The sequence below is a fragment of the Panicum virgatum genome, chromosome 3K, assembly GCF_016808335.1.
Source record: "Panicum virgatum strain AP13 chromosome 3K, P.virgatum_v5, whole genome shotgun sequence".
NCBI lineage: Eukaryota > Viridiplantae > Streptophyta > Magnoliopsida > Poales > Poaceae > Panicum > Panicum virgatum.
In genome coordinates this window covers 15,677,493-15,745,593 of record NC_053138.1, presented here as the reverse complement: position 1 = coordinate 15,745,593, position 68,101 = coordinate 15,677,493, and the positions used below count along the sequence as shown (strand labels likewise).

Here is a 68,101-nt window from a genome sequence, read left to right as displayed (position 1 = left end):
GTATAGATCTCCGAAAAATGTGAAACTAATTTTTTTTCCTTTTGCTTAGATCTACTCTGGGAAAATATTGTTTTGCATGTTATCTTTATGTAGATTTATTTACTATTTAATATTGCAAAAGTGAGCTAAATGCTTGGTTAATTGTGTACTGCTCTAAAAATATCAAACTAAATTTTGTCAGATTCCTTGTGAAATGCTCTTTCCATTAGTACAACTTGTTTTAATGTTTTCCTGCTGTTTGTTAATGTTTTAGTGTGATTTCATATGCTCTGTCTGAAAATGGTTTAATGTAGAACTTTTTACTGGAAAGTGATAAAATAGTGAAACCTATTTTGTTAGCTTTGTTCTCTTGTCTAGTTTCTGTGGTATTTTTCTTAGATTTGTTCAGTTAAGTTTGCATGTCTTTTCTGAATTTACTTGGATAGAATAGCTAAAAATTGTAATATTAATAGTTAATTCTAAAAAAATGTTTTTGATACAAATCCAAGTTTTATGAGTTCTTTGCAATGTCCTGTACATTCTCAATTTATTTCATAATTTGTTCTTACTGTGTAAGCCATGTTTCTTAATTTTTATCTTGACTTTGGGATCATGATGCATTAGTGTTGTTTGGTATAATCATATGTGTTAGGTTTATGTGCCTTTGCATAATATTTTATCCATGTTTCATTCATAGTATGTCATTTTTATGTCACCAAATCATATTAATGCATACGCATCACTTCATACATTTTAGTGACCGAACCGTCGGAGAGCGAACCCGTTGAGCCCACCAAAGTTGCCGAACCCAAGCCCGGTGTCGAGTACGTGGTTGAACCTGACGATGGCAACGGGGCCATCCCCGCCGGGGATCTGGAGAACGTTCTGCTCCCCGCTCGAGCAAATTCTCCCCGTTCCAATCCCCGTCCCCGCTCGCGGGGAAGGATTTTCTCCCGTCCCCGTCCCCGAACGGGGATTGCGTACCCGACGGGGCCTACGACCTCGACAAATCCCCGAAGAACTTGAGCATGGCGGGGGCACAGAGGAGAAAGAAGGGGCTGACTCGACAAATCCCGCTCCTGCAGCCGTCGTCTGACCGGAGGCGGCAACGGGCGTGTGGGGCGCGGTCGTGCGGAGCATGGCATCGACACGCGGCGCGGGACATTGACGTTCGGTGGTCCGGCCTCCGGCGACTGGAAGAGAGAGGATGAGACGCACGGCGTCGGCGCCCGACGTTGAGGCTGGGGGAGAGGAAGAGTGAAGAGGCGTCGGCGTGTGGGGAGCGCGTGGCGGCGGCGCGGGCGCACTTGCTGTGCAGCCTTGACTCGGCGACCGGCATCGAGAGAGAGGATGAGCTGCGGCGCTGAGTGCCTGGGTCTAGGTGAGAGAGACGAGGCGGTGGGGGGAGGATGAGGCGACGGGATCACGACCGTTGTGAGCTGTCGATGGATGAAGGGATGTGGGTGGCCATGCGTAGGTGGTCTGCTCTATGGGCTAAATTGGGTCATGCGTAGATGGTTTGCTTCATGGGCTGAATTGGGCCAAATTGGTATTTACGGCATTCACTCAACATTGTAAACGGGGCTGACGGGGAACGGGGAGCCGCGGAACGTTACCGCCCCCGCTTCCCCCGATGGGGACCATTTTTAGACCGTTAAGACCCCGCGGGGAGTAAAACGTCCCCAATTTGATCCCCTAATGTATGAAATCCCCATCAGGGATCGGGGATCGGGGGCCCGTTGCCATCCCTAGTTGAACCCGAGGAAAAAACCAAAGCAATCAGCTAAACATGATCTCTTGCACCCATTTAAATTGATGCAATTTAGTTATTTCATTTGGATACTATTGGGTTATATATATAGTATGTTATCTATTGTATTCTTATACCTACTTTTATGCATTGCCCTTCCTTGATTTGTTTATCTTTATTCTTGTCACTTGTTAGTTAATGAATTACTTAACTTGAATAGATGCTTAGCCATGCTTAGAGTACTTTACCACTTGATATGAAAGGTTGGTCAAGAGTCATCACACTTATCCGGTTATCCTTGATCACATTTGTTCGACTTGAGTCATGTTGGTTTGGAAGAGTAGTTTCGTGGTCCGAGCGGAATGGTAGGGCCTAGAGAATGAAGTCACGGGCATAGTCCGCTTGGATCGATTAAGGACCGTCCGTGGATGATGTCGGTTTTGAGCAACTTATCGTGTTACCACATATCCGAAATAATGGAAAGTATGAGCCAAATACCTTATAGACTTGGTCTTTGATGCACGGTTCTAGATACGTGGCCAATGGTGCTATGTAGAGAGGCCTAGGGGTGTCCCCGGTGGACCTAGATGACTCTCCGCGTAAGCTAGGCGTGATGTTCAAGGGTTGAGCCTTGTTGGGAACGGTTGACGCGAGTACCCCCTTATCCAACTTGACCCGTTGGGTGAGCTGCATGGTCCTTACGTCGTGTGGGTAAAGTAGTACACCCTTGTAAGGTTTAAATCAATTCGAATTGCCGCGCTCTCGGTCATGAGCAAGCTCTTTATCCGTTGAACTCTTCGTAGAAGGTTTCGATTGATGGTGGTATATGGTTCATGGCACTTCTATGGTCAATTACTTGGTTTACTCATAATCAACTCAAACTTGAGTTGTGGGTTGGGCAAGATAATTAATTTTGCTAGAGAGCTAGATGTTGGTTTAGAAAGCTAACGCTTATGCAATAATTACTTAACTTTAAAGCCTCATTGTTTGAGCCCTTGCGTACTCCTTGTTTATTTAAATTGCGTAAGACTTGCGAGTACCTTTTGTACTCACCTTACTTTTTAAACTAAGTTGCAGGTGAGCCGGAAATTGTGTTCGGTTGGTATGGCCGCAATGGTGCCCTTGAGCAAGACGCCATTGCTTGTTACGCTTTTGTCGATTTATTCGCTACGTATGTGAGAGCATGTTGAAACACTAAACTCTAGTTTCATATATCCTTTATGTCTTTCGTTAGCCCAAGACTTGTAATTTGAACCCTCCTATGATGAACTTGTAATAATTAATTGTTGTACTCTTTTATGTTTAAAAATTACTCTTTATCGTTCTTTGGTGATGTATCTTTTGTAAACGGTATTGTGCTTGATCTTGGGCATATTGTGGGGGCACATACCGGGACTACCGGATTTGATATCATTTTAAATGAATGGCGTGTCGGTGGTCGAAGTCTCTCGATGTGGGTTAGCACGTGGCACGCTCTTAGGCGAATATGTGCTAGCTCTCATCTTAAGAATGATGACCGGCGATTTGCTTAAAACGGTGTCAAATTGGACGGGTCTTACAGTTTCCCCAAAAGAAAAAAAAGTATGCTAATCTAAAGAAGCGGCTAAGTATGCTGATGCTGGTAATAATCCTGCTGTTCCCCTCAGTTGAGATCTTCACGTTATATAGACCTACCGTAAAGTAGAGGCGACGAACTCAAATTAGCACGTTGAAACTTATGCACTGCTAGCGTGTGGCGTAGGGGAAACGCGTACTACGAAAGTTGACGCGCAATTCCATCAACGATCAACGATAAGAGAGCCCTGTCATCCAAGTAATGCTTGGTCCCGCTTAGACGTCGTACCTTAAACACGGAGTTGACCCCCCGTTGGCCGTTGCCACCTGCGCGAGGGCACGGCGCGTTCAGTTCGATCGTGTGAACATAGTAACTCGGCAGCCGCATCAGTATTGGACCATGCAGTCCATGCCTTGCGAGCTCAAGCCCGTTCTTCATAGATGGCCGCGTAAATGTGACTCACGTGTGCAACGGAAACCCTATTCTTTTTCTGTTTTTTTTTCCGGAACCCGTAGTACTTCTTCTAGATCTAGGCCCTGTTCGGCTGCACTGATTCACTGTTCGGCTTATTCACTGTAGCTACAGTGTTGCTGTAGCTACAGTACTATTACAGCACGCACTGGTACCGAGCCTATACCACGTGTAGTTGCTACAGTAACCAGCCGCTACAGTAATCAACCGCTACATTATACATTCTCTCACAAAAATCAGCTGCTGCAGTAAACAGCCCCGTCAAAACACCCAGCCGAACAGGCTGCTAGCTTCAAGTCTCCAAATATCTTCTTCCCTCTGAATGTTCTGGATCCAACTATCCAAGGCCAGGCATCACCTTCACCGTCGCCCAACTTGCTCGGGCCACTCGGAAAACACAAATCGCGAGGCCACGGCCACATGCGTCTTCTTGTCCTGGACTGGCTGGACGCGAGGTGAGATCCGAGGCCCTGTTTGTTTTCCAGTAGCATAGCATACCACACATTTCCCGAGAAAAGAATCTTCAATGTATGGAGTACTAAATGAAGTTTATTTGCAAAACCTTTTCACGGATGGGTGTAACTTTTCACGACGAATCTAATGATAGTAATTAATCGATGATTGGCTACAGTGATGCTACAGTAACTATCCTCTAATCGTGCGGTCAAAGACCTCATTAGGTTCGTCTCGCTAAGTAGTACAGCGCTGTGGAGTTAGTTTTGTAAATTACCTTTATTTAATACCCTTAATTATTGGTCAAAGTTTTTGTGCTACTTGTGCTAGGACAAACCAAATAGGGCCCGAGTGCCGCCGGTTCCCTGTTGCGCACATGTCCCCCGGTGGGCGGTGGCGGCATGCGCCACCGTGCCCCGGCCCCCGCGAAAGGGATCCGGCCGCCGCCGCCAGCCACTCAATTTCCCGTTCCCGTGCCCGCCCACGCCTCGCAGAAGAGGCCACCGGGATTTCGTGTGGCGGTGGGGGCGCCTCGCGGGTTGCGTCCCCGTCACCGGACCGCCACCAACCCCGTTTCTTATTCTCCGAATCCGAGTCAGCGTGGCATCTCGCTTCCAGATGCGCACCGCCGCTCCCGGTCCCGTCCCCGTGCCTATCCGCGGCCACCGTGGCGTCGTCGTCCTCCCCTGCGACGCCGGCCACATGTGCGGTGGCGCTACGTGCCCCGGCAGCATCCTCCAGAACCAGAAGGCAGCGCCAGCCGTTTTCCGGTTTCTTGTGGTGGTAAGCTGTGCGTGTGCTTTACTTTCGGGCGGGGGATCAACGTCTGGGATTTGGAAGAAAAGCGAAAGGCTGGAAAAATCCTTAGATGGAGTGCGGTGGTGGCGTATGTTTTTTAGTCCATGATTGAGCACAAGTTGGGTTTTGATAAGCAACGGGGTGAGTTTGACCTGACGATTGGCGATCGGGCTTTTTATTTTGGACAGCCTGTCAGTAGATCTTGCCTGGTCATTTTGAACTCGTCCAGTGGCATATGGCATTGGCATGGAATACTAATGGATACTACGAATTGATAACACGGGTCTAACCGCAGATCAAGATTTGCCAATTAGTACTGGCCGGTCCAAGTGTCATATGATCTGCCAAAGATTAGCACACGGTCATGGTGTGAGGGCGTTCCAATCCACATCAACTTTTCATACTACTAGAAGACGATCCGCGGGAACCTGCGGGCGCGGGGCCTTCCGTCTCCGTGTCGCTAACCGCAATGCCACCCGCCAGACACGCCAGCGACCACCAGCGGCGACGGCGATGGGCGGCACGGCACGGTATCTCGCCCCGTTCCAGACCAACAACCAAACGGCGACCGCGAGCGGTTCCCGACTCGACGCCGCGCGCCCGTGCCGCGGACCGCGAGGGCGTAGGCACGCGTACGGATGAAAACGTCGGAAACGTCGGCGAAAAACGGGGCTGGCTAGTTAGCGCTCGCGCGCGGGGAGGAAAAGTAACAAACGATTTTCGGACACGGCAAAAGCTTTCCATTTTGGGAATCCGTGACATTCCCTATCGATAGTAGATTTTTTTTTCGGGAAGACTTTTTCTTTGTAATTTTTTTAAAAGATATAACTTGTAAATACAATTTTTTTGTATAACTTTTTACACACGTAAATTTGCATCATAACTTTTGATACATACAATTTTTGCATATAACTCTTTCTTAACAACTTTTTGAAAAATATTTTAGCACAACTTTCACGATATATATAATTTTAATGCATAGATTTTTCAGATAATTAGGGGAGGATAATTTTTTAGCACAACTTGTATGATATTATCGTTATCGGAAAGATTTCTTGTACAATTTTTTACACATAAGTTCATCTCACAACTTATGAGTATAATTCTCGATATACTTTTTAGTACGATTTTTACAAAATATTTGTGAAGAGAACTTTAGCACATAAAATAGAACGTAAAAAAAGAGAAAATCTGAAAAGGAAAAGAAATTATAACACTTGCACCACATAACGGGGGAAAATAGAAATAAAAAAAGAAACAACGGAATATGTGGGTAGGGCTGAAGACAGCTTTATCGCAGCTGTCGGATCGCGCGCGAGGAGGCGCCGTACCGCGCGATTGTTAGTTCAGCTTTTCGGCGAAAAACTCCACCACTTTTATTTTCACATTTTTTTTATCGAAAACGAAAACAGTATGATATTTTCGGAAACAAAAACGGCGCATGTGTTCCGGTAATTTTGAAAACAAAAATATACGGTCGAGAACACATCGATAACGGTCGAAACCCATCAAAACAGTATTTAAAAAACGATAAACATATCAAACAATAGATCATAACATTAACAATATGACTTGACAGCAGTGAAGATTCGATTAAGATATTAATCTAAATATCGAACCAATCCGTGATAACTGACACATAGTAGCATGCACGATAGTATAGCACAAAATTGCACACAGCATACGTGACATAGTCATACATGATCGTTAACCAAATTCAAATAGAGACATAAACATATACTAGCATGCCATTAAGAATAGTACTAGTGCAGGACCGCAGGCTGCCTATACCTACAGCTGAACCTCAGGCATGTCATCGTCATCACCTGCCACATAATCATCATTGACTAATTCTGAAAATTCATCCTATAAATATAAAAATATATTAGTACTCATATTATCATAACAAAGTACAAAACCAATAGCCAATAATGGAATGAGAAGAACCAACCTCATGGGGGTCGCTAGCTCACTGGATTAGAGAGTGGGGAGTGGGGGATTTTGAAGCTAGAGTTAACCTGAAAGGCTGGGCCAGCGGGGAAGCCTGCGAGTTATTGAGCTGAGAAAATATGTGTTGGGTTGAGCTTTAAATACGGTAGGATCCCTAAAATACGGTAATACCGGCGGTAAATTACCGCATAAATACGGTAATTTTCAAAAACGGTCGGTAGAGGTTGAAATCATTTTCGCTTTCATGTTCGGATAAAAATATCATTTTTGTTTCTGTATTTTTATTTTCATTTACACCAGAATCTCGATAAAATCTCGAAAACGGTTTCCGTTAATAGAAAATTTTCGTTTTTGGGTGTGTTTAGTTCGCAAAAAAGTTGATGTAGCATGTTTCGGTTTTATTTGGCAACTATTGTCCAACTATGGAGTAATTAGTTTCAAAAGATTCGTCTCGTCATTTACAATCAAACTGTGCAATTAGTTATATTTTTTAACTACATTTAATACTCTATACATGTATCGTAAAATTCGATGTGATGTACGTTAGTGAAAAATTTTGGGAACTTTTCGCGCGTAACTAAACACAGCCTTTATTTTCAACCCTAGGCACGCGGCCGCCCTCGGGTCTCGTGGTGCGCTCGTGCCGCTCGCGCCCTCCTTTTTTCCCCCCTCCCCCCCACCACCACGGCACGACCCCGCCGTATTTATTCGGCGCTCCCCTGCGACACGCGGGCCGGACCTCGCCAGTCGCCTCGCCGACCCTGCCTCGCTTTGCTCCGCTTTTTAAACCCTCCACCTTTAGCTTTTACTCCTCTTATCTCTTGGCTTCCACTCCTCCCCACCCACGCCCCCTCCATTTCGTCGTCGCTTCCCTTGCCGTGCGAATCCTCTGATCCCATCGCTGAGCCGCAGCCGCAGCCCACCGGAGGAAACCCTAGCCAGCGCGCCCGCCGACCGCAGCAGCAGCAGCAGCCGCCCCGCATGGCGTCCCCGGCCCGGCCCGCCGCCGCCTCCGTCTCCGGCGCCTTCGGCCTCTCGCCCGACCCCAAGCGCTGCTCCTTCGACCAGGCGCTCCGGCAGAAGGTAACAACAACCCGCCGTCGATCTGCGCGAGATCTCCGTGTCCCCCCGTGTTGTCTAGGCTTGGTCGCTGGGGAGTTAGGTGTTTTGACCGAGGGGTTTCGTGTGCGCGTGGTCACTGGTCTGTTGGTGGGGAAGGTGGGTCGTTGCCCGTTGCCCGTTGGGGGGCGCGGGTGCAGCATGGCGCCTCGTTCTGATTTGTGTGAACGGTTGGGGGATTATCGCCTGCAGCTCGTGTGTGACTGCTGATTTGGAAGTTCGTTGGCCGCTGATGCAGCTTAGGCTTTGGGTCTTCTCGCCCTCGGTTGTTTTGTGTTACCTTTCTGATTATTCTGAACCGTTTGAGTGAAGGGATGGATGAGTTGACGCGCTTCAGGTTTTGGGTCGAGATTTCGCGTTAGTTTTGGTTGCCTTGTCGGATAGAACTGGGAATTTAGCTGGAGGTGCAAGTAGCTAGCCTAGCCTTGAGAGATTTGTTCTTACGTCCATGATGCAGTGATGCTTGCTATGGTTATGTTCTCTATAACTCGGCTACATGAGGAATAAATATGATGTTGTCTTCACGTGTTTCAGAATTTATTTTCCTTGCTATTTTAGATTCAAATACATGGCTGAGCAGATGGCTTCACAGGGTTCTTACCTGTTACATCGAAGTCCTTCATCTATGGTCCTTCTTAAGCTGTTACTCTGTAGTAGTCTATGCATAACATATATTGCGTTTGCTTTTGTGACATGTAGTATGTTGGCATCAATTCATTTAGAAATCTCACTTATGAGCTATGCAAATGTTGCTTGATTGGTTAAATGGAGTGGATCTAAATTTCTCAGATCTGTTGTGCGTTCATCTTATGCGGAACCAATATGTTCATTGTTTGTGGCCTTACTATATTTTCCATTCCTCAATGAAACAGGATTTTCAGGAGAACAGAATGTTGATGTCATTTGTTAATTTCCATGAGCAAGAAAAAATTTCTAAAGAAATTGTAACAGAAGCAATAGAGAACTGCATGAAGAAACAAGCAGATAACTTGTTGAATTCGCTGGAAGTCATCAGCGGTAGGCTGTCACAATTGGAGTTATATTGCTATAAGCTGGAACGGTCTATTGGAGAACTACGAAGTGATGTGATGGATTATCATGGTGAAGCAAATCTTAACTACCGTTGCCTTGAAAAGCATGTGAAAGAGGTATGTCTTGTTTCAAATTGTAATATTACTTTGCGGTTTTTAATTGAGCTCTCTCATATGATGCACTACCGTGAAGTATTATCATCATGAACTGTGGACATCTAGTGTTTGGATTTTGATTTTTTTTGTAAATTGGTTCTTTCTCCTGTTTCTTGTAGGCTAAGGTTTGAGCACTAATTTTCCTTAGTGTTGGTTTAGGTTAAACAGTACAAAATGCATGCAATGGCATGCTTTCCAACCAAATCATGAATTCTGAAATATGGTGTGATGATTTTCGGTTGAAGCATTAGACACTCACATAGTGCAAACTAGATTAGTTTCTGCATTCATTGATTTTCTGGGATATCTCAGGCATGCACAAGCTCATTGAGTCTTAGCGCTGCTCCTCCATAGTGGTGCATCAAAATACATTTGAATTGAATACTTGTGCATTAATGAAAAGTCAAAAACACGTTATCAGCATAGTCATACATAGATTAGCTAAACTATTTACATCCTTATAAAAAACTAATATATTACATATTGTATTTGTATGACTGTTGGTTGTGGGACCATTGATTGTCCTGTATATTATGAGTAGGTATATATGCCTTATGGCTGGAAATTTTCAAACATTGCTTGTTTTTGTAGATTTTGAAATTGTGGCAGACCGCCAAAGTTAACTACATAGCTGAAATGTAGTGCACTTCTTTTTACATTTTTCTTTAGAACATATAACATCCAACTTATGGCCTCATTGACAGTATCTATGATTTTTTAAGAGTTTCACTCACCCATTAACTGGACCTACTTTCATGGCAGGTTCAGCAATCCGTGGAGGTCCTTCAGGAAAAGCAGGAGCTTGCAGAGACCCAGAAAGAAATGAGCAAACTTCAGATAGTACACGAGGACTCTGCACAAAAGAGTGAAGGTACTGCTCCATCTGTTTTCATGGCTAGAGAAAATGAGCTCGCCCTCGTGCCGTTGCCCCAAGTAAATGCTGTCCAGTCTCCTGGTATGCAATTCCAAAGTTGCAATCGACTTATTTTACAGCAACTGGTGCCAGTCTCTTTGAGCACCCAGCAAGACCCGCAGCATTTGAACCAAACAACCATGTACTGTATGCAAGGCCAAAGTCATATAGAGCACAGACAGGCCCAGCCCTTCCAAGCTGCCGCTCAATCTGCGCAGCCACTTCACCAGAAGCCTCAGCCACAGACAGTAGTTGAGGTACCTCAGGTAACTAGTCAAGCACCAGAGTTCTACATTCAACCTCAGCAGCAATGGCCACATCAATCAGGTCAGCAGGTTCAATCCCAGGCAAGGCAACCACAACCACAGGTGGTACAACAGCAGCAGTACAGCAATATTCAGCAAGTTCCAGCACAGATGGTTCAGCTACAAACGTCTTCTCCACAGGCTCATAGCGCACCTCAGGTTGCTCTGGTATATCCTCCATATGGGCCTCATCAGTCTCCGTGTGCTAACGCTGAGGCACACACTAGAGGCATGGTCGTGCAGCCTTCGTACTCCACAATTTCCTCATCTCAGCGAAAGCATCATGAAGTTGCTCCTACTTATGTACAAAGCAACACAGTTTCTGTTCCATTAGCAGAACAGCGTCAGCCTCAGCAGCTTCATTTGCTTGGCCATTGCTCATTTGTACCTCAACCAAGCAAGGTTGGTCCAAGTGGCATTGCACCATATACAGTACAAGGGAGTGCACAGACCTACAACACTGCCTATGGGAGCCCTTCCAGCAATCCTGCTACTATTGTTGCTGTCCTTAATCAACAAGTACATGGCAGTGCTCCGATGGTGCTTCATCATTTGGGTCCTCAATCAGTGCAGAACCATCCAGACGTTGCTGAAAAGGTTGCTCGAATGGGTTACTCAAAGGATCAAGTCGAGGGCATTGCACTCCGCATGGTGGCTGCAGGCCAGCCTGCAGAATATAACCCCCTGCATGACAGGCTGAGCTCTGTTAGCCATGGGGTGGCTCCACAGACATGGTCTGGGTAGTCGAGAACGACGAAATCGGCATTCATACGCTCTCATGAGTTGTTTGTGTGATATATCACGGTATGCGTAACTTACTATCATCGGAAATCTTCAGGTATTTCCTCTGGCATCTTTTTTATCAGCCAGGATTACGTATCCGCCAGCTTTTTTTTTTCCAGCTGGAGGGTCATGATGAAATAAGACTGTTCAGGTTAGTTAAAGTGATGATTGTTGGCATGTGTCCTACCTTTTAATGGACATGTATGCTTGTAACTTGACTTGCACACGCATGTTTGCAACATAAAGATGTGATAAATTTGTTGGTTTCGGCTTTCTTGTGAGCTGTACGATTCGTCCGTCTGCTTGGTCAAATATACGGTAATCTGTGTTGAGAAAAAATGGATACGAAATTCCATTGACTTGTCTTTGAATTAAATTCAATTGACTTGGCTTTGAATTAAATTCAATGTCTTGGGAGAGCTTGTGGGGATGTTACTATCAGTTGGGACAAATCCCTTCTCACAAACAGATTAAGAAATATATTGCATTATTTGTTAAAGTTTGGCACTGGAACCCTTGGTTATGGACCCGAATCCTTTAGTATGGAACATTGTCTTTTCCAAGTAAAAACCCAATATGAAAGAATGAAAAGGCACGCACCAGTCAATCTAGTCAGGTGCTACTCAATCTCCTACTAGGCTTCCGACGCAGTACAGACAGTAGGTCGGCTGTTTGGTTCATCTGATGATCTCTTGCCCAGATGGCTTTTCCTAAGAAAGTCAGAATATTCCTATTCCTAAATCAATAATTCGTAGTGCTTTTGCCTTTCTTGCGATTGGTTACAAATGGACGTTTCGTTTTTGTAGGATGGTCCGGCCTATTGCTCTTTCCTTGTGCTCTAATAACCAAGGAATGGCAAGTGCTCTTCCTTGTTTAGATCAGTTCAGTAAGATCTCTCTGGTCACGGCAGTTTCTACGAACTGGAATCTTTCTTTACAATAGAGTCGTGATAATCGATCGAGACTGGCATCCGAGCAAATTTAACTACATAATAATTTAGGGACCAGTTCAGTTAAATTGTTCAGATGTATTTGGATGTACAGACAGCCATGCCATTCCCTTCAGAGTTCAAACCCATTGACGCTTGACCCAACCAGCCAACCGCGTCTTTAGTCGAGAAAACACATACACGCTGCTGCGCATCTGAGCGCGGTTGGATCGAGTACCAGCATTTCTTCCACAAGAAATGCTGCTAACCATTCTTTGAAGGGAGACATCGGCTCGTGCCACCAACCAAGCCAAACTGATCGAATCCACTTTCTGCTTACGCTAACGCCAGATCTCACAGAAGGAAGAGGAGCCCTGGTCCAAGCACAGCACGGCACAATGTATAGATTTCCATCTCAGGCTTCACCTCTAAATCTAGACAGTTTTGCATCGCGTTTATTGCTCCTCCAGACTGCATTGCAGTGCAATCCGCTGTTGCATAGCATAATTATTATGATGGTACAACCAACCAATGCTTCATAGTTCAGACACAGACGCGGTACAAGTACAGCCGCAACTTACATGCATACCACATGCCGATCACGGAATGTGATGGAACCGGAGATAGAGACAGCTACATAACTTAGAAGATACATCATGCCCACATCGACTCTGCACCTTACTGGAAGAGATGAAGGATAGCACCCGGGAAGCGCTCCTGTTGTGTTGATATTACGTTCAGCAACTTGGGTGGAGCACGCTAGTATATGCAGCTCTGCGCCAGGAAAGCACCCTTCCAGCCATAACTTTAGCTCGTCCTGATATTAGTCCCCAAATAGACTAGAGAGCAGCAGATCCTGCACAAAAGTTGCTCTGACGCTGGCTTGCTTCCGTTTCTGCTCCCTTTCTTCACTTGTGAGGGATGAATCGATACTGTACCACCAAAAAGGAAAAGTGGATGATTGAATGTATAAAGTTTCATCAAGTTATCGCAAGATGATTAGAAGAATTGCATGATCGCACAAAGACCTGCTTCAGCTATGCATTTCTAAAGTAGTAGGTTGGAATAAATGACGTTTAAGTATCAATGAGACAAACTTGCTCTAGACTTTGTTCATTCAATGTAAGGCTTTCATCATAAGAAAAGTTGAGCAATCTAGAACTATTTGGCTTAGATGTCCATGGTCAGACCAGATTTCCTGCCATACAACACCATTCGGATACAGACACTAAACTACTCCAAAAAGTAACTGGAAGAGTATGATTTTGCAAAATTGGGGTAAAGGTATATGGTTAGGAAGCTAAGGCTGAATCAGCTTAAGTACTTAGCCGTTCCCTATCCATCAACTTGGATGTATCTAAGCAGTATTTCTTTTGCATGAATGTTATAACATACCTTAACTTCCGTGCCTGAGCAGTCTCTTTTATCATGGTAGCATCATCAGGAGCAGAAATAGTTGACTTTGATGTTTGCTCTGCATCTGATGTTGGGAAGCTAAGGCCGAACGATGATAGAAGAGGGTCAGCTGAGATATTTGTCGTGGTGTTATTGTTGCTTGACCTATGCCCACCTCCTAGAAGCACCTGCAAATGGGCTTCCCGTAGATCTCGGCTCAGCAAAGAAAGGGCTTGGCTGCTTGGAATAACAAATCCGCGCAACCGGCGACGATTCTGTAGGTGTTCAAAACTTAAATGAGCTTACAGGATGAAAAAAAAAATCTAAATTGAGTGAGACATTTTTGTGCTATGGAACTCTAGAGAAAGGGATGCATTAAATTTGGGGGATAGGATACCTTGAACAAGTATCCATGTTGCATAGTAATATGGTTAACCATATCCCTTGTAACCATCTCAGAGCAAACAGGACAAGCCTGAAATGAGCAATGGAAAAGTCAGAGTACGGAAGCAACCAGTGAAATGAAACATCATTACAGCATAATAGCAAGAATATAATTAAGTGTGAGTTCTATTCATGCTACTAGCTTACACAAAAGTCCTGCAGCAAATAGATAAACAAAAGGTGACTTCAAATAAGGCAAAAAACAAGGATCCTCAATCTATATGCAGCGTACTATATAACCTCAAAGGCACATGAGGTCAGTTAAGGAAAGGTAGAAGTTAATAACCCTACACTGTCTAATTTAACTATTCTACCTGAAACTGATGTTTCATTTCAGTACTCCAAAGGTAGAATCCCACGAATTCTGGCTACTCCAATCTATTCCAAATGCCTATTTGCAGAACTTTATTCTTGCTGGTTTTTAGTCCATGGTTGTTCTATCGGCAGGTACTCAAGCCACAGTCTAAAAACAGTAAAACACCAACAAATGAGCAGAACCAATGGCTACACTAATTCTACCTTTGAGCAGAGCCAATACACTAATTCTACTTTTGGTATACATATTGCAGAGTTCTAGTACCAGCTAGCCAGACCAGAGTTTTCTGCAATTAACATGGTCACCAAGATATACAATCTATCTACCACTACTCTGGCATCCAAGAGATCAAAAAAATCATCCCGTTCTTCAGGTCAACGCCCTCAAGCTGCTAGGTTCCAGTCCCTAACTAACCAAAGCATCTTCCCCTACAACGCCCTAGTCTACCAGCACGAGCTCAATCCCCAGGTCAAACCACTCAAATCGAAGCACAAACTTCATCCTCGCCACCCAGCGGAGGAAAGCAAAACGCAGCTCCGATTAAAGTCAGCGAGGCGTGTCGACGCTCACCGCGGCGTGGGGCTCGAACGGGTGCTCCTCCTCGAGGTGCGCGCAGAGGGAGGCGACGTCGTGGTCCTCGTAGCAGTAGGGGCACGCGAACTCGGGCCTCACCTCCTCGTCCATGTCCAGCTCCTCCATCCCCGCCCGATCTACACCCACCGAACCAAAGCCCGGGCCACGCGATCAGAAAAGCAAACCCCGAAGCACGAAGCGGAAGTTCCAGGGGGTGGGGAGGCGCGGGTCGCCGCACCGCTGTGGCCGAGCTGCGCCGCGTAGAAGCGCTTCGCGGCGGCCAGGCGCGAGATCCAGTGCTCCGAGTCCATCGGTCCGGCGCGGGGCGGGATAGACACGGCTCCTCCTCCTCTCTCTCTGCCCCCCGCGGCGGCGGCGGTGGGTAGCAGCTCCGCGCGACTCTCCTCTCCTCGACTCAGCGCGATCAGCTCGCGCGCGGCCTCCTGCGGCGCGGGGAAGTACTCGAATCGGAGCTCGCAGGTTCCCGCCGAGGAGAGGAGCCGAAGCGGCGGGAGGTGCGGGAAGGAAGAGGAAGAGGACTGGAGGGAGCTTCCGTCTTCTTATCGGGAGGTGAGATGCGGGGAGGGAGGGGAGGAGCGGGGGACGGGACGCCGCTGCCGTTTTATTATCCGGCCCGCGGTCGCCGTCAGCGCCCCCCGCGCGGAGAGAGCAGAGCAGAGCCGCGGTCGTCGCCCACTGACCCGCCGTGTTTACCACTCCGCGAGGGACCCCCGTGGCCGTGAAATTTCGCTGCGGGTGACGTGTTGGGGCGACCTGCCGTCGGCGCGGACGCGCGGCGGCGGCGTGGCGCGGACGGACCTGTCGGCCCGCGGCGGAATCGTGGGACGCTGCCAGGAGTGGTAACTCCCGCCGAGGTGGGCCCGGCGCGGCAGCAGGTGCAGGAGGAGGAGTGGAGGACAGAGGACGGGCTGCGGCCGCGCTGTGAGTTCTCCGTGACCGTGACACCGCGTCGGCGACGACGGAGGGGAAGTTGGCCGTGGCCCGTCGGGGGTGCCCGATTCGCTGGGATTTCGCCGTGCGACCGTCTCGAGCACGCCGGCCGCGGCCGTGAGCCCGGAACCAACATCGATCCAACAGTGCTGACGCACGAAGCGGCTGTGGCCTGGACATGGCCGTCTGGTTTTGTTGAAATTGACGGAAGTTTTTGGATGTGTTTGGATTAGTGCCTTACCGCCAAGGACGTAGCCAAATTTCAGGTCACTAAATCCGCAGCTTTTCTTTTGGCCAATTTTAGCCTTCAAACTTAAATTTAGGCGATCAAAGGAAGTGACAGCATGTTAAATGTTAGCATCCTACAAAAAGGTCACAAAACGGAGGTCGAGTTGCCAAACTTTGATTTAGGTGCCTTCGAGAGAAAAACATTCAAGCTATGATCCCGTGCAGATGGGACAAACCATTCCAGCTATGATTCCGTGCCGACACACATTGCACACTGGAACCAAACTGCAAGACCAACTCTTCTTGCACTTCAAATTTCCATATCGCTTAGTATTCTACTATTACCATTTTAACCAACACTTGTAGAAAGTTTCTCACATAATCTATGTGCTCGACGATTATTCCGTCCACCATTGCCAGTCGCCACGAAATGGGCCAGTGAACAAACACCAATCCGGAAGATTGTACAAGGACTCCTATGCACCTCAACCGTCTCTGCGCTGCGCACCGTCTCCACTCTCCAGTCCAAACGATCAAGTCTTGACACAGAACAGAGCACCGTCTCTGCGCCCCCGCTAGCTCACTAGCTCGCTCGCTCTCACTACTGCCCGAGCAGCCTCTTGACGCCGGACTTCTGGTCCGCCGTGAGCCTGGACGGGAACTTGATGTCGAACTTGATCCGGAGGTTGCCCTTCCTCGACGGGTCCTTGGGGATGGGCATGCCCTCGCCGCGCACCACCTCCTCGTACCCCGGGTGGATCACGGAGGTGATGGGCACCGTCAGGCTGCGCCCGTCCAGCGTCGTCAGGTGCGCGGTGTACCCCGTCAGGGCCTCCGCGAGCGGGATCTTCTGCGTCACCACCAGGTCGTTGCCGTCGCGGGTGAACACCGGGTGCGGCTTCTCGTCGATGATGAAGACGAGGTCGGCCGGGATCGTGTTGGGCGTCTCGTTGCCCTTCTCCGGGAAGGTGATCTTGGTGCCCTTCTTCCATCCGGGCTTCACGTCGATCGTCAGGATCTCCTCGACCGGGATCGTCTTCCTGCACACGACAACCAGCAGTGTTCAGTACACAACCACACACAGCAAAAGGAACTCAGCCCAGCTTTCTTGTTTTGTGGAGCTCATGGACTGATCGACCGATCGAGCAGATTGACACAAAAAGCAATCAATTCAACCGACCGAACTATACCAATACTGAAAGCTCAAACAATAAGTCGTTGGACGTTGATCGACCTCCAAGATGGTGACTGAAAACTAAGTTATTTATTGCTAGAACCAAAAAAATGATCCCAAAACTGAACATTCCCACGAACAGAAAGGTGATAGACGACCAGACGAGCTTCCCATGTGACCAATGCACTACTACTATGGTTAGATATAGCTCAGTTTAGCTTAAGACGCTCTCATCAATGGCAAATTGATATAAATGGCAGTTATCCACCCTTGAAAAAAACATGTAGTACCGTATTACCACTCAATTAAACAGTTTCGAGGCGTCTACTGCGCATTCATGCAAGTTCAATCTGAAATCTACAGCAGAAATGGGCCAACAGATTAAATCTGACAACCCATGATTTTTTATCCTGATTAAATTGGGACAGTTTCACGGCGTCTATTGCATTGGTGTTGGATTTGAAAATCTTAAGCAGCTACAGTATCGACAATTCTGAGACAGAGCCACAGAGGTGTGAGCGAGGGGAAGGAGACTTACCCACTGGCATCAGCGATTTCCCTGGAAATCTTCATCTTCTTGGTGGTGCCCTTGTACAGCTCCTCGAGGCTGCACGGCAGCTTCCGCTCGATCGCGGGCGCCTTCACCGCCCGCCCGCCGGTGTGCATGCCGTGCCCGTCGGGGCCGCCGCCGAACGCCGAGCCGAATATATCATCCCCAAAGATGGACGAGGAGAACCTCGTCCCACCGGTCCGCATGCCGGGCATTCCTCCCCCCATTCCGCCGCCACCCATGCCGCCGAAGGGGCTGGACCCGCCGAAGAACTCCGCGAAGATGTCCTCCGCGTTGCGCGGGTTGAACCGGAACGTCGTCGGCCCGTCGCCGCCCGTGGAGAAGAAGGTGGCACCCCCGGGGTCCGCCCCGCCGGCGCCCGGCGGCGGCACCTGCCCCTTGAGCCCCTCCTCTCCGTACTGGTCGTACACCGCGCGCTTCTGAGGGTCGCTCAGGACCTGTCGCAGCACGGAGCATCAACGGCGCGTCACTACATTGCCGGACTCTGACCGGACAGGCTTATAAATCCGCCATGGATCTCCTCAGGATGCTTACCTCGTATGCTTCCGAGATCTGCTTGAACTTGTTCTCGGCCTCCTTCTTGTTGTTGGGGTTCTTGTCGGGGTGCCACTTCATGGCGAGCTTGCGGTAGGCCTTCTTGAGGTCGTCGTCGGTGGCACCCTTGTCGACGCCCAGGATCTTGTAGTAGTCGAGCCCCATGGCTGTTGCTCCCTTCCTTCCTCGGCGCTTCGCTGCTTCGGCGTGCCTGGGCTCTTCGTAATCGCGGGAGGCTCTCCCTCGTTTACGCGTTCTCGTCGTTGCTGTTGCTGGCTGCTGCGGCGAGAGGTTTGGTTTGGTGGTTACCGGGTCGGAGAGGGCAGAAGAGGGAGAGAAAAGGGGAATAGAGAAGCGTCTGGAGAGGGGGGGAGGGAAGAGGAGACTGGAGACGGGTGTGGAAGCTTCTGGAAGGTGCACGAGGGTGCGCGCGTTATCTCGGTCCGCGCGGAACTCTCACGTGAGGCGGACACGTGCGCGCGGCGCGCGCACGTTCGGTGGGCCTGTCAAGATGACGAACTATAGGAGGTTTGGAAAAGCCGCCAAAATGGGCATCTATTGGGCTTCACATCCGGAGTCGCATCGGGCCACAGCGGCCGCTCATCAATTTTCTCAGTTTATTTTTCTGCCATACTAGCAGCACCAGGAACACTCTCAAAAACGACTACCACAACAGATGCAGCTAAATGCAGCTCTTTTTTTAGAAAAAAACTTTGAACAGTCGTATACACAGAGAATGACCTAAGTCATAGACTAACAACAGGCCTCAACAACAAAACCAGACAGACTGCCTCTTCAATAGTTTCTAATTCAGCAGTTGCGTTGATGGTTGCGGAGGTGCTTAGCCTAAAATACATCATGTACTGCCGGGCAATTTTTCAATACTCGCATCATTCGCTATACTCTGAAGAATATGAAGTACCACCTTCATCCACATCTGCATTTGCCACTCCATCTCCGCCATCATCATCGTCGTCATCGTCATCACCATCCCCTCCCATATCGATATCGTCGTCGTCGTCACCACCAGCGTCTTCCGCTTCATAGTCCTCTCCATCATCACCCTCTTCATCTCCTTCAGCATCATCATCATTATCCTCGCTTCCATCATCCATCATCTGTAGGGGGCTGGACTTTGAATTGTCCCTTCGATAACCTGGGACCTGCTGCTCATCATCATATTCCTCATTCATGGGCTCACCATTCTCCTCATTTTCTTCTGATTCATCGGATTGAGATAACGAATTGTTGTCATCATCTTCAACATATTCCCTTCTCTCCAAGGCCCATTCTTCTGCGCCCGAGCTCTCAGGAGAATGCACCGTTCCAGAATGGTTTGCCTTACTTAACATGCTAAAGCTGCCCAGTAAGTTTGCCTTTGGAATTGATCTAGTGCCGAGCTCAGACGGTTGGCGAGGTCTAACTGTTCGAAGTCCACGGCCGCGACCACGGCCACGCCCACGCCCACGCCCGCGGCCGCGGCCACGCCCACGGGTATTCTTTGCAATCTTCCGAGGGCCTTTCTCATATGAAATATTGTTGTCATTCCTGAACTGAATCCTGGAAGAGCTGCTAATACCTCTAGGAACCTTGCCACCACGACTACGGGATCTACCTCCCCTGCTACCTCCTCGACTTCCACGTCCACGACCTCTACGACCATTGCTGTTAGCTAGCAGCATTCCATCTTGTTGGTCAAAACCAATAACTCCAAAGTGTTCTATTTCTTGTTTGTTCCTAATAGCAGGATACCTCGGTGGAAGATTCTGCACAGAACAAAAGGACAGTTACACAACCTAGCTCAACAGAGAGACAAACGCTTTATATCATTGATCCAGATATGGAAAATCAAATGCATCAAAATTCCCACATGTGAAGTAAACACTACAGTTTTTAAATGCAATAATAACAGCATATAAGGCTCACCGTGAAATTTCCAGCTTCTCGATCCTTATTTGATGCTGCTTTTGGATGAAATGTATATGATATAGAAGAATCCAAATCTAACAATCTTAAGGCAACAGCAGCAGTAGTATCAGGAACCCATGGAAGTACAGTAACAGATCCAGAACGTGCAACAGAATTCTGGTTAGTATCTTGTGTGTTCGAATTAAGCAACTCAGTTGTTGTTTCAAAGTTAGATGACAAGTAATCTCGCTTTATTGCACCTTCCAGCATAGTGAGCATCTGCATAAATATGACATGGCAGAATTTAGGTAGGCACATAAAATAGATATCTAAAGTTTGCTGATAAATTAAAAACGTTTTTTTTAAACCATGCCAATCTCCTCCTCTTACATAAAAGTAATTCAAGTTAACAGCTCATAAGAAACCATCTCCAATAAGGAAGTGCTAGAATTGAAGTGGTACATAACTTGCTGGAGGTCAAACAGTACAAAAGACTCAGGCGACATATACCTATCCTAATATTGTTGCTACTGTCAATACAGTAAAAGCTCAAGGTAATATATCTATAGCAAACAAAATAAACTACTGGGTGTATTTCAATAAATAGGGGGAAAAGTATGAAACCTGCAAGACTTCTTCAGCAGACGATGCAGAGTACAACTTCGCACCCCAAGATTTTCGATACCCATCCGTCCAAAATGGTTGTAGAGCTTCTGCTGGTACTGAAGCCTGTAATACACAATGCAACGAATCACACAAACAGCAAATTTTTGAAACAATCAAAATATATTTCAGTGATAAAAAAATGCTACTATACCTCAATGGTAGCTAAGAGCAGTTTCAGCAATCTCAATCCTATGGGCACAGAATGGTCCACAATTTGCATCTTCCAATTAGGATCTGCTCTCTTTTTTTCTTCACATTGTGATGAGTGCTCCAAGAAATTATGAATGGGTTTGAACGTCTTGTGGCAAGAGGAACAGTGCCTTTCTTCAGTTAAGTAAATCTGGTAGCAATGGTCACAAGATTGAATCAACTCAGGGTACCGCTTCTTTCCATATTTCATGGCATATGTAGATTGGTGACTGTAGCACTCCCTCCACATCCATTTCACAAACACATAAGCCCTTTTTGAGATAGCAATCTTCTCGGCTTCATTACGCCCAAGCTCTATCTTGAAAGTATCTGAGTGTGCCAAAAGGTTATCAGAAGCAACACCAGAAAGGGTACTGCACGGACTTCCAAACTCATTGACACGATTTGGGCTTATTATCTCATTACTTCCATTTTTCAAAATCCGTCCAGCTGGCTGTTCTAAAGTGGAACACTTTTTCCTCTCAACAGCTTCCTTAAAGGTTGGCTCAATACTTTGCAACATTGAGTGCAGATGTGACTCTCGGATGCCACGAGTATTAAGGGAGGCTACCAAAGCTTCAAATGCCTGCATTTTTAATCCAGAATCATGTTAATATATCACAATATCAGAAGAACCTGATCTGCCATGTAGTAGAGGCTAATGACCTAATGTCCAACCTCTATATAACGACGAAATATAATGTTCATTAATCAATTTACTGTTGGCCCCTGGAACCCAAGGACCAGGTAAGCAACACGCTCACCTCCCTCTCCCTCACCTCAGTTCAAGGTTGAAGAAGAGCTGAGCTCCTCTGCACACACACGCACACTGCTCTCTGCGTTGGCTGAGAGCTGGACACTAGGATGTGGCAAATGAACTGCCTTTTCACATTGCATTGCATTCATATTAATACACAATTGCTACCTACTCTAAGGTACAACAAGGTATGGCTGAGTACAGCCCCACTACTCTAGTACTGCTCAGATCATGCCACTAGCAGCATGGCTGATGACTTCTATCACTATTTGTACAATAGTGGCCTAGTGCCATAAGTCAAGAATTGCTGCAAGCTGCTGCAGACTGCCTGCTGAACCTTGACCAAGATTAAGAGTGGGCAAGCGGCAGATTATGTCTCACATTACTTCCCCTAATCCTGCTGCTAGCCCTGGACCTCATCCATGCCGATCATCTTCCTCAGCTCCGAGAACCGAAGACGTCCGAGCGACTTGGTGAGGATGTCAGCGAGTTGCCGTCCGGTGTCGACGAACTCGATGACAAGGTGCCCCCCATCGACGCAGTCCCGAAGAAAATGGAACTTCACATCGATATGCTTGCTTCGGTCGTGGAGGACGGGGTTCTTTGCCAGCGCAATGGCCGGCTGGTTGTCCACCTTGAGTGTTGGTGGGCGAGCTTCAACGCCAGTGAGCTCACCCAACAGCCGGCGCAGCCAGACGACTTGGCACGCCGCGGTGGCCGCTGCAACGTACTCCGATTCACAGGTCGACAGCGCCACCACCTTTTGTTTCAGTGACTGCCAAGCCACCGGTGCGGCTCCGAGGAAGACGAGCACACCTGTAGTGCTCTTCCGTCCATCCACATCTCCAGCCATGTCCGCATCACTGAACGCCGTCAGCTGAAGCCCGCCGTGCCTGGGGAAGACGACGCCCATGTCCAGTGAGCCCTGGACGTAGCGCAGCACCCGCTTGACCGCTGTCCATTGGACCTCCCGCGGGTCCTCGAGGAAGCGGCTCACATACCCGACCGCGAACGTGATGTCCGGCCGAGTATGCGTCAGCCACCGCAGCCCGCCGACAATGCTCCGGTAACGCGTTGCGTCCACCCTCGCCACCGTGCTGTTCTTCGACAGCTTGACCCGCTCCTCCATCGGCGTCGCCATGGGCTTGCAGCCCGTCATCCCGGCCCGCTCCAGCAGCTTGAGCGCGTAGGCGCGCTGCCCCAGCGTGATGGAGTCCCTCCCCTGCTTCACCTCGATGCCGAGGTAGTAGGAGAGCGCGCCGAGATCGCTCATCTTGAAACGAGCCGCCATCTCGCACTTGAATGCTTCAATGTCCTGCGCCCGAGCTCCGGTGACGATCAGGTCGTCCACGTACACGCCGACGATGAGCTCTTCCTTCCCCGGTCGTCGTGTGTACAGCGCATGCTCGGTGGCGCAGCGTGCGAACCCAAGCTCACCCATGGTTGTGTCGAGCTTGGCGTTCCACGCCCTAGGAGCTTGCCGCAGCCCATACAGAGCCTTCCGCAGCCGGAGCACCTTGTGCTCTGCCCCCGGCACCGCGAAACCCGGCGCCTGCTTGACGTAGACCTTCTCCTCCAGGTCGCTGTTCAAGAACGCCGATTTGACGTCAGAGGTGATGGACCTGCCAGTCCTTTGCCGCAGCAAGAGCTAGCAGCAACCGCACCAACTCCATCCGAGCCACCGGCGCGAACACCTCGAAATCAATCCCTTCACGCTGCACAAATCCACGGGCAACGAGCCGAGCCTTGTGCTTGACAATGGCGCCGCGCTCGTCCCGCTTTACCTTGTAGACCCATTTCAGGCCAATCGGCCGGCATCCCGCCGGCGGATCGACCAGCTCCCAAGTGCGGTTGTCCTCAATTGACCGCATCTCCTCCAGCATGGCCTTCCGCCAGTTCGCGTCGCGCTCCGCAACAGCGAACGTGGCCGGCTCCTCCGCGCTCATGAGCATGAGCTCTGGATCGGTGAGACGCGAGGCCATCCCCGGCAACGCTGCATCACCGATGACGTCGTCCACCCGCCTGAATCGGAGCTCCTCTCCGTCGTGGTAGGCATCCACGAACTCCGAGTAGGTGGACGGGGGGGATGCGAACTCAAGGTCCGCCGCCGCTGTCGGGTTCCCCTGGTTTTGAAAAACAGGGGAGGTTGGGGACGCTGAGCTCGCCGCGCCAGAACTTGGCGGAACCTCCGCCGTGCCAGGACTTGGCGGCTCCACCGCCTCCGCCCCTGGCTCCTGCGCTGCCTCCTCCGCGCCGCTCCGGCGCTCAATCACCAGCTGCTCGACGACGAATTCGCCCATCAAGCCGCCGCCGGTCCCCTCTGCTTCCCCCGTCGCGGACGTGTCCCATCGCCACGCCGCTGCTTCGTCGAAGACGACATCCCGGGACACCACCACCTTCCCCTAGGCCGGGTCGTAGTGCCGATAGGCCTTCGTCCCATCCTCATAGCCCAGGAACACCATCTTGGTGCTCCGATCTTCAAGTTTCCCGAGGCCTGGCTTGACGGTCTTCACGTGCCCGATGCAGCCAAACGTGCGTAGGTACGAGACGTTGGGCTTGCGCCCATGCCACGCCTCATACGGCATCATCCCCTTCAGGGCCTTGGTCGGTGAGCGGTTCAAGATGAACACCGCCGTGCTCACCGCCTCGCCCCAGAATTCCGCCGGCATCGCCTTCGCCTTCATCATCGAGCGCGCCATCCCAACGATGGTTTGATTGCACCGCTCGACCACGCCATTCTGCTGCGGCGAATATGGCGCCGTCAGTTGACGCGCCACTCCCTCCCCGGCGCAGTAGCTGGCGAATTCCACCGCCGTGAACTCGCCGCCACGGTCGGTCCTGAGGACGCGCAGCTTTTTCCCGGAGTCCGCCTCTGCCCGCGCCTTGAAGCGCCTGATGGCCTCCGCCGCCTCGTCCTTGCTCGTCAGGAGCTGCAGCCACATGAACCGGCTGCAGTCGTCCACGAGCAGGAGAAAGTATCTCTGACCGCCATGCGTCGCCGGCGTGATGGGCCCGCACAGGTCCCCGTGGACCAGCTGGAGCACCTCCTGCGCCCTGTACTTGGCCGCCTTTGGGAACGGCAGACGCCTCTGCTTCCCGTCCAGGCAGCTATCGCAGAGCTCGTCGACGTGCTTGATCTGCGGCAGCCCGGTCACCATCTTTGCCAAGGCGTCCGAGCGCCTCGAAGCTCAGGTGGCCGAACCTCCCATGCCACAACCATGGTTCATCCGTGCACGCCGCCGCGAGACACACCGGCTGCTCCACCTTCAAGTCCAGGAGATAAAGCCGGTTACGGGAACGCGTTACCTTGGCGAGAAGACGCCATTCCCGGTCCCTGATGCTCAGTACGCCGGCCTTGATGAGCACCTCCGACCCACGCTCATCCAGCTGCCCCAAGCTCACGATGCTTGAGCGCAGCTGGGGGATGTAGTACACGTCCTGGAGTGCGCGGTGCTCGCCGTTGCGGCACCTGAAGAGGACCGTGCCCTGCCCGCAGATGATGACCCGCGAGCCATCGCCGAACTTGACCGTCCCGGTCTTGCTTTCGTCGAGGTCGGAGAAGGCGGCCCTGCTCCCTCGTCATGTGGTTGCTGGCCCCAGAGTCCAGGTACCACCTCTGCTCCAGCTCGTCGCCGACCGCGCCCAGCAGCACCCGCGCCTCTGGCTCGTCAAGGTTGACGGGCTGCGGCGCAATCCTCTGCTCCGTGCCTCCGTGTCCGCCTCCTCTGCTTCGCCATCCTGCAGCGCGCAGTACTGCGCCATCAACAGTGTGTGGTCGTCGTCGCTCTCTTCTTGAGCCAGGTGGGCCTCCTCCTTCTTCTCCTTCCGCTCCGGGCACTCCTTTGCCCAGTGCCCGGTTTTGCCACACTTGCGGCAAGCATTGGGGTCGAGATTCTTCTTCTTCTTCCCCTTTCAGCTCGGCTTCCCGCGCGCCTTGTTGCCGCCGGCGTTCCAGCCACGGCCGGAGTTGTTCTCCCCGGTCCGCCGCTTCATGCGCGCGTTCCACTCCTCGGTGAGTGGCAGCTTGCCGCTCTCCTCCTTCCGCTCCAGCGGCGCATCAGAACGCCCTTCGGCTAGGCGTCGTCCGACGACGTCCTCGAGCGAGACCTGGTCCAGGTCCAAGGTGGCCTCGATTGTACACGCCATCTGGCTGTACTTGGCCGGGCACGCGCGGAGCAGCTTGCAGACGACGTCCTCCTCCTCCATCTTCTTTCCTAGCGTTGCCAACTGGCTCGCCAGCGACCGGAGACGGAGCGCTAAGTCCTCCACAGCCTCGCCGTTGCGGAACTTCAGGTCGTCGAAGTCCCTGCGCAGTTGATGCGCCTTGACCCTCTTGGCTCGATCCGAGCCAACGTGGAACGAAGCAAGCATGTCCCACGCCTCCTTCGCCGTCTGCTTGTTGCCGATGGCCTCGTGGAACTCTGGTGGCGTGGACGACAGCAGCGCGTCCATGGCCTGGACGTCTTCGTCCTCATCTTTGGTGCCGACATCCACGGCCGTCCAAAGCTTGCGCGCCTTGAGCCACCACTTCATCAGCACCACCCACTCGCCATAGTTGGTGCGAGTGAGCTGCGGCCAGTCCCACGAGCTCGTCTCCCGCACCGTCTTGATCACGACCTCCGAGGCGCCCTTGCCCTTGTCGCCTGCTCTAGTCGTCGTGGTGTCTTCGCCAGTCATCGTTCAGCCGCTAGGCCGGAACGACAATGTACGGCTCTGATACCACGTGTTGGCCCTTGGAACCCAAGGACCAGGTAAGCAACACGCTCACCTCCCTCTCCCTCACCTCAGTTCAAGGTTGAAGAAGAGTTGAGCTCCTCTGCACACACACGCACACTGCTCTCTGCGTTGGCTGAGAGCTGGACACTAGGATGTGGCAAATGAACTGCCTTTTCACATTGCATTGCATTCATATTTATACACAATTGCTACCTACTCTAAGGTACAACAAGGTATGGCTGAGTACAGCCCCACTACTCTAGTACTGCTCAGATCATGCCACTAGCAGCATGGCTGATGACTTCTATCACTATTTGTACAATAGTGGCCTAGTGCCATAAGTCAAGAATTGTTGCAAGCTGCTGCAGACTGCCTGCTGAACCTTGACCAAGATTAAGAGTGGGCAAGCGGCAGATTATGTCTCACATTTACTAGTTACTATCTAGTTTATGTACGAGAAATACAAAGTTGCTACTCAAAACCTAAAACAGTATGAACAGTAATCATGAAGGACGCACAATAAGGAATTAGCCACTAGATCAGACAATCAATAGACCAGCCAAAACACTACCAAATAAGAAACAAACTTAAAATAGGATAATTACAAGTTGACAACTACGGTGTTACAAATTTTAACTGAAAATATTGATGGCTCATGCCAGCTATCAAATACCATGCCCCCTAAATATTCAAACTTCAATGATATCACCTCTGACCTTCTAGTGATATGGGGAAAAAACCATAATCCTCACTATTCAAAGTTAATCTAGTGCCCGAGATTGGAGTTCTCATTCTCCTATTTTCAGGTTAGCTCCTATGAGATATCTCCCACAGGTTACATAAAAGATAAACCAATTAACAATTAGCCCATTGAAAGAACAGTAATCACCAGTTGAACTACTCTATTTTCAAGCTCCTGTTAAAAAAAATAAATGATGAAATGCAACTAATAATTTTTTAGGATAAACTACCTCAGCTGAGTCAATGACCCTCCAGTATCCATCTCTAGATTCAAAAAAGATTCTTCCAGAACCAGGGTCATAGGACGATGAAGATGCAGAAAACTGCCAATATCGGTTGCGCCTCCGATCTTGTCCAAGGGGTAGCGATCTGTAAACATAAAGCTGTTCTGCCTTGTGACCTATGTAGGATTTCAACTGAGAACGAGTTTTCTCAGATGAAGCATACTGCTGAACAGACAAGCTTTCTGGATTAATACTCGATTCTCGGCTTACACCATTCTGCTGATGAGCTATATCGCCCGTAATAAGCTGATTCTGCTTATCAACAAGCAAATCGTTATTCGTCGTACTGGCATTTCCATCATTGTTTTTAATAGGGTTATGCACTGGTGTAAGGGTCTCAGCAGCATTATTTTCTCGATCTGTGTCAACCTTCAAACCCACACAAGAATCATATTGTGTCTTACTGGTGAAGTCCTCCCTTGTACGCCTTTTATCAAGTTGTGCCTCAGCCCACATTTGTTTTTTTAAAGCACTTGCTGCTTCTAGACGTTCCTGTAAAGTCTCTTGTTCATATGATGATCAATGGGAAAATATTAAGATAAAATAATAGAATAGGACCATTACCTCCAGAATTGCACGGATAGAATTTCCTTCAGTGGCAACACCAATAAGCACAACCAACGCATTGAGGCGTTCATCCACACTAAGGTCACAGTAGTCACCTTCAGCTAGCCCCTGTACCCAGGATTCTCCTTGGTTACTTTCATCTATCTCAGTGTATTTAGCGTCATCTCCAACCGCTGGATCAGTTGAAGTACTTGCTTTACTGTCAAAAGAATGCAATGAGACAATTTCACTGGATTTAGTCTGGGGGATTTGTGGTGCTAATGTGTTAACCACGCTATTTGATTGTTTCTTTATGAAACCAACTACAGTAACTGGTGCACCATCTTGAGCTCTAACTAGGGGAGATTTGGCATCCTTGTCGTCAATATTCATGTCATCACCATCAGCATCATCGTCAGCATCATCACATTCGGAATCCTCATCCCTCTCAGCCTCATCCACATCCTTCTCCACTTCTTCACACTCCGAAAGTGCATTCTGAAACACCCTGATTTTTTCACGTGCTGCTGACAACACAGCCTCAGAGTCAGCTGGGTCCTTTCTGTAAGGAGTTTTAACACAATATGTTGAAGGTGCCGTTCTTTCAAAAAGCTTAGTGTCTCTTGACAATGCTGCAGATATAGAAGCCTCTGGTGTCTTGCTTGTTGTAAGGTCTCTCAGTCCAGATTTCTGAAGAGAAAAAAGGGTATAAACCAATATAAGTTTCGGTAGAAATAACAGGTCTGTGTAATTTAGAAATTTGTTTTAAGTGGATAGACCTGGATCTTTTCTGCAACTTCCAGTATTGTGAGACCTTTGCTCCCTTCAAGTGATAATACATGGAAAGCAGCAAATTTTACGGTTCCAGGTGTCAGACGGTGTCGTGACCGGCGACGGTTAGTATACCCTCTCTCCTTCATCAAAGCAGCAGCATTCACAGCCGCCGAACCATTTCGCAGAGTGGAAATGACATCCGCACCATCACGTCCCTTTCAAAACAAAACAAAAAAAATGCAAATAATTTAATAGATATTTTGTGAGAATTCCCGTCTTGTTTACATGAACAGCAAAAGGAAACAGTTCATAAAACAAGCCTGCTGCAAATATGCAGCTATACTTCGTTGAATTGTCATGAATGGAATACATACAACTCTGCTTCAAGATTTGCATCTAAGTTTTATGTAAATTAACCAAACACCTTTCTTACATATCCCTTGCAGTGGCAAGTCCAAGTGCTAACAAGCCCATTTCAGAACCAAAATTTAAAGGCCACCAATACCGGATTCTAGTCAACTTTAAGACTCAAAACAGTATAGTTTCTACAGTAAACATCAGTTCATAAAATTATTCTAGTTTCCTAGCAGATGCTAGCGCCACTGGCCAATTAGCCTTTCAATCACATTTTAGCCATTCAAGGCTTGTCTGCTTATCCGTTCAGGCAAACATGCTAACTACACCTGGAAGCTTTCTCTTGTTCAATGAAAAAACTAATACGTAAAGCAGTAAAATAAGACAGATAGTAATGTTTCAGTAACTTTATTATATACATTTATAATATTTCGCCTCCCCACAATTTCAGAATGTTGATTACTCCAGATGCCTAACTAGTTGAGCAGTGTGAATCTTGCAAAAAGTCATGCAACAACTATTGCTCCCCGCCCTCCCCCCTCTGTTCTCAAATAGACAACGTTTAAGATTGAATGCGCTAACTTTATAAACTTTGACCACTACATGTTTAATATATTTTACTAGTGTATAATATAGAAAAGGTAATGGTCAAAGGTGTGTATGGAAATGCCACTGTCTGAAGCAACAAATAGAAAATAATGGTCGGAGCATAGACCATTCAAAAAAATACTCATCGAAATATATATTACTGTACATGAATATAATATAACTGTCAAACTATCACAAGGTTCACATTGTAAACTGCCAATAATCAATACCTCATTATCTTCACGGTAATATACAGTTTCAGCATTCCTTTTCTTTAACTGAGGCCCAAAACCAGCACATAAACCAAATTGGCGCAATATTTCAGGCCATGTAAGAAAGTTCAAGTGGCGCTGCCAGTTAAGTATGTTAAAGCCCCAAGCATATGCCTAGCATTAAGAAACAAGAAATGATTCTTTTATAAAAAACTGGTCTTCAACAGAACAAAAATGTGTTTTAAAGAATCAGTAGTGCACACATACCCCTTCAACGATTTGTGGGTGACCACCTCCAGGATTAGCAGAACTGCTCTGATTCACACCCAAAGCAACTGAAGGAGTCCGTGCAACATCCTCAATATCTTTTATAATAGATTTCAGCAGAGCAACATGCAACTCCCCCAGGAACCTTGAATCCTATCAAATGAATAACGATAGAAGTTTAGGATTGGGTACGGCACACATCTAAATCCATGAATGACACCAGACATCAAGCAATTTTTTGTTTAGTCTATTACCATGCTTAAGAAGTTTATCTATACACATGAAAACAACACGTAAGTTATATCAAATGTGAAGTGCATTTGAAAATTGACACCATAATATCCCAATATCATTACTCAAAGAAACTAGACACTGTAATGAAAAGGCCTAGGCGATCATGTTCATGTCCTAATTGTCATGGTAACAAAGAACCAGCATCATGTCATCATATCAAGACTACCTTTCAACATGATAGGCTATATCTAGAACTCACATAATCATGAAGAGCCTGCAGGAACTCATCCAATGTGAACGATGGAAGCCCAAGAACATCAGCGAAGGTGATAAAGAACCTCCAAACCTGAATTCCATTAACAACACTTTCTGTTAAAAACATTAATGAATAAATTCTAAAATGCGATACACATTGAAGATATGCAAATCCAGGATGCAGAGAAAAATCCACAAATAAAAGTAGTGAACAACACATGATTCAGTAGAACATTAATTACAGTTAACAGAATAACTAAACTACAGCAACAGAATAAGAAACTTTCTGAAGGACAAAATAGAGAGACATCAGTAGGCCTTATTAAACTTGTTTTCTGGTTTCTGTCCACTGAATAATCAGGAAGGGAGGTACTGCTATTGTCCCAAAATATATGGCGCAACCTAACTTGGCACGGTCTTCAAAACTAGACTTTGACTCTTTCCTCCTATACTATTATTATTTTTTGCAAAACAAAATTGAAATTACATGTGCCTAATTGTTGGTCAAATACTATGATGTTTGAATCTTAAAAATGTGTGCTCATATATATTTTGGGATGGAATACTTTTTACAGAAAAGGGTACAGAGACAATCATAAAGCTTTTAATAACCTCTCATTGTCAGTTGTCACGGAAGAATTTTAAGGAAAAGGTAAATTCTAAATGTCAGGAGTTACCATCAAAAGGTTCCCAATGTTATCCTCCGAAGCTGCCCATGGTTTTATTGAAAATGGCACCTTCAGTCTCACAGTTTCAGGAGGAAATTGTCCCAGCATTTCTGCAAACAGGACAATCAAAATTTCTTATATTGTGTCAAGAAGCAGTATGCAATGCCCAGAAGCATATTACACTAAATATGGAGCGTACCTCTAAATGAATCAAGTTGCTGTAATGTGTCACTATCAAGAGAAAGCATCGAGGGCAATCCTTTACTACGACAGGCCAGTTCTAATAGTTCTAAGCGCTCATCTTCCATCAGTTCCATATACTCTCGCGCGATTCTGCGTGCAGTAGCCCTCTCATTAGCAGCCTTCTGCCTTGCAGCCTCCTTTTCCCTTCGAAGCTCCTCTTTTTGTCTTAGTTTCTCAGCCTGTGCATATAAGAAACTGTAAACTAAACAATGCCAGTGTCCTATATTCCAAGTTGTGCAGCTTATTCAATTTGTATTAAAAACATAGATTGCAGAAACTAGCAAACATACTCTTATGGATTGTTTCTGCATAAACTTCTCCATGCGCTTGTGTTCACGCCTTTGTTCCTTTTGGAATCTATCTTCTTCCCTTTGCCTTTCACGCATCAACCTCTCCTCTTCTTTACGTCTTTCACGATCATGTCTCTCTGTTTCCCTCCGCATTTGTTCTTCTCTCTGCAAAAATATGAAAAAAAAATTAATAAGGCACCATGAAAGGTACAAGTGAACTTTCAAATGTAACTAAGGAAGACCTTTCTGTTCAGCAGATCTTGCTTCTCAAGCTCCTTTCTGATTCGTTTTTCATGTGCCTCAACTTCCCTCGCAATCTTAGCTTCCTCGTTATGCTGAAGTAGTGTTAGATAGAGATCATATATCAATAAACTGAAGAAGAAAAAGAATACATCCAGAAATGCAGGAAGTGTTTACCTTGCGCTTCCTGTCCACACGATAGCTATCTTCATCATGATAACCCATTCTTTCAGAGGATGCATGGGAGTTCTCGAACCCAGCAACTTGAGGAATGCCAAATTGGCCATGGATTGGAGCTGGGCTAACATTAATATTTGACAGAGCCCCCTCATGATCTGCTGATCCGGATAGAATGGGTGATCTGCCATGTTGAGCTAAATGGCTTGAAGCAGATAATTGACCGTGATACGAATAGCTGGGTGCCTGCTCAGCTCCATGGAGGAAACGTGATCCCGTAGACAGAGAAGCTATCCTCGAATTTGACACCTCTGTTGGAGCATCATAGTAGCGTGAATGGCTTGCCCTCTCATACATATCACTTGGCTGCTCAGGAAGAAACTGGTATTCATGTACTGCCTGTGAACCAAGATGAGAAGACGACCCAACCAAGGACTTCCGTTTCCCCGTAACTGTATTTGGAAGCAAAGGGTCTATGGTAGGCAAAAATGCTGATGCCTACAAGAGGAGAACATATAAAATGATCATGATTTGGTTATTTATGAAAACATTAATCTCGTTCAGAATAAAATCAGTAGATAAGCAGAGAAATCAAGAATAGGATAACCAAAAAACTCCAAACAATGTAAACTCATGAGGCATGAAAAAGTATGATATGATCATTTAAAAATGTGCAGAAAGAGACTCAAAAATGCTTATGAGGCTCTTGAACAGGCATGCAAACACGATGTCTCTCATAGTCTCATGCAATCATGATATTCCCTTCAATCCAACAATATGCATGAAAGGAATAAACGTATATGAGAGAGAACCAAACACGATTACACAGCCTTGAATTACGGACTGTGGAATCACACTAATTCAGTAAAAGACTCCACTTATGCCATCTAATCAAAGACAAGAGGTGCATGAAGCTGTCACAAGGAAAAAGAACAGTCAGCATACCTTCATGGGCTTAGGATCATGCCCAGAAAACATCTTGCTTTCATAAGATCGGTAGGGCTGCTTCGGTTGCTCTGGAACTGCTCCAAGACATAAAAAATAAACAGCGGAAAACAAGTCAGCATGATTACACGATGAACATATTGGCATCAATTAAGACAGTACAAAACAATCCTGGCAAGAACTTTCCAAAACTCCAAGAGTAGAAATGAGAGTTTATATCCATTACATTTAACATTAGATGTATTGGGATGACAGGAAATGGTGTCGAGAGGTAACAATATGCCTGTATTTGGACTCAAACATGTATCATAAATTTACATACTCAAACAACAAACGAAAGAGGCATGGTATCAACAAAAACAAATTATTAGGGCACTAATCAAATTACTATAATGTGGAGGCATCATGTGAATAAGGTTCTCACCAATAGGCGCGCCAAATGCACCAGGAGGAAGTGGATCAAACTCAATACCAAGCACTGGCCCATCCTCCCTCAGCGGTTCCCCTATCGATGCTTCCACAGAATCGATCACCCGGTGCTCAGCTTGTGTAAGGTGCACGGCTGCCATGTGAGGCAGAATGACTGGTGGTGGCTCATAGTATCTGCTCCCAATCTCCGGCACAGATATCCTAGGCACAGCCGATGACCGGCCAGGCCCTCTCCTGGAGTAAGGCAGCATCGGCTCACCATAAGCCCCAACAGTCCCCACCATTATCTCGCTGGGTGGCAATGGGGGCGGGAGGACGGGCGGTGGAGCTATGACTGGCACGGTGACCTCCTCATCCCGCTGCTGCCTTTTGGCCGGAGGTTTCCGGTCCTTGAGCCGGCGATGGCAGAACCACATCTGCAGCTGCCTGTCTGTGAGCCCCAACTGCACCGACAGCTCCGCCCGCTTCGTCTCGTTTGGGTACGAGTCCTCTGCACCAACACACACAAGACAAATCAAATCAAATCCCCATGAAAAACACGCACGCAATTCCGATCGAAAGCTCGCAGAAACAAATACAAAATACTCAGATTCCTGAGCAGCCGACGAACCTGTATACGTCCTCTCGAGGACCTCCAACTGGTAGGGCGTCTTCATGACGCGCTTCACCGGTGGCTTCCCCCCGGATCCAGACGCACCGGCTCCGCTACTCCCGGCGCCAGCGGCCGCGGGGGCCGACGCCGGGCCGGGGCTCCCCATCCCCGCCGCCGACGGCGCCGCGGCGCCCTCGTCGCCCCCATCGCCGGAGGACTCCATCCCGCGGCCGACCAAAACCCTAGATTCGCCGACCCCGCCGCCTCCAGACAGCCAGACACGAACGCGAACACCAGAAGCACAAAACAACAAGCAAACCTAACCACACGCGCCTGCGATCTCCTCCTCCTCCGCGATAAATACACGAACAGCAGCCGAGTGGGGGAACGGGGCCGCAGCAATAATACCGAGGACGGCACGAACGCGAAGAACAGTATCGGTGGACGCGCCGCGGCGCAAAAGCGGATAGCAATAGAGACGGGGAGGAGGAGCAACAGGGGAGGCCACAGATGCAACTCTCCGCCTGCTGCTCGGCCCGAATTGGTCAGGGTTTGGATCGCTTCCATGCTAATAAAAACCTTTTCGATTTGATGCCTCCGACTTTTATTATTGCCTTTGCTGCTGCTGCTGCTCTTCCTGCCGCTGGTGGGCGTTTGATGCTCTTCCGTTTCCCCGCTGCTGTTATCCTTTTTCTTTCTCGGCTCGATGCGGCGGGAGTCGTCAGGCAAGGAGGGGGGGCGAAGCAATGATGTGGATTTGTTCTTGGAGCGGTGTGGATTTCGTGCGTGCGCGTTGTGAATCTCGCGGCGGGGTGGCTGTTCGTTCGCGCGATGAGAGAGATCGTCGAACTGGCCGCGGATCTTCTGTGGCCGCGGGGGAATGCTTGAGGGGAGGGGTGTGGGGCCCGCTGGATGGCCGCGCTTCGCGTACCAAAGGTGCCCGAGCGGTTAGAGCGGTAAACGGATCTGCGGCCGATGTTCCGCGGGTCTGGCCAACCACCGTGGTCCGTGGGACCCAGGTGGCGGTGGGACCGTGGGAGTGGGCTTTTCGGGCGCGATTGGTTCACTTCTCCCGCGAGCCAGGCTGCGTGAGCCAGCACCGGCGGAGCCTGGCTCCCGAGATGCGACCAATTTGCTCGTATCTGCGAAGCCTGGCTGAGGGTGCTTTAAACATCGTGCCAGCCTCGGTGCAGGCAACCAAACACCAGCATTGTACACACAGAGCCTGGCTCACAGCAACCAAACAGCAAGAGGTTGCATCTGTGGATGCTTGCACGCACAGAAGCAGGTAACCAAACGCGCCCTTCATGATCGGGAGGGCGGTATTGTACTCAGGGTGTACAACCGTGTGCTTGGATGGGACGATGAAACTGCCTCCCTTTGTTTTTTAACCACACTCATGGCTAGGGGTGTAGATGGATAATATTTAGGTGCACTTCAACTCTTTCCAATTCAATATTTTATACTACTTTTCAAAATAAGATCCCATCTTAAAAATGTAGTATAAAATTTTAAACTAAAAAAAAGTCGGAGGTACACTTAAAGATCACTTTTTTGCACCCCTACTCATGACGTCATAATCCCGTTTTTCCTATCTACCCATTCGGTGAAATTTTACCGTCCACTCTTAAGGTCAAGTAGTGGTCAACCAACTACAGAAAGCAGAACCCTCCAAAACGTTATTTAGCGGCAAACAAATCTATTCCCGCGGCAACACCTGTCATGCTCCAATCTACCACACCTGTGATGCCTGCTGTGTTGGTGTATACCAACACTTTTGCTAGGAAAGCATGCATCTAGCCAATGAACCACCCGGGCAGCTCCTACTTGAATTGAATCACATCGCCAGTATGGTCGTTGAGTGTGACAATTACGAACGCCCAACAAACAATGCTGGAGTCTACTGAAGCTGAATACTATAAATGATCTCTCCATCTCCTGGTCCCTCTGAAACAACAGACAGCACAGCACATTCTACACGGAGGTAGCCATCTTGATGGCGTCTGAGTATTCAGACAAATGCCTCCAGACATGTTTAGATGGGTTAAATTTGTGTGTTAAACTTTAGCACCTATTAGCACGTATACTTTTACTTGAGTTTTTAAGTTTTAACTAAAGTTTAACCCAACCTATTAGCACTTCTATTTGGATAAAATAGTGCTAAACTTTAGCACTATGTAGCATTAGTACTTGGATCCAAACACCCCTTCATATTCTGATAGCAACCCGTAGCAATTGTTTCATGCAAGAATGAGCTTCGTACATATTAATTTACCATGGTAATTCACAGTGCAAAGAAGAAGTATTTTTATTTCCCATGGCTATTCACAGTGCAAAGACAAGTATCTTTTTACCAATCGTAAAATGGCTAGAGTCCTTTGGTAGATATTCTGTTTTTATTTTTTTTCTTGCAAACTTTGGATCATTAACTTATACTAATATTAATATTAATATTAATATTAATATTAATATTAATATTAATATTATGAGTAGACGTATGTCCCTACCACAGACTTCTTCAATCTCGAGATCTACTAGCTCAGTCCCTCGGGGTTGCTCATATGAGTAGGGTTTCGTGCGTATATTCATAGAGATGAGTGTACGTGCACGTACGTGAGCGTCTGCGTCTGTACCGTATTTCCCATAAAAATAGAGACCCGCCCCTCCTATTTCATAAAAAAAGTTGATTTTGATGCAATCTAGTGCCGATCTTGTCCAACGTTGCAAGCACTGGTGTTAAAATTTTTTGGCATACAACATGTGATGAATGCATCAGTCTTTGATAAAATCATTAATGAGACACGGGTGAAAATCTATATATGGAATCAGCAAATTGAAGATAGCTTGGCTAGTTAAGTTCCTTGCGATAAAATTTGTTCATCTTAGTTTAAGTCGCGATGAAATTTGTTCATCTTGGTTTAAGTCGCATATGTGAGGTGGGTGCTTGTATTTTTAGCTAATTATTCTTTCAACAAATGCGAGTGCACGTTTGTAGCAAGGTGTCTATGATGATCTCGTTATTCTCTACTTTACATTTACTGGTGTGCGTCTCAGAGTCTATTACGTCGGTTAGACTGCATATTGACAAACCTAAAAAAAGAGTCACAAACTCTATGTAGTTCAACAAACGGTACTAGCTTTCCACAGTAAGTCTACTTCTGGAGAGAGAGAGAGAGAGAGAGAGAGATGTATTTTTCATCAGAAATGCTAAGACACTGATGTCCGGACGGGAAGAAAAATCGGACGCTACGATATATGTTTCAACAATCGATCTTCAAAGTTGCAACTATTATATTAATATATTTCTATATGTTTCATGGTGAATGTTACATAAAACACAGTGTTCATATTGTGGCAGAAATTTTCTATCTGATAGTCAAACGACTTAATTAGTCTCGACTAATTAGTCTTTCGCATATTTTTCAATATTGCACCCCATAGATTTCCGATGTTGCAGATGAGCGTCCGATGAAAAAGTTCTCATCGAACGTCCGGGCGCTAGCCAACTCCCATCTAACTAAAGAGGGTCGAAAAAACGACAGGGTTAACCTAGCAATTGCTCCGTTCAATCGGATTCCCTGATCCGGTCTCCCTCGTTTCCTCCCCTCCTCTGGTCTCACAAAGGCCGCGCGGGTCATCATTTGTCGCCGGCGTGCTTGACGGTTGACGCCATAATTGACCGCGCGCGTGAACCTGCATTCTTGACACGGGTGCCGGCATGGGTGCCGCTGCCAGTGTGGTAAACTAAGTTGGCCTTTGCCGGCTGGGCTTTCCAGTTCTCCACTTCTCCTGACCGTCCGCCTCAGACAGCGTTCGGCCGGCATGCTTCGTTTTGCATGATAAAGTCGTCGTGTTACAAGCGCGATAGATTCAGACATCGGAAGCAAGCCCGGCCCGTGTCACTGAAATAGCAATGTGTAATGTCTAGCACGCATCCTGCAATGGTGCTCTAAACCTTTACAGCTTTACTTGCAAGTACCAGCTTGTTCATTGCTATGTTGGTGTGCCACCATACCACATCATGCCTAGTACTCGCCCCTTGACGGTGTTCAGAATCTGTTTTTTTAGAGAGAGAGGGTGTTCATAATCTGTTTGAGAGAGAGAGAGAGATCATAATCTGTTGGTGCAATTTACTTATTTACAAGAATTTGGGCCACTTTCATTGACACGGGAGAAAGTCTGGTAGGCTTGAAAAACAAAGCGTTTAGGGACGCACCCCCCCCCCACCCCCGCGTCGCTCCCACGGGGGCGACACGGGCGGGCGGGCCGCCGCCGCCGCCGCCACCCCCTCCCTCCAGCCTCCCCTTCGCCGCGCCGTCGACTGAGCCATCCGCCGGAAGTCCGTGCGGCCTGCAAGGACGGCGGCGGCGGGGCAGCCCTGTTCCGCTTCGCGTTCCGGCGGTCGCCCGCTTCGGTTGCAGATGGAGCGCAGCTCGTGGCGGCGCCGGCGAGGGAGGCCGGATCTGGCGCCGGCGAGTGTAGATCAGGTGTCCCCGCGGCCGGATCCGCTGGCGGTGGCTGCTCCCAGGCGGGGGGGGGGGGGGTGGGGGGCGACGACACGGCGCGGATTGCCGGCCCGCGATGGAGAAGTGGCGGCGGCTCCTGGCGCGACCGCGCAGCGTGTGACGGCTGTGCTTGGAGGCGACGCGACGGCGCAGTGGCGGCGGCTCCGACGTGCGTGTGGAGGTGGTGCGACTGCGCCGTTAGTGGAGGCGGCTTGCGGCTCCGGCCGTGTTCCGTCCTCCAGCAGGGTGGCGGCGGCGGCGGCCTGACGCCGAGGGCCAGGGGCCGGCTGCCCTGGCGGCCGGGGCAACCGCCCTCAAGCAGGGGGCGGTGCCCATGGGTGGGCGCGCTCCCGTGGCTGCTGGCTCGAGGGTAGCGACGGAGGCGGGTGCTTGTGCCGGCAGCGGTGTCACGCGAGCGGTGGAGGCAGGTCCGGCCCCATGTGGTGCCTGGTCGGAGGGGGTGGCCGTCGACGCAGCGGTGCGGCTGCCACGTGCAGCCGGCGCGTCGTTGCCCTCTGATGGGGCCTCCATGGGGCGGCGGGACAGCGGTGTTTGGAGGTGTTGGACGGCGAGGGGTCCGGCTTCTTGGCCCGACATGGACGCTAGTGGGGTCTTGGGCGAAAGCCTTAGCGACGGCAACGCCATTGGCGCCGCTTTCCCTGTTGGGGGCGTCGTGTTTCCCCCTAGTGTCGATGTCCAGGGTGAAAACCCGGTCCATTGTGGACGTGCGACGGCGACGGCATTGTTTGTCGCTCCCTTGTTGAAGGCGTCGTATTTGGACTTCGTCGTGGCTTGGAAGTCTCCTGAGTGGATGCTCTTGCTTCCCGGTGCCTAGTCGACGCGTGGAGATGGGTTTTACAATGTGAAGTCGGAGCTACTGCATAGGGACGCGGCTTGGCAACGATGATGCGCGGCGACCTCTCCCCTCCGCCGTAGTCTGGGGTCTCTGCTGGGGGTCTTCATCCGCTGGGGTGAGCGCGTGGGTTATGACCGGAAGTCGGAGCTGCTCTTCTCGAGCTTGGCAACGATAACCGGTTGTGACCGCTTGCTTTGAACCATCGGTGCGTAGTTCGTGGGTGGCCTGCCACGGGAAGTCGGAGTTGCTGGCGGCTTTGCTTCCATGCTCGGCAACGATGACCTATGGCAGTGTGTCATGTTTGTGCTCAACCACGTCGCGTGGGTTGGTTAGCCTTCGGAAGTCCTTTGGCATTCTGTTGGGCTAACCTTTCTTGTAAATAATTTTTTTATCGTCTTTTTCCTGCCTTTTGTTTTAAAAAAAAAGAATTTGGAAATGGGAATGAATACAAACAGGCGGCGCGTCCTGAGATCAGATCAGTGCTTGGAGAGCGGGAAACCGATGCCGTGGCGGGTGGTCGGGAAGGCCACGAACAGCATGCTCCCGACCACGCCGATGGCCACGGGCAGCACAGTGAGCACCTGCGCGGCGTCCTCCGACGGCACCGGGTAGAAGCACGACACCACGCTCTGGTCGAACAGCGCGACGGCGGCGAAGATCATCACGGACACCACCGCGTGCACGAAGTCGAGGAACCGGATCCGGTACCCGGCCGCGGCGCGCGGGTCCTCCAGCGGCGCGCCGCCGTCGATGACCCAGAGCCCCCGGAACGTGGCGAACCCGTACCGGACGGCGCCCCCGGCGTCCCGGAAGCTGTCCGTGAAGCTGAGCACGAAACAGGAGAGCGCGCAGAGCGCCAGGAGGGCGCCCGCCATGACGCGGTTGGCGCGGATGCACTGGCCCCGCGCCGTGACGATCGGGGACAGCAGCTGGAACGCCAGCACGGTGCCCGTCGGCAGCAGCGTCGCCAGGTGCGCCGTGCTCTGGTACGTCTGGCTGACGGCCCGCTGGATCGGGCTCATGCCGCCGCCGCCGCCGCCGTCCGCCAGGGAGCGCCTCTCCAGCAGAGGCCGCTGCGCTTCCTCGTCGCGCTCCCCATGATGAGACTCCACGTCGTCGTGCCGCGCTGTCGCCGCCGCCGCCGCCATTGCCGCCGTCGATCCCTCGCCACCACCTCGCGTCGATCGTCCTCGCTGACCGTTGGGAGATCAGTACTGGACTTTTTGTACTCGACCAATAACAAATGGCATCTGCGGCCGCCGGTGGAATTTAAAGGCCGCGGGAGAGGAAATCCATGTGGACGGAGGCGAGATCGGCCGGCGTCAGGCATTTCCCGGTCGGCGATCGCAATGGCTTGCAAGGAACAGGCTCCTCTGCTGGCCGATAAACAAATCGGGGGAGCTTGCGGTTGCTTGCACGAGAAACGGCCGGACGGGCCGGTGTGTTTCCGCGGCTGAGTTCGGCCGTGGCTTGCTTTCGGTGGCACTCCAGCGGTCCAGCCACGCCACCATGAGCGCGCACGCTTCCGGCGCGCGACGACGCCATGCTTGCGTTGCGAGGCCGGCCCGGTTGAGTAACGGGAGGGCGCGGCGTGCTCCTGGTAGCTGTGCAGCAGCTTCCCTTTTGCCATGAGCTATAGGTGCCTCGTGCAGATCGGGCAAGAGCATGGTGCCGGGAAGATTTCTGACCGGTACTCCTAACGGCCCGATCGACATGTCTCGTATCGCAAATGATCTGGCGACGGTAATGTTTTTCAATTTTGTATATGAAAATATGCGGTCTGTTTGCTTTGTTTTCTAATTAAAAAATGGTGCCTATTCATTCTAAAAAAAGGTAAAAAATGTGGTGTTATAGTCCGCCGATAAGAGTTATATATTCCACTTGGCAAAATTGGAGTGGACGATGCAGTAGTGAGACTTGAACGCGCAAGCAAGAATGACACGTTTGCTTGCATCTGTCGGGAAGCCCACCAAGGCCTCAATGCCCTCCCAGAAATAGCAGGCCCAACAGATGGATCTCTGATCCCTGTATTCTATTAAAAAAAGATAGTCAATCTTACTTACTTGGGATTGTATGAAGATCTAGCCCAGTGGAGACATTGGATCATCTCATATTCTCATGTGTTGGCCTTGCACGTGTTCTCCAGCATCCTGACTCATGAAACAAGAAGACAAACATTGCATGGCCTAGGCGATCGAAAGGATCGTGATGGAATAAAACACTTTAGGCTACGACAAGCAAAATGCTTTGGTACCATGACAAGCCTCCTGCAGTGGGCCTGTTTGCCTTTTCTCTTTACCAGCTGCCAATGGCAGCCCAATGGCTTTCCTGTGCTGTGCAGGGAGATTCCCCCACATTGCATTGCAATTCTGCATGGCGTGCACCAGCGGCGGCAGGGGGGGGGGGGGGGGGGGGGCTGGGGAGAACATTGTAAAGCCGCAAGAGCTAGACGACAGCAAAATCCTTTGATCATTTGGCTCCCTTTTCCGTGCATGCATGGATGAAGAAGCAATCGCGTAGCATGTCCGCTGTGTGTAAGCTTTAGTTCGTCCTCATTATGTTAGCCCTACTTGTATCGAAGTATCCTGTCCTAGGTACTAGCACATCTCGCTCAATCAGCACAGGGCGCGGACAATTTTTTTTGAGCAAAGAGGCAAAATCGCCCTGCCCCATTCATTAATAAGGCAGATAGTCACAACATTTCAAGCGTACAGTTTACGACAGAACGCAGCAGAGGAGGAAACCTCCCACAGAAAGCATCACCCTTTTGCTGAGCCTACTTATACACTTAAAGAAGGAAACAGTTAGACATACATCGACGACGAGACAGAATGAGAAAACAACATAGCAGCGAACCCGCAAGGTGCCGCATCTTCAGACGGCGTCAGCTTCATATGTTCAGCCAGGCGGGTCCCAGTTTTGGTTTCTTCACGCCGCCTTTATCACCAAAGGGCTTGAAATGACCACCTCCAGAAAGCCGCACCATTGGGCGACCCCAGCTGACACCTGGTTCTTGAGCAGAGGTTGCCACATCGTCATACATCGCCAGATCCTCCTCAGAATGGTTTTTGTACTTAGCCAGCCTTGTTGACGGAAAATCATATCATTCCTGGTTAGCCAAATCCCCCAGCAAACTCCCGCAGAGATGCTATTTAAAATTTCATAATTGCCCCCACAGGGCCATTTGCCAGCCATATCCTCAAACGACTCAATGCGAATGCAGAGATGATCATGCACAGGGGGGCGGACAATTATATTGTTGTTTTCCTAGGTTCAGATCACTGCATCCTGTGTTTGTAATTTGGTTTCTATTACCACATTTCAGATCAGTAAACCAGTGCTAAACATTGACTCCTGGTACGGTAGCCACTCACGAGCAGGGTTAACAATTTCGTTTTCCGGTGAAATCCCGGTGATTGGCGGAAACGGAATTCCGTTCCGGAATTTCGGTGATTTTCGGCGAATTTCGGTGAATTTCGGACGAATTTTTTTGAATTTTGAATTTTCAAAACGAAATTTTCCGAAAATACCGAAATATTTTTTCCCGGTACCGAGCGGAAACGAAAAATTTCGCCGAAATTCGGCGAAATTTCGCCGAAATTTCAAACCCTGCTCACGAGATCTTTTCTATTGAAGTTTGGCAGTGTGGCTAAACAATACTGACTGTACACTACTATACTTTTGTATGTACTAATTAAATATACTTATAAATTTTCTATTCACCGTATACTTTAGGAGTCGCCGATGTAAAGTCGTTTATTTTCCTTTTCAGATCATGCACAGTAAAATCTTGCAAGGACTTATAAGATGAAATCATGCATTTTTCCATCATGTCAAATTGAGGCTGTGTTTAGTTCCGTTTTCCAAAAATTTTGGAAACAGAATCTTGGCATTTAAAAGTACTAAATGAAATCTATCTATAAAATTTTTTACACGGATGTGTTCTAAATCGCGAGACGAATCTAACGAGTCTAATTAATCCATCATTAGAGATTATTTATTGTAGCACGACGTTGTCCAATCATGGCCTAATTAGGCTTAAAAGATTCGTCTCGAAATTACACCCAGCGGTTATGGAATGGGTTTTGTCAGTTATCCACACTTAAGACTTCTAATTACTGGTCAAACGTTCGAAATTACTGTAGCGCTGAATTTTTTTTTGGAATTTTAAGGGAACTAAACACGGACTGAAGAAGTGATTGCGCGTGCATCCCTGCACGAAAGTCTCCACCCTAGCCTAGCTACTACCGGCCGGCTAGGCGAATCATGTCTCGACTCTTGACAGTTGACACAGCATGCACCATAAAACGTGCAATGAATTCGAATTAGGAAGTACGATGTCACCATTTTCAACAAGAAGCTCCCCCTGCAAGCTAAGGCAACTAATAATACTATAATAAGGGAAAAAGTCTATATCACCCCCTCAACTATGGGGTTGGACTACATAACCCCTCAAACTATGAAATCGTCTATATCACTCCCTGAACTTTCCAAAACCGATCAAATTACCCCCTAAATCAGTTTTGAAAAATCATAGTAAATCACAGAAAAATCATAAAATAGAAAATCAAATTGTGTTATACTCCAAATGAGTAGATCTACACAATGAACATATAATATGGTATGCTTTAGTACAATTTTTTATAGCTATGAAGAAAAACATAGATCTAAAGCTACAGCAAAAAAATTATACTAAAGCATACCATATTATATGTTCATTGTGTAGATCTACTCATTTGGAGTCTAACACAATTTGATTTTCTATTTTATGATTTTTCTGTGATTTACTATGATTTTTCAAAACTGATTTAGGGGGTAATTTGACCGGTTTTGGAAAGTTCAGGGGGTGATATAGACGATTTCATAGTTTGGGGGGTTATGTAGACCAATCCCATAGTTGAGGGGGTGATATAGACTTTTTCCTAATTAAGCGCTTGATTAGGATCAATCGCATGCACTCCCATACTAATTACGTTTGTATATAGGAGTACCATTTTGTTACGAGAGCTTGCAACAATGGCAGTATGGCACATTCAATTTGCACAGGACGACTTACACACACACACACACACAACACACGCACAAGCACACGCACACGTTGATTCCACGCTAAAACGAGGGACGGCCTAGTTTTTCCAACGTCTTATATATTACACCTAAACAGAAGTTATACAGAGCTCATCATCCATCCATATGGACAAATTTAATTTGTCTCTGATGCAGAGCTGACGACATGACATGTCATCTTTTGATAACTGCCTACGGGCTCTCTGCTTATTATTATTATACTGATACTAGTTACAAAGAAATACACACACACGTCCTGCTGTGGCTCCTTGCACTGGATGGATGGAGCTGTCTGGGAAGGCTAGGGGTACGCTGTCATTTTCTGATGGAGTCGTAGTACCATATCCTGTCCTGGCCGATCGATCGATTATATTGGCCGAGGCCGAACCTCGATGATGATAGTGTCCGGCCCATCTCAATAATTATCAGCATGAGACACATGATCTGATCTCCGATCTGACCTGACAATTCTCGGTTTGGATTCAGCCACGACTAATTCAGCAAGCTAGGCTCCAAACGTACGGCGAGCGCGGCGCCTTGTAGTAGTTCCGCCCCGCCTAGCTAAAAGCAGAGGTAGCCTCCCTGAAACTACAAACTAGCAAGCTTGTGGCTGCAGGCTAATTGGAGGGGCAGATCCCGGGTCACGACCAACCAGTTCCTGCCACGCCACCCCAATGGCACCCACCACCACGTCCGCACCAGGTCAATTCCCAGCTGACATGGGATGCTGCTTTCCGAGAGCGCTTCTTACCTGACACGATGCACTACTCCCAATGCATGTACTCCTGCTGCCTAGAGATCGAATAGAACGTGCGCCCACTACTGTACACTGACCACTACAAGACCGGCTAACTAATCGTACAGTACAATGGCCTTTCGGTTGTCTTCAACTCGATCACTACTACCAGAGACGACGACTAATTCTACAAATCTACAGAAGACTTTACTGAATTGCGCGCGCGCGCGCGTGTGTGTATATATATATATATATATATATATATATATATATATATATATATATATATATATATATATATATATATACACACACACACACACATACAGCACTCATATGTACATTTCATTAAAAAAACACATAAATTTCTCGTGCGTACTGAAAATTGTTCTTTTTTTTGAAAAAGATATACTAAAATTTGCTAGGATATATAGATCGATTGTTCTTGACTGCCTAATGCATTGACGCACGCAGCTCGGGTGGCCTTTTCTTTTGTGGGCATCGTCTGCCTTGCAAGACACTCCACGGCGACCTCGTATCGGAAGCCGCTAGCTCTCCGGCCGCCGCGGCTGCGCTGTGCGCGCGCGCGGTGGAACGTCCTGCGAATCCATCGGGTTGCCCCGCCTCCACTCCACCTGATCTATCTCCTCCAGCCCCGCGCGCGCGCTGGCTGCATCTCGCACGCACGCACACGAACGCATGAGCATGACGTGTCGCCCGGCCTGGCCGGTCTCGTTAATTATCCTTGCGTGTTCGTGCTGGTGGGGGCAAATGTAATGAAAGCCATCTATCTCTTCCGTGATCGGATCACGGGCAAGGGGGTCGTTGGAGATCAGCCCGTTCCCCTGCAGCGACTCACCCGCGAGGGCCGAGGGCGGGGGCCCGGCCAGCGCAGAGAATCCGGCGGCCGGTCCTGGTTTCCTTCTCACGTATACGGAAGAATTCGCGGCGCCTATACGTGAGGACCAAGCAACGTGCCATCATCCTCCACCTACTGTGTGATCCTCCGTCGTCCCAACCTTAGCTTCACTTGGCTTATTGCTTGCGCGTTTCTCATTTCTTGTGTACAAACACTGGCAACAAACAAAAGAGGAGAAAACGAGGCCAGGACATCTCGTCTCTCGAGTCTCGATCGTCACCCATGCCTTTCCCTAGCAAAGACGACGATGATGCTAGCTTTGTAGATAGTGCTAGATGCTGATCTAGTGCCTCGAGCTCTCTATGGCGTTAGATGGATCTCTCCTCGCTCGTCTTTGTTGGGAGTCCTCGATTGATCGAGAAGCTGCTCGATCGCATGGGCGATGATGTGTGTGTGCACACTGTTCGTACCGGCTGGTGATGGGGAAGTCACCGTGTAAGGGTACTCAAACGTACATGGCACCATTTATGCCATTTCGAGTGATTTTGGTGATCGAATGACAACACAACACTTGGACTAATATGATTGTTAAGATGACCATTCTCAGGCTTTTAGGTTCAAGTGATGACAAAGAGAAAGAGAAGATAGGCGCCCTGAAAGCTCTTCGGATCAGGAGCACCGGAAGAACCGATGCCTAAGCATCGGTGCATCCGACGCTTGTCGGAAGAACCGACGCTATGATGTTTGGTGCAGGAGGGAATCGAAGCCAAGTCAGTCTATAGTCACCGGTTGAACCGACGGTCCAAGAAAGGGCATCGGTGCATTGGGCGTACTGTGTACCAAAGACGATGTCAAGTACCCAGGAGAAGTTTTCTTCAGCACCGGTTCAACCGACGGTGCATCGGAGTATTGCGTCGGTGCATTGACGTCAGCAGAAGAGAAGAAGGCTGTGAGTGACCGGTTTAACCGACAGGCAAGCATCGGTTCAACCGGTGGTCACTGTGTCAGCAGTCAGAAGTTCAACGGCTACTTCGTGTCTTAGAGTGACCGGATGAACCGACGCTACCCCTGCCAGAGGCATCGGTTCATCCGATGATACGCAGATTTTCTGATGACCGTTGGAGAAACGGCTACAAGACTTGGTGGCCTATATATACGCCTCACCCCGGCCATTTAAAGATTGCTGGAGTTACTGAACATCCCACACACACCCAAGAACATCTCCAAGCCATACAAAAGCATCAAGATCATATCCTTAGCCCTTAGCACACTTTGAGAGTGTTGTGTAAAGGATTAGCTCTTAGTGAGTGAGATTGCAAGGCTTCGAGCCTTTGTGCTGTGGTTCATTAGCGAACCAAAACAAGAGCGTGGTGCACCGGCACCTTGGAGCGTGAAGCTCGCCGGCAACGTCATCGACCCTCCGACTTGGTGTGGAGCGGCGACGACATCTTTGTGCGGGGGACGTGGAGACCCCATTCTTTGTGGAGAAGCTCCTTAGTGGAACCCCGGGGCCAAGGTGACCGTGATTGTGTTCACGGAAGAGACTTGGTGGCCGAGTAGCAATACTCTTAGTGAGTGCTACAACAACGTGGATGTAGGTGTGCCTTTGTGGCTAACCGAACCACAGGATAAACACCTGCGTCAAGAGTTTGCTATCTCCTATCCCGCTCTTTAAGCTTCCGCATTTCATACTAGTAATTTGTGTGCCTTCTTTCATAGAATAGTTTCTTGATAGGAAAGGCTATAGGTTGCTAAACTCTTTTGGGATAGGGGTTTCACACTAGAACAACCTCGTTGCACATCTAGATAGCATGTTTTAGTTTAAGTTTTGTGCAAACTAGTTGGAGCCATAGGTCTAAGTTTTTATTAGTGTCTAATTCACCCCCTCCTCTTCTTAGGCTAGAGCACCCGATCACTTTCAGGTACGGTGTGTGTGATCGCGGGTAGCTTTTAACAGGGACAAGCTAGCTAGCTAGCTAGCTAGCGGCGGCTTCCTCCTTTTCTCTTCCAGCTGCTGGGCCTCGGTTCTCTTTCCTTGACCAACCCCCTTTGTTTGTTGATCCCTTCTCCGATCGATCCTTGTCGTGTGCGCCGTCACACCTCTGCTCCCTCTAGAGCCCAGCCTATGCTTAGCCCGCCTCAGCTCGTCGTCTTCTTTTAACACCCTGCATTATATCCCTCCCCGCCAGCCGATCGAGCCAGTGTACGTTCTGCTGGCGCCTGTCATGGGTGTTTTATAGAGGAGCACGCGCACGGCGCACCCTTTGTCGTCGTCGTCGTCCCTACACGTTCGTCCCCCGATCGAGGAGAGCGACGAACGTGTGAGAGCGCGCGGCGAGCTTAGGATGACGTGGTGCAATGGCTTCAACGACGTGCGCGCCGCCGTGGAGAGCAGCCTGTCCCCGACGACCGCCGCCGCCGGCGGCAGGAAGGCCGCCGCGTCGCTCGCCGTCCTCGTCAAGATGTGCCCGTCGTGCGGCCACCGCGCGCACTATGAACAGGTTCGTACACACGCACGCTCGCACACGCTTGTCGTCGTCGTCTGCGCGGAGCATGGCGCAGATTTACTGCTTGAAATTAACAATGGCGCATGCTAAATCTCATATTTCCGCGATGAACGGCAACATGGGCTTTCCGGCCGCCATGTCGCTGATGGTGAGTGATGACATGGATGGTCATTAATTCTCTATTTTTTTTTCTCTGCAGGAGACCACCTCGATCCAGGACTTGCCGGGTCTGCCGGCCGGCGTCAAGTTCGACCCGACGGACCAGGAGCTGCTGGAGCACTTGGAGGGCAAGGCGAGGCCGGACTCCCGGAAGCTCCACCCCCTCGTCGACGAGTTCATCCCCACCATCGAGGGCGAGAACGGCATCTGCTACACGCACCCCGAGAGGCTCCCCGGTACGCAACGCAAGCACACGTTTAACTTTGTGCGTCATGGAGATCGATGCATGTATGCACATCATGTCAGCAGCATGTGCCACTGCTGTTTGTTTCTGCAGGCGTGAGCAAGGACGGGCTCGTCCGGCACTTCTTCCACCGTCCATCCAAGGCGTACACGACGGGGACGAGGAAGCGCCGGAAGGTGCACAGCGTCGACGGGGACGACGGCAGCGGCGGCGGCGGCGAGACGCGGTGGCACAAGACGGGCAAGACGCGGCCGGTGCTGTCCCACGGCCGGCCCCGCGGGTACAAGAAGATCCTGGTGCTCTACACCAACTACGGCAAGCAGCGCAAACCCGAGAAGACCAACTGGGTGATGCACCAATACCACCTCGGCTCCGACGAGGAGGAGCGCGACGGCGAGCTCGTCGTCTCCAAGGTCTTCTTCCAGACGCAGCCCAGGCAGTGCAGTTCCACGGCGGCGGCCAAGGAGGCCGCCGCCGCCACCGCCAACGTCGTCACGAGCAGCAACGCTCTTGCCGGCCATCACCAGGGTGGTAGCGTTCTCAGGGAGGCAAACGGCGTCGATCAATTCTACAATCCAGGAACAATGATGGGGTACCAGGGGGTCCCAAACGACAGGGCACCTCCTGTCCCTGGTGCTTCTCACTTCATGCCTAGCTTCGCAGTGCATGCAGTAAGGGCTACCTTTGGCCCTTGAATCAAGAATTCAGGACAAAAGATTATACAAAGACCTATTCAATTCACAGGCTAAATAGGGATTTAGGAGCAGCTCATGCCGTCAGGGTATTTGTCCCTGGGCTGAAAAACTACCTCACACGTGAAGAAACATATCATGTTCTTTGCACTCTAACTTGACGTTCATTTACAAACTACAAAAATTGTTTTTTTAACTTTACTTTTTATTAGATAGGTCATATGTTCAACATCATATGCTGTTGTTCCATCATAGTACTCGAATCATAAACCTGTATGGGGAAAAAAGCCATGCTGCTCCAAGATTCAATCAGTTCATTTCTTCCAAGTTACAACTTTGGATAGTTCAGTCTCACCTACATTACCACGTACGAAATGATGAGCTTCGAACAACTCCTAACTGCAACGGGCAAACTGATACAAGTGCTTGCAACGATGCACGCTAAAAATGAACTGCACCATTGGAGAATCACACAAAACAGAGTTTAAAACTAAGTTACATGCTTGTTTCACTTCCATCTTGACCGTGTCAATAATATTCAATGCTACAGGATAGTATAAGCACGAATACAAAGGGTAAGCACACAAGTATTGCCGAGGAATTACTACTTGCCGACGACATGCTTCTCATATAAGGCGACGATGTCCTTCTTGTTAGGATTCTTCAACTGCAGCAGTTGAGCACCAAACCCGTGCTTGGTGAGCTCCTGCTTCAGTTTCTGCACAGTGAATTTGGTATAGTCTTCAGTCTCCGTCCCTTGCAGGCTCCCGGTGTAAGTATCTTCGCCAATAAACACAGAACCACCGTCCTCTGTATGATTGTTCTTGAACGGGCTTGTTGTGCTTTTTGATCGTTTCCGACGCCTCCCATTGTTGTCATCATCGATATCCATATCATGGACAGACTCGGTAGCTTCACCCCTTAAACGCCTTGCTGAGGTCTTGAGCTTGCTATCGAGTGCGGTTTCATTGCGCTGAACTGATGCCAGCTCTTGTTGAAGCATGTCCAGTTTGCCTTGAGTCGCTTGCAACTGCAACGACAAGGCCTCAGCCCTCTTGTTGGCTTCAGTGCAGGCTTCACGCTCTGTTGCCAGCAGGCCCTCAAGAACCTGGACCGTGTTGGATCTTTGCTGGTTATTCCGTTTCAACATCTCATCAATCTCTTTTTCCCGCTCATCAACACTATTTTCAAGCAATATGACCTTGGACGTGGCATCCTTCTCTGACTGATGAAGTCTCTCAATCTCTTCCACCATCTTGGCCTTGTCTCTTTCTAGAGCCTCAACCTGCCGCTCCATTCTTTCTATCAGTGCAAGTCGCTCCATTGCAAGCCGCTGAGCTTCACCCTTATCCTTTTGAGCAGCAGCAGCTTCTGCACGAGCTACATCAGCCAATTCTGTTGCTCTTCTGGCCTCCCTTTCAGTTTCCTTGCATCTAATGTCTGTCTCATCAAACTTTTTGCACTCTGCCAGATACTTCTCCTGAAGATGGTTCTTTTCTTGTTCCAGGATCCTAACTTCCTTCTCACGTGACAGAACTTCACTTCTAATAGACTCCAGGTTATCTGTTAACGATCTGATCTCTTCCTTCAAAGCCAGCGAATCTGACTCATGGCTCTTCAACTTTGCTTCAGTGGCCTGAATTAGATCATTGGCAAAATGAGATTCTGTTGACAGAGAGGGAGAGGGAGATGAAGGAGGGTGAGGAAGACAGACCTCAAGCCTTGAGATCAAACTTGTAGCATGAATTTCAGTTTGGCTAACTTTAGCACTTAATCTTGAAATTTCCTCTTCCTGTTACACATAACAAACAAAAAGTTAAGTGACCAAGACCATATACATACAACTTGGAAGAAAAAAATAATATTGAATGCCTCACTTTTTACATAAATCAAAGAATGCATAACATTGAGACAAAGGATAACCTTCTCAGATAATTGGTTAGCAAGTTCAGCCCTCAAAGCATCTTCCCTCTCCTGCACTTTCTTATTTGTGCGTTCCTGTGCTACAGCCGCTCTCTGCAGAGCTGTTTTGGCCTCACTAACAGCAACTTCATATTTGCGTTTCCACTCTGATGCTTCTTCTTGAGCAGACTCGGCCTGTTCTCGTGTTGCAGATAATCTGCCCTCACTGATACTTACCCTCGACTCTAGAGAAGCAATTTGAGATTTTAACTTACTCCCATCTGCCTTTTGCTGCAAAATACTGTGATCATATTTGCTTCTCCAGTCATTGGATTCCCGTTTTGCAGTTTCAAGAGATGATGACAAGCTCATGCACCGCTCTTCCAACTTGCTACTCTTGGTCTGAAGTTCAGTAATACGAACAGAGTAATCCTTTGAGATTTTCTGCTTATCATTGATAATTTCCTCATAGCGCCTCAAGTATTCAGCTCTGTGGCCCTCACTTGCTTCAAGCTGCTTCCTGAGCAATGCCAACTTATCATCACTTGAATTGCATTTCAATCTTAGGGCATTCCTTTCAGCAACTATATGCTCCAACTGTCTTCTGAAAAGGTCTAGCACGGGCCCAGCTAAACTGTAGTGATCATTCCAACAAAGGAATAAAATAACATAACTAGGTGAGATCGTTGTTTTGCATCAACCAACAATAAGACAAATGACTTGGTGCATTAGTGCATACCATTGCTGTAGGAAAGTGGCCAGCCTTTTCCATTTCCCGGGACCATAGGCCGTTGACTCATACTCTGTGAGCAGACCATCAAGGAGCTGCATCCAATGAAAAGGACATTAATATAAGCAATAATGAAGAATAAGGTTCACAACGATTAAGTAGAACAGCAGAGAAGTTTACAGTTGTCTTACCCTGACTACATCATCTAGCTTTGCATCAGGGTGGTTACATGCTGCCCGCACCTTTGATTCCATGCTCTGTACTCGGTTTGAACATTGCAAATCAGCCTCCAGAAAAGTGTTTCTTTTGTAATCCTGCATTCATGTGCTTCTTACTTCAACAATGCTGACTAATCAATATTACATGTGAAAGACAATAATAAAAAGGTGTGCTGAGTAAAAGCAGCTGACAAGTAATAAACTAATAGTAATGTCACCTCAAAGGCCTTTCGGAGAGCACTGTGAAGAAGCTTTTCAAATTTTGAACGGGCTAACCCAGCACCCACAGCAGAAGCATTAAAAGCACTGATAGCCTTCCTCATCGCATCTTCATGTGCTTCTCTCAAAGAATCCTGCATGCCTATAGGTCAAAAGAAATCCAATAGTTCAAATGAGAAAGTACTCCAACTCACTTATTAGCTATCCTACCTCTTCTATTTGTTTTTTCCGGTCAAAACAAGAATTGTAAGTGTCCACAGCAGAATCATATGCCCTCCGACATTCTGCTTCCTCCACACTCTGTAAATAAAAAAACTATCAGAAAACATCCACCCAGAGAGGAACAAAATATATTAATGGTTGAACCTAACAGGTGCATCAAATGATAGAATGGTTCACGGCCATTACATATGTACTTTGGTTGCTCATCAAACAGTTGAGAATGTTTCATATGCAATTCATGTTTTAATGGTGCTTCTTTCAGTTGCAAATATATGTTGACACAATGTATTTGCAAAGCATGATTGTATATCAGTCAGGTCTATAGCATGCACAGCTGCATGAATTAAGCTGCAATCCAAAAAAGATGATACCTAGATATACAAAAGCCACACTGCTATAATCAAACTAGATATACCTGCCATGATGAAGATATTGTGGGGACAGCACCGCTATTAATGGCATCAAGAAATGATTGTGTTAATCCAGCAAGGATGGGGCCTGTCATTGTACTAGCTCCAAGTTGTTTTGGTCTTGTTCGGTCAAGCACAAATTTTGTGAAAGCATCCAGACCAGACCTGAACTCTGGCCGGAAATTACTCAGCTGTAATAAAGAGATAAGGAAACATTGCATCAACATCAATCTGTTAGACCAATATGATTATGCCAGAACATTCATTATGATTCTAACTCCTAAACGGAAAAACAAGCATCTCTTTAATCTATTCTTATGCCTCTTGCTGACCAAAGTTCCTCAAAACCCAAAGACATACTTGCATAATTTGGTATTCTCTAATAAGGTGTACATTGTTTCATATTTGGTAGAACAAACCAAATGCCAATATTTACTACTCCCGCAAGTCAGGCACACGAGTAGTTCTAGGATGCATGAAGTTAGTTAATTACTGGGTCAGATATGGACAAATAATATAGTTTGCACTGATATCAGACAAAAGCTTGATCTTTCTGATTGGTACCTAACACACTATTACCAACAGGAGTTTTTCGACCATTTTCTTAATACTCCCATCCAATCAGAAGTTCAGAACCTATAGTCAACACTCAACAAATAAATAGTGTTTGACTCACGGTTGACGGACAAGGCCACAACAGCCGACTGTTCCCCATAGTTCAAAGAAAGAAGAAATACTTACAAGAAGTTGATCGAGGCGCTGGAGATCTTTCTCATTATTCACAGGTCGCACAAGAGTAAAGCATTCCCTATCAGGAAAAAGTGCGCGGATGGACTCCCGTATCTTTTCAAGAACAAAAGAAGTATCAGGATAGTCCATATGTCAAGTTACTTAAGCAGAAGTACAGAACTATATTTCATGGAAAAAAAACAGTACCATACCGCATTCTTTGCAGATACATCCCTTCCTCCACCTTGAACAGGCCTCAGTGCCAATTCTAGGTAATCACGTGGAGTAATTTTTCTGTTGTCTTCTGTCAAATCCAGGTAGAAGTCCTATAGGAAATGAAGCAGAATGCCAGTGTATATCAAATATGTGTTGCATAATGACTGAGGTTAGACACAATATATGTTTGATGGAAGTTAGAAGTTTTTCGAGAAATAAAAATGGAAGTCAGAAGGTGATGCACAGCTATGAAATAATTCAGGCATTCAGCATTACAACAACAACAACAACAACAACATAGCCTTTTTTCCCAAGCAAGTTGGGGTAGGCTAGAGATGAAACCCGAAAGAAATAAGTTCAAGGTTCAGGCACATTAATAGCTAGTCTCCAAGCGCTCCTATCCAAAGCTATCTCTTTAGAGATATTCCAATCCTTAAGGTCTCTCTTAACCGACTCATCACAAGTCAGTTTAGGTCTACCTCTACCCCTCTTTACATTATCGACCCACTCAAGAACCCCATTACGCACCGGCGCCTCAGGAGGCCTTCGTTGGACATGTCCAAACCATCTCAGCCGATGCTGGGTAAGTTTCTCCTCAATTGGTGCCACCCCGACCCTATCCCGAATAACTTCGTTCCGGACTCTATCCCTCCTTGTGTGCCCGCAAAACCACCGCAACATTCGCATCTCTGCTACACTCAGTTGCTGGACATGTCGCCTTTTTGTAGGCCAACATTCAGCACCGTATAACATCGCCGGACGAATTGCTGTCCTATAGAATTTGTCTTTTAGCTTTTGTGGCACCCTCTTGTCTCAGGAATTCAGCATTCAGGAAACATAATTAATCTGGACAAAGAAATGCAATATCTTACTCTCAACAACCAAACAAACACAGGTGAAAACTGCCCAAGTTCAGATGCAGTGGACCTTCCACCTGAGGCCCTGACACGTATATGCTTTGTCATCTCCGTGACCAGTGAGAGACGATCCAATGCAGCTTCATCTATACCTCCCATCTAGAAAAAGTATCAGAAGGCTCAGAAATTTGCATCCTTCAATATGAGTTATTACAACCAAAGCACCAAAGTATCAGTCTATAATTCCCACCGTGCTCCAAATACGAATTCACTCGTTCAGAAATGTACCTGGTTGTAGATGAACATGCTTGACAGTAGAACAGCCAACGAAAATATTTGGATGCTATAGGTCCCCTGCCAAAAGGGAATCAGTGGGCATGAGGCAGTAATACAAAAATTACCAATATGAGTTATACTACAGAAAACACAAAATAAAAAATAACCAGAAAAGTAAATGATACTGAAGACCTGAATCATGATTCACCCAAAAAGTGTGGCTCACCAAAAAGATGTGGATCCAATTATAATAATATCATATTTTTAATATCAATAAGCACATATCATGATCAATGAGAGGGTGTTAATTCAAGGGTGGCACCAACACATACCGTTTGATCATAAGCATCAATTCCTTCGGTATCCAACAACACAAGACTGTATTCAGTTCCATCCAGACCAGTTCTCTTCAAAGGCGCACTCCACATCCAAAGTCCCTTAGTGCAGGGTCGATGTGTTGAAGCCACTTGAAAACCACTGCTTCGCCCAAGAAGCTACATAGAGGCCAAAATTTATCATCTGATGCAGTGAATCAAACAAAAATAATGCATAACAATAGAATATCAATTTATATCCTTGCTGGGTGTAAAATGACTCATAAGAGTGATGCATCATCTCAATTTCCTCCTACCTTCCAAATTTCATCTCATGGATGCAAATGCACATAGAAAATCATTAACATGCAATCATGCAAATTTAAAAATAACCTAGAATGGGAAGAATAGAAAATAGGAAGATCTAGAATATCTAGCTGTAACAAGATTCCATCTGTCAATAGAATCTCACAATTTGGAATTCCACGACATTTCTCATACTTAATTAAAACCACAAAATATCTAAAGACGTTTAAAGATCTAATGCTAATATGACACTGATACAATGAAGGTCAGAATGAGGCATACAATAACAAAGCCTTTTAGTCCTAAGCAAGTCAGGTTAGCCTAGAGCTGAAACCCAACATAATCCACCACCAAAGAGGCATACATAAATAATCATAATTCAGCAGTGATCCCGTTTAACAGTAAACTCCACTACTTGTCGACTTGTCCCATTACTGGTTGCCTGGTTCAACAGAGACTCAAGTGTGGTTGTTGAAGATATGCACCCAAGAACTGCTAACCAACAACATGTGAAGCTTTTTGTCAATCAATGTTTCACAAACTCAAACTATTGTTTCATATAAGTTTGCAGATAATCATGTATGAATATCTAATGTCCATATGATCCCAAAAACTAAACATGGGTTCCTTGACTAGGTAATATGAGGACAACTTTATACTCATGCTAATCGTTAAAAGGTGCCAAAACCCCATGTAATCAAGATGAAGCATTGACTTTCTAATAGAAATGTAAAACACCATTCTAACACAAAAATATTGCACAGTTCTATAAGATTGTGTCCACATTGCATCTTAAGCACTAAACCTTAATTGGAAAACATCTGATTTTTTCTAGCAAAAACCACACACATAAATGCATGGAGATACAATTTTCACCCTTAACATCTGTGTGCAGAATTAAGTCACCCACATTGATCCTCACTTCGAATTCCCTTTCTCCTAAAGACTGGACACATGTCAATCATTATGCGAGTCAAACAACGTGAACAGGCCGCATATTTCCATGTTTCGGTCAAAATCACCAATTCGACCAGTAAATAAACCCTAGAATCTAAGAGGATACCTAAACCCTACAAGTCCGAGTTGCTAACTTCATCACTTAAACATTTCTAACTCCCTAATTGAAGCCCAAGCACATCAGCAGACCATATCTCAGAAAATAACGCCAAAACCCTAGCCGCGCATCACCGATGGCCAGACCCAGGCATTCCCCAAAACCTAAGTTCGCCCTGTCGCGCGCGTACCTGGTTGAGCACGAAGCTCTTGCCCTGCCGCGCGCGGCCGCAGACGGAGACCACGCCGATGGGGCCCTTGACGAGCTGCAGCGCCGCCACCGCCTCGGGGTCCATCACGAACTTGCCCTTCTCATCGCAGTACACCAGCCGCAGCGGCCGCGCGGGGCCCGCCGCCGCGGCGCCGTCCCCGTTCCTGGCGGGGGTCGCGTCGCCGGCGCTGGGGCTGGGGCTCCCCCCGCCGGCGCCCCCGCGGAGGCCGAGCATCTGCAGCATCGCGAGTTCGCCGACGGCGGCAAGGGTCCCGTGACTCTGGTTTTCTGCTTTTCAAAAATGGGAAGAGGGAATATGGGGGAATAGCGGCGTCGAGTGCCCTCGGGGCTACGCAACGAAGCAGCGCGGTTGCCTGTTGGGTTCCCGCTGCGTTGGAAGGACGCTGGGCACGGGCACGCGGCAGCCTATTGGGCCTCACGCGTTGCGTCCCTGTGCTGAGCTGGACTGTTGGGCCTTGGTCGGTGCAGAAAGCCTGGCGTTGGTTCTCTACGCTAGGGAGTGCTAAAAAACTGACCGCTAATTACCGTGTTAAACAAAATCAGTTTACAAAACTAATTCCAGAATCACTGCACTAGGAACTATGAAAAATCTAATAAGACATTTAACGGCATGTTTAGGAAATAATTACTGTAGCATCAATGTAGACAATCACCGATTAATTACCATCATTAGATTCGTCGCGAAAAGTTACATCCATTTCTGAAAAAAATTTGTAAATAGACTTCATTTAGTGCTCTATGTATATGAGATTCTTTTTTCGAGAAACGCGATCCAAACACGGTTTTCTTTGTTTTCCGGCAGGTCAGTATGGTGATGAGCTGGACCTCCCTACCTTTTTGCCTTTGACCAAGGTGACATGGGCCGGCATTGAAATCTTTCTTTGGGCCAAATCTGTAGCCTGTAGGCAGGAACGAAACTCTTCTTGCCGTCATGAACAATGTATCCTATAATATAAATTCCAATAACTTAGTTTTGGAACACTGTCAAGTGTCAACTCTATTGTGAAAAGGGTATTTGAATCCTGAATTGCTATCGAAAAAAGAATGGGGAAGTGTGTATCTCTTCAAAGTGTGGTTCAGTATTTTCTCCATGGGCCTCTTTAGATTGAAGTTTTTAATTCTTGGGCCCTTTGGGCCTTCCATCACAATGTTCGGGTTCCCTAGAACTAGAAATTCAGGATAGCATATGACCCATTTGACCATTTCTGCTAATCTAAAATAAAGGACCATTTCTGCTGTGCCCTTGTTGCACATCAGACCATCTTTAATCTATTATTTTATTATGTGGCCAAAAAGCGGAGCCTCCACATTCGCTCGCAAGACTTAGAAATTTTCACTTTAATCGGAGAAAATAAAAATTACCCACCACTACCATTACGATAAAAATTAGCCTAAAATACCCCTGTGCCTAATTAAAAATCACCCACCAGTGCCATTTGAAAAATATATCAAATACAAATATAAACTATTAATAAAAATTAAAGCTAACAATAATCAATTAAAATAAAATAAAAATAAAAATAATTATCTGCATAATATTATTAAAGCTCAACAAATTAAATTGTTATTATAGGTAGATTATAGTTGAATTTTTTTAATCAACAATAAGACATAATTTACGATAATGAACAGAATAATATATGGTAAAAAAATAGTATAACTTTTAAATAAGGATACAACGATATGTAAATTTTTAAATTTTCAATACTAGTCGCGCAAATGCGCAGACTATACTCCTAGTTCTGTAAAATAAATAACTATATCAAGTAATGCTTGCATCTAGAAATAGGTCTTCCAGATGTTTGGCGTCGTGCCGTCGTATACACCTGTTGACGAGCAGGAGCGAGCACGATTTATTCCGGCATGTCCATTACTGGTTCACCGTATCCGCAAAGCAAACCTGTCTGAATCAAAGGCACGTCCCATCCATACCAGATTAGCAAAAGATGGGTCTCTGATGGCTCACGTGGCCCTGCCAGAATTGCACTGCCTCAACTCTCTTTTGCGCGACGCCGTTCGCGACAGAATCTTACAGGCGCCGGTTGGTCGGACGGATGTCGACCATGCATGCATGTCCCGCTTCCTCAAAACCAGAAAAAACACAACAATGATGCGGTGACTGTTAAGCACTTTCAGGCAGCCAATCATGCCTTTTGCAGCCAAGATTCGGAAGATTATTATCAGAGTATCAGTAGCACTTATTCAGCCATCAGCGGTAGGCCAGTGTGGAAACACTGTCTGAACCCAACTGTTTTCAGCCCATTACTACGTGTGATCAGCCCTGGAATAGTGGAATGGCAAGGGAATAAGGGCCTTGTTTGGCATGCTAGCTAGCGCTAGTAATAGTAACATTGGACTGTTAATTACGTTATCAAACAAAGTCAGTTTACAAAACCAACTTCAAAACCCCTACGCTAGTGACGGTAAAGAATCTAACTAGGCCTTTGACCGCGCGATTAGAGGTTGGTTACTGTAGTATCATTGTAGCAAATCATCGATTGATTACCGTCATTAGATTCGTCGCGAAAAGTTACACCCATCCCTAAAAAAGTTTTGCAAATAGACTTCATTTAGTGCTTCATGCATGCGAGATTCTTTTTCCGGGAAGCGTGCGCGCTAGGATTCTTGCGGAACCAAACAAGGCCAAGGCCACTCCCAATAGGAGTTTCATAGGGGCTTCGTGCACATTAATTAGCTATTAGGCCGATCTAGCTCGGGGGCAAGAACGCAAGAACACGCGGATTTAGAGTAGTTCGGGCCGTCGGAGCATAATACCCTACGTCCACTGTGTGGTGTATTGCACTTAGTATGAATGAGTCTATCCTCTGCCCCGCTGTCCTCTTTTTGGACCTGAGTCCTTCTATAACGGGTGTCTCCCTTTTATAGAGCAAGGAGGACGCGTACACATGCGTTGGACCCCGACAGGTGGGCCCAACAAGGATGTATACTATACTAGATAGATACTAATGGTGCTGCAGTGATGGAGAATCTCTTGCCGGATACGCTTCATCGTCCTGTAGACTCTCTGACCGAGGGGGGTTTTCTCCTGTCCCATCGGCGAGGTGCCCGTTGAGGTAGTGTAGCTTGCGGCGTAGTCTGTCGAGGCTACCGTGCAGGCGTCATAATGGGCGGAACCGAGCCGTCGTGTCCGACTGGCATTGTTGACTGACATACGCGGCGTGGGCGGCACCAGCGACTGCACTGTGCGCCTTGGTAATAAGCGACCAACAATGCAACCTGGCAAAAGCCGCCTCGGGCTCTGCTCCGCCTACCGTATTGAATGCAGTAGGTAGGCGAGTCTTCCAGGGGAAGCCATGTGGTTCCGCGCTCGTGCCCGCACCCACTGACACGTGGCGGCTCCGGACCAGCCCCAGGCGGGGTGTCGGTTCCTCCCTGCTAAGGTTTCCGGATAGTATATGCGGTCCGGGACCCGGCGGGGGATCCGGAACTCCCTGGGAGGTCCGGGGCCCCAGCTGTTTTGGTTGAGGGCTACCTCCTCCGGGACATACGGCGTCACCGGACCCTCCCCGAGCGGGGAGCGGGTCCGGGGCCGTTTGCCAGGAGAGTAGGGCTCCGGACCACAGGGGTCCGGCGGTTCGGCCGTCAGGGCGTAGTTAAGGATAACTACGAGACTCTTGCCTGACACAGAGTGAGGGGGTATCCCGGTCATGGGGTACCGACAGGTAGTTTCAACCATTGTTTCGTAGTCTTTTTGCTTATGTGGCTATATTGTAAACATCAGTATGAAACCCTCCACTGGAATTGTCCTAAGTGGACTCACACAGTACTGGATCAAGATAAATGGCGACAGCACCGAGTTGGATTTACACGAGCATTTGATTACTACTGGTTGATCCTTATAAGCCGGGAAAGTGAAGGGTGTAGGCCAATACTAGAAAGGCAGCGAAAGCAAGATGCTACCAAACAAAAGGATTGCTCAAGCAGGCAGCTGAAAAGGATTGCTCAAGCATGCAGCTGACACTAATTCCCATGACGTTAAGCGTAGTACAAGTAGTAGAGGGCTAGCTTCCCTATCTGATTGCCTAGAGCACTTACTTCTGAAAAAGGTTAATCTAGCTTAGCTAGGAGTAGATTACAAGCGGACGAGCTAGCCATTGTGCCGTTCTGTAAACCCCTTGTGTGCCTTGCCTTTCATGATTAATCCAGTACTACTTGTTTCTAGCTGCTCCTGGATTCGATTATTTTCTTTTTCTTTTTGATGAGTTAGCGATTAAAAACTCCCGGTACAGGACAGCAGCAAGGTGCTCCGTAGAAGTATGCTGCCGCCTTTCCGGACTGCCATCCACTCAAAGACCTGGATTAACACATCAGATGAAATCAAACGAAGCAAAGCAGCCCAGAAGGGTTGAGAGAAGAAATAGAGAGCAGCATGCATCCATGAACCTGCTAAAATGCTGAGCAAAATGAAATTGTGGGTGGATACAAACCCTGAACCAGCAGGGGCGTCATCAAGTCGGCTCAGAAACAGGAAATCACGCGGCGGACCCAGCTCTTCAGCGCCGCCCGATCGATACCCGGTGGGCCGGTAACCCGGCGAGAGCTCGGTTTCGATTCCGAGTGCGGTCCATCCCCTCCCTCCCGATCCCGTATCCTACATTCCTACCCTTCGCGCAGCGTGGTCACGCGCCCCGGCCGCCCTGCCAGCATCTGCCGGCCCGTCGCTGCCGCGCTGCGCTGCCATGCCCGTCGCAGCCGGGCGGGCTGCCAGTGCCAGCTCCGGCGGACGCGCTCGAAGCAGAGAGTCTCCAATAAACGCTGGGCCGCCCCCCGGGCTCGAACGGGCAAGCTCCTGCGATCCCTTTCGAGCGCGCGCTCGCCCGCCGGGTCCAGCTCGATCGACGGGTGAAGGGTGATGCTGATGCATGCCCTGGCTGGGAGGTGCGCAGCAGCAGCAGCATGGTCCTGGTGCTGGGCCTGCCTGCGTGGAGCGTGGTTGCGCCTGCGGCTGCGCGTCTGGGTCTTTGAGCTCGTGATGCGCTGCCAATCCCAGAATCAACTCTGCTGCTGTACCAAGTCGATACTGTACACAGCACAGGACATTGGCGGATCAACTCACAACATCTTCTCTCTCTAGTCTCTACAACTCCTACTCCGTAGCCGTAGTACAGTTTGCGCTTCATGCTAGTCCGTGAAGTGGTTGCGTGCGTTGTGCGCGCATGTCCCCCGGCTTACCCGGGAAACGCGCGCTCTGTGTTCTGAGCCTCCCGTTTGATGTTGCTCCTCCTATCTGGATTCTGGATTAGTTGACTGTCTGGTCCTGCCACAACAGGATGCACGTCCTGGTACTAGGAGTACATCGTGTCACTAGTGTACGCAGACTATCAGAGCAATTTGATTCATCATTATGGAGGTGGTCGCCTGGCTTGTTTTGAGGCTGTATCCTTTTTTTTTTCTTTTGGCTTTGATTGATGTAGCATCGGCAGAATGAGCATACTCCAACTCCAACTCCAAATGAGAGGCTTTTCTATCACCCCCTTCGGCATCAGCCAAAGCTAAAAGGGAATGCATGCAGAGCCTTTTTGCTAAGTCAGGGATCAAGATCATACTAACTCATAAGCCCTGCCGGGATTAGAAGGAAAAAAGAGGTCGGCCACGCCCGTGCGGGCGCGTGCCAAACTCTTTGTGTTGTGCGGGTCACAAAAGCCAAGTAAAATGCTCAGTCGACAAAAGTTCATACGCATACTCATAGGTGTAAACCCACAGCATCCTCTCCGCTCACGCTGAAGCGTCGATCTCGTACGTTTTTGATCGCGCGCCGTCCTTGTGAGATCCGCCGCTTGTTCCCTTCCCCCCAAGTGGAAAACCTTTACCTCGAAGCGCTGCCGAATCGGGAGGCATCTCGCCATTTTTTGAATCTCCGGCAACACCAGGAGCTGAGAGAGATAGCGTGTCTTTCCGTGGAGCAACTTTGCTAGCTTTGGTAGACAGACGCCTCCTTTTGCGTAAACTAGCTAACCCATCCATCATTTCGCCCCCTTTCACGATTGGGGCCGGCCGGGCCCTCCGTAGAACTGCCGCCACCTCTTTCTATCTTTGTAGCCACCCAGTAGATGGCTATAGGCCGTCACTAGAGACAGTGAGTCTATTGTCTATGCTGATTTTTTTTCCCTAGAGGTGATCGAATTGAAGTCTAGGCAACCAACTCCCCTGGATTCCTTGTCACAAACCACAGCCCAAAGGATAGCAGTATAGCACTACTGGCGGTGCAAGAGCGAGCATCCTCTTCGGCCGCCGTCGAGGTAGGTTGCTGTTCGATCTCGTCTATTCATTGCCGTCCTAGGTCGCCAATGCCATGTCTTCCGCGGCCACCCACTATACAAAGAAGAGAGGACATGCCGGGCCTGAAGCCCCTGGTCGACGGTTCGCGAGCCAAACCAGTATGTGCAAGTGCAATACACATGTGAAGTCCATCAAGTAGGTACGCTGCTAACTTATTTACCGTGGAGTACACACCGGTGGTACAATATACCACGAAGCATGATGGCACGAAGCATTTTCTTTTATAGCCATAGATAGATGGGTTTCTCAGGGGGGATTCATGGTGGCTTCGGTTCCTAGAAAAAGGGTAATTATCTCAATGTTATTTAGCTGTTGCAACGGACGGTCACTGACTCACTGGGATCGCAATGTTGCAGGCAGAATGCACCTGCAAATACTGTAGTTTTGACCGGCAGGCACGGCCAGCCAGATGATCATTTAACAAGTGCGGCATTTTTTTTCCTTCCTGAAGACACAGGCGCTGCATTTGTCCCTTGACACTTGCATGGCACTCCTACTGTGTCGATCCTGCACCGCAATTACGCTCGCTGCAGTCTTCTACAGTGTATTTTTAACTCCAGCGCCCAGACTCTGCGGTACCGCGAGGTGTAATTAGCACCAGGCAACGGCGTACAGTGCCCACACTGCCACAAGAGGCAAAGGTCTCCCGGCGACCATCCGGTGCTCCGCTGCGCGGCCGGGCCGGCGGTCCTCGCCGGAGCCATTAAACCCGCCCTTAATTCGCAGCCGGCGGCAAGAGCCCCCCTTCCCTTCCCCCGGCAGCCGGCACAGGGGATTTTAATGGCGTATTCAAGGCGCGAGCACCGCATTTGCAGCCCTGCCGCGGTGCCGCCGCCGGGCGCACGAGAGCGACGCGTCCGGCGCGGGTATTGGCGCGGCCGCGCGGGCAGGGGAGGACCGAAGGAGGCATCGGCCGGACGACACGACCGCAACGGCGGCGGCAAAGCGATCCGACGGGAGCGGCGGTGGACGCTCACCACGTGACGCCGCGCGCGAAAACTTCCGCCCTGCGCCCCCCCGCGGCCGCGTCGCTCTTCCTTCCTGGCGACCGGCCCCCTGGCCCTCGCGTTCCCGGCCAGATTGGCTTCTAGAGCCCCATACATGGAGTTGTTAGCAAGGTGCTGTCGTGGGATTTCTAGGGTACCCACAGCCGGGTGGCGGACCGCACCCGACTATTTCCAGAGAGGGAGTGCTCGGGAAGGTACTAGGCGATTAGGCTGATCTAACTCTGAGATAGGCACACAAGAACACACGATCTATAGTGGTTCGGGCCGCCGGAGCGTAATACCCTACGTCCACTGGGAGTGGTATTGATCTTGGTTGTGTATGAAGCTATCCTCTGCTGGGTCTTGGCTTTTTTCCAGCCTGAGCCTTTCTTCTAGCGGGCGCCCCCTTTTTATAGACCAAGGGGTGCGGATACATAGGACGTTGGGGCCCCGACACGTGGGCCCAACGTGACTGCGCAGCATACTGCGCAGAGTACTCAAATGGCTACAGTGGTTACGAATCTTTCCTCCGATATGCCTCCATCCCCTGCTGACCCTCTGAGGCTCTGACGAAGGGAGGTCTTCTCTTGTCCCGTCAGCATGGTGCCCGTTGGGGGAGCGTAGCTTGCGGCGTGACCTGTTGAGGCTATTATGTAGGCGTCATAATGGGTGAAGCCGAGCCGTCGTGTCCATCTGTTATGGCAGACAGGCAGGCGCGGCGTGGGCGGCGCCAGCAGCTCCACTATCTTGGTAATATGCGATCAATAGTGTCCCCTGGTCAAAGTATCGCTCGGCTTCTGCTACATCAATGCGGACGTTCCCCTGTCGTAATGAATGCAGTGGTGGGTGAGGCTTAGTATGGAGACCAAACGGCCTTGTACATGTGTCCGTGCTTGTAGACACGTGTCGGCTCCGGACCACCCCGAGGCATGGCGTCGACTTCTTCCCTTAGCGAGGGGTCCGGTTACCATACTGGGGGTCCGGGACCCCATGAGGGGTCCGGGACTTCCGCGGGGGTCCGGACCCCTCGGGAGGTTTGGAGCCCCGGCTGTTCGGGCTGCCCGTCTCTTCCGGGACACGCGTCGTTCCCGGATCTTTCCCAGTCGTGAGGCAGGTCCGGAACCGTTGCCGAGAGATCAGGACTCCGGACCACAGGGGTCCGGCTGTTTGGTCGTAGTCATGGATAACTACAAGGCCCTTGCCTAGATACAGCAAGAAGGGGTACCCCAGTCATGAGGTACCGACAGGTGCTATTTAGATCATGTTTGGTTCCAAATAAATCACCAACTTATAAATCAAAAAGTACAAAAAATGACTTATTTTGCCAAACATCTCTAGCTTATAAGTCATCCCAACTTATAAGTAATAAGTTGCTCCACCCCAACTTAAAACATATAAGTCACCACTTTTCGTGTGGGGCCCGCACCTTTTTCTGCGTGGGCCCCACGGCCAACCCTATCCCCCCACCCCGTGTGCCCTGTCTCGTGCCGAATCCCCCGCCGCCGCCGCGCTCGCAGCAGCTCTGACCGCCGCACTTCCTCGCTGCGCTGCAACATCGTCGGCTTGCCTCTCTTCCTCGCCAAGCCCCCTCCCCCCCGGGGAGAGGCCCTCCTCCGCCCGCGTCGGCGCTGCTCACGCCGCCCGTGGCGGCGAGGAGCGAGGATCTCGCGCCGTCGCCGAATCCGCGTCGTGGCCGTGCCGAGCTCCGTAGAGGAGATAGATGCCGCGCGGAGGAGCCGAGGCGGGCGCGGACGGCCGGGCAGAGGAGGGGGAGGGCGGATGGAGGGGATGGGCGGAGGGCGCTGCCGCAAGTCCTACCATGGCCCGCGTCGAGGAGGTTGAGGGCGCGGATCTCGCCGCCACGCGCTCGCCGTCGCGGACCTCCGCCACTGCTTCGTCTCGGCGCCCGGCTCCAGCTCCCGCCTCCGTCGGTGGAGGGGCGCGGCGAGGAGGCGGAGGTCCGACCTCTTCGGCCGCTCCGCGCGGTGGTGAGGGATAAAAGGGGCGGGGTGGGGGACCTATGCCCCGCGCCTCCTGCTGGCATTGCTGCTCGTCACCGTGGCGGGGGCGTCAGTCATCCGGGTTGGGGATTGGGGAGAGAGGAGAAGAGAGGAGAGAGAGATGGGGAGGGGGAGGGCGACGGTTGGAGAGGTCATCTACAACCAAACACACATGACTTATAAGTCACCCTATTTATGGAAATCAAACCGGCCTTAATTATCAAGGTGCTATTATTTTTTTAAAAAAGAAGATGGTGCTTTGCCCGGGGGCATGGGGATCTGAAAACAAAGCCGCAACGGCGAATGTGTTCACGAAGTACTAGAAGATACTCCTACTCCGCAACGATGCTCATTTACTAATGCCGGGGTCCATGTCGGATCATGTGGGATCATCATTCATCGCAGGATCTCGCTTGCAAAGTTTCGTCGAGGCCCTCCGGATCACACCGATTCGCACGCCGCGGACCGAGGTTTGTTTTGAAAAGTTGCGGACCGAGGATTTCAACCGTGTACACAGTGGTCAGTGGGTAGTGGCGTGGGCAGTCGCTGTGCGTCCGTGTCCGTTTGACTGTTTCGCGATTCCGGGGAAGATTCGTCCGCTACAAAACCACGCCTTTGCTTCAGCATGGTGATGGGGTGATAGACAGAGAAGCGCTCCGCGACATAAAGAACCCGTGTCTTTTCTCGCGCGTAAAAGTGCTTTGTCTCCGTGTCACGGACAGTTGGCTCTTGTAACTCGAAAAAAGAGAGAGAAAAGAACGGGCCTTTTCCCCTCCAACGCAAGGCGCCGCTTTTATCATGCATCAGCAGCCTGGGGCTCGACGGCTCGTGAAAGCTGCGTACCCAAATCGTTTCCGTCCCTGGCGTCCCCTCGCCATGGAATCTCGAATCTATCCCGAAATCGTAGTAGACATTTTCAGGAGTCGGGGGCAGTGCGATATTTTCTCTGGAGGACAGGCATTTTCAGTATTCCTTAAATATCTTTGGCCATACACGCAGTGCGCTTTCACTTTTTTTACACTTGCCGCGAGTGGCAAGAATCGCAGCCGCCGTA

General features: G+C 48.8%; 7 protein-coding genes across 8 annotated transcripts; 2 read left to right on the top strand and 5 right to left on the bottom strand.

The window, feature by feature from the left end:
* Positions 1-7,694: 7,694 nt before the first annotated feature.
* LOC120697849 (putative mediator of RNA polymerase II transcription subunit 12) lies at positions 7,695-11,537 on the top strand. Its single transcript, XM_039981211.1, has 3 exons — positions 7,695-8,039; positions 8,948-9,223; positions 10,025-11,537. The coding sequence occupies exons 1-3, from the start codon at positions 7,938-7,940 to the stop codon at positions 11,222-11,224; spliced, it is 1,578 nt and encodes a 525-aa protein (XP_039837145.1). The 5' UTR covers positions 7,695-7,937; the 3' UTR covers positions 11,225-11,537.
* Positions 11,538-12,620: 1,083 nt separating this feature from the next.
* On the bottom strand, positions 12,621-15,536 carry LOC120697851 (protein DEHYDRATION-INDUCED 19). Its single transcript, XM_039981213.1, has 5 exons — positions 15,158-15,536; positions 14,917-15,056; positions 13,984-14,061; positions 13,587-13,861; positions 12,621-13,123 (listed from the first exon to the last, which is right to left on the bottom strand). The coding sequence occupies exons 1-5, from the start codon at positions 15,228-15,230 to the stop codon at positions 13,015-13,017; spliced, it is 675 nt and encodes a 224-aa protein (XP_039837147.1). The 5' UTR covers positions 15,231-15,536; the 3' UTR covers positions 12,621-13,014.
* Positions 15,537-16,264: 728 nt separating this feature from the next.
* LOC120697850 (dnaJ homolog subfamily B member 4-like) lies at positions 16,265-18,775 on the bottom strand. The gene is made up of 3 exons (XM_039981212.1): positions 18,378-18,775; positions 17,811-18,280; positions 16,265-17,138 (listed from the first exon to the last, which is right to left on the bottom strand). Exons 1-3 carry the CDS (start codon positions 18,540-18,542, stop codon positions 16,700-16,702), a joined length of 1,074 nt encoding a protein of 357 aa, XP_039837146.1. The 5' UTR covers positions 18,543-18,775; the 3' UTR covers positions 16,265-16,699.
* Positions 18,776-19,042: 267 nt separating this feature from the next.
* Positions 19,043-35,201, bottom strand: LOC120697848 (homeobox-DDT domain protein RLT2-like). Of its 2 annotated transcripts, none has more exons than XM_039981209.1 (18): positions 34,471-35,201; positions 33,856-34,350; positions 33,432-33,511; positions 32,487-32,984; positions 32,312-32,404; positions 32,070-32,234; positions 31,736-31,958; positions 31,546-31,646; positions 30,873-30,959; positions 30,380-30,532; positions 30,131-30,286; positions 28,964-29,173; positions 28,203-28,874; positions 27,585-28,130; positions 21,103-21,726; positions 20,910-21,014; positions 20,304-20,564; positions 19,043-20,143 (listed from the first exon to the last, which is right to left on the bottom strand). In XM_039981209.1, exons 1-18 carry the CDS (start codon positions 34,673-34,675, stop codon positions 19,268-19,270), a joined length of 5,550 nt encoding a protein of 1,849 aa, XP_039837143.1. In that variant the 5' UTR covers positions 34,676-35,201; the 3' UTR covers positions 19,043-19,267. The 2 variants fall into 2 exon arrangements, with proteins under 2 accessions (XP_039837143.1, XP_039837144.1); XM_039981210.1 differs by having other exon boundaries at positions 19,268-20,143; positions 33,432-33,508; positions 34,471-34,675.
* A 5,040-nt stretch (positions 35,202-40,241) lies between these two features.
* On the bottom strand, positions 40,242-41,048 carry LOC120701250 (protein DMP4-like). Its single transcript, XM_039985374.1, has one exon. It carries the CDS (start codon positions 40,959-40,961, stop codon positions 40,290-40,292), a length of 672 nt encoding a protein of 223 aa, XP_039841308.1. The 5' UTR covers positions 40,962-41,048; the 3' UTR covers positions 40,242-40,289.
* A 7,426-nt stretch (positions 41,049-48,474) lies between these two features.
* LOC120697847 (NAC domain-containing protein 73-like) lies at positions 48,475-50,364 on the top strand. Its single transcript, XM_039981208.1, has 3 exons — positions 48,475-48,976; positions 49,182-49,377; positions 49,479-50,364. Exons 1-3 carry the CDS (start codon positions 48,821-48,823, stop codon positions 50,078-50,080), a joined length of 954 nt encoding a protein of 317 aa, XP_039837142.1. The 5' UTR covers positions 48,475-48,820; the 3' UTR covers positions 50,081-50,364.
* A 4-nt stretch (positions 50,365-50,368) lies between these two features.
* On the bottom strand, positions 50,369-58,067 carry LOC120697846 (guanylate-binding protein 2-like). Its single transcript, XM_039981207.1, has 14 exons — positions 57,721-58,067; positions 56,189-56,350; positions 55,869-55,934; positions 55,596-55,739; positions 54,720-54,833; positions 54,520-54,621; positions 53,784-53,969; positions 53,357-53,446; positions 53,146-53,280; positions 52,901-53,023; positions 52,719-52,804; positions 52,001-52,613; positions 51,792-51,869; positions 50,369-51,713 (listed from the first exon to the last, which is right to left on the bottom strand). The coding sequence occupies exons 1-14, from the start codon at positions 57,982-57,984 to the stop codon at positions 50,682-50,684; spliced, it is 3,195 nt and encodes a 1,064-aa protein (XP_039837141.1). The 5' UTR covers positions 57,985-58,067; the 3' UTR covers positions 50,369-50,681.
* Between the last annotated feature and the right edge of the window lie 10,034 nt (positions 58,068-68,101).

What these genes read in the sequence shown, in the direction of transcription:
- LOC120697849 (XM_039981211.1), top strand. Translation starts at nt 7,938, where the DNA reads ATGGCGTCCCCGGCCCGGCCCGCCGCCGCCTCCGTCTCCGGCGCCTTC. An exon ending in ACCAGGCGCTCCGGCAGAAG is followed by an intron (nt 8,040 to 8,947) that starts GTAACAACAACC and finishes TCAATGAAACAG; the next exon opens with GATTTTCAGGAGAACAGAAT. An exon ending in TTGAAAAGCATGTGAAAGAG is followed by an intron (nt 9,224 to 10,024) that starts GTATGTCTTGTT and finishes CTTTCATGGCAG; the next exon opens with GTTCAGCAATCCGTGGAGGT.
- LOC120697851 (XM_039981213.1), bottom strand. Translation starts at nt 15,230, where the DNA reads ATGGACTCGGAGCACTGGATCTCGCGCCTGGCCGCCGCGAAGCGCTTC. An exon ending in CGTTCGAGCCCCACGCCGCG is followed by an intron (nt 14,062 to 14,916) that starts GTGAGCGTCGAC and finishes TGCTCATTTCAG; the next exon opens with GCTTGTCCTGTTTGCTCTGA. An exon ending in GCTCAGGCACGGAAGTTAAG is followed by an intron (nt 13,124 to 13,586) that starts GTATGTTATAAC and finishes TTGGTGGTACAG; the next exon opens with TATCGATTCATCCCTCACAA.
- LOC120697850 (XM_039981212.1), bottom strand. Translation starts at nt 18,542, where the DNA reads ATGGGGCTCGACTACTACAAGATCCTGGGCGTCGACAAGGGTGCCACC. An exon ending in AGATCTCGGAAGCATACGAG is followed by an intron (nt 18,281 to 18,377) that starts GTAAGCATCCTG and finishes GTGCTGCGACAG; the next exon opens with GTCCTGAGCGACCCTCAGAA. An exon ending in GAAATCGCTGATGCCAGTGG is followed by an intron (nt 17,139 to 17,810) that starts GTAAGTCTCCTT and finishes TGTCGTGTGCAG; the next exon opens with GAAGACGATCCCGGTCGAGG.
- LOC120697848 (XM_039981209.1), bottom strand. Translation starts at nt 34,675, where the DNA reads ATGGAGTCCTCCGGCGATGGGGGCGACGAGGGCGCCGCGGCGCCGTCG. An exon ending in ATGATCCTAAGCCCATGAAG is followed by an intron (nt 32,985 to 33,431) that starts GTATGCTGACTG and finishes CTCCTCTTGTAG; the next exon opens with GCATCAGCATTTTTGCCTAC. An exon ending in GTGTGGACAGGAAGCGCAAG is followed by an intron (nt 32,405 to 32,486) that starts GTAAACACTTCC and finishes ACACTACTTCAG; the next exon opens with CATAACGAGGAAGCTAAGAT.
- LOC120701250 (XM_039985374.1), bottom strand. Translation starts at nt 40,961, where the DNA reads ATGGCGGCGGCGGCGGCGACAGCGCGGCACGACGACGTGGAGTCTCAT.
- LOC120697847 (XM_039981208.1), top strand. Translation starts at nt 48,821, where the DNA reads ATGACGTGGTGCAATGGCTTCAACGACGTGCGCGCCGCCGTGGAGAGC. An exon ending in ACCGCGCGCACTATGAACAG is followed by an intron (nt 48,977 to 49,181) that starts GTTCGTACACAC and finishes TTTTCTCTGCAG; the next exon opens with GAGACCACCTCGATCCAGGA. An exon ending in GCACCCCGAGAGGCTCCCCG is followed by an intron (nt 49,378 to 49,478) that starts GTACGCAACGCA and finishes TTGTTTCTGCAG; the next exon opens with GCGTGAGCAAGGACGGGCTC.
- LOC120697846 (XM_039981207.1), bottom strand. Translation starts at nt 57,984, where the DNA reads ATGCTGCAGATGCTCGGCCTCCGCGGGGGCGCCGGCGGGGGGAGCCCC. An exon ending in ATGTATCTGCAAAGAATGCG is followed by an intron (nt 54,622 to 54,719) that starts GTATGGTACTGT and finishes GTTCTTGAAAAG; the next exon opens with ATACGGGAGTCCATCCGCGC. An exon ending in CTCTCCGAAAGGCCTTTGAG is followed by an intron (nt 53,024 to 53,145) that starts GTGACATTACTA and finishes ACATGAATGCAG; the next exon opens with GATTACAAAAGAAACACTTT.